We start from the raw sequence: 72,089 nt of genomic DNA, 5'->3' as shown, positions 1-72,089 counted from the left end.
TGCAGCATCTCACCCCCACAAACACCCTACACCACCCCAACTTTTCAAGTGTCCTGGAAAACTAGTTAGTTTGCCATATGTCAGGGATCTTTGCTTAAAGTTTTTCTGCATCTCACCCACTTATGATCAGCTGAATGGTACACAAGGGACCATATTTAGATTAGTGAGTTTGGCCCTTAATTTCTAAATGTTGTCACTTGATTTGGCTTTCTATAGCCCCATTGATATGATGTAAACTAATAGAAAACTTCTGCCTTTGTTTCAGGATTGTGCATAAAGAAGTAATTCTTTCAAAAATCAGCTGCTTTTCATAACTCTGGGCACACTTCTTTGAAAAGTTGTCTTAGTATTATTGTTTCTGATGACATAGCTCTAAATTTAAGTCATTATACCTTTACACTTAACATTTGTCATACAATAGTTCATCCACTGATACAAAGTGATTAGAGAGAGATAATGTCAACAGCTCCTAGTCATTAGTTCCAATGCAGAATTTACAAAGGTTGAGGTTAATTACCTGAAGATTAGTTGAATAATCCCACTGTAATGAAAACTAATGAAAAAGGCTCAATGAAATCACATTAAAAAATGTTGAGTTCTAATGTTGAGTCATATACTGAACTAACCAAAAAGGGAATTTTCTTTCTTTTTTTTTTTAATTTCACTTGAGGAATTTCACTTGAGGAACCTTCAAAAAAGAACACACTCATAACCAAAATTTAATAGCTGCTATTGTTCTCTTTCTTAGAGCATCTTCAATGTACCTCAGTACATACTGAACATAGTTCTTCAATAAAAATGGTCACAATAGCTCATAATGTGTTTATACCTAATTTTCTAGAGTAACATAATGTCAGTATCAAAGTACATATAAATAGTATGGGCTCCTTTTGAAAAATTAAAATTTAAAATTTACTTTTAAATGGGATATGGAATTTTATTGTTTCCACACTGAGTAAATTCATTAGTGGTATGTTTTAGATTTTGTTAATTTTTTTTTATTACTTTGATAACAATATTTTTATCCCAAGCAGATACAATCAATAAGGTATGTCCTTCTGAGTGTAGTCTAACTTTTCTTTTTCCATTTTGGAATTTAGCTGAGTGAGGAACTGTTCTGAGGCATTTTCATCCAATAGCATTATATCACTTTAAAAAAACATGCTCAAGGCCTGACTAAAACATTATTTGCCTTGGCTACAAAAGTAACATCCTCTTAGATTTGTAGGATACAATTCCTCTCCCAGATGGACATTTTTTAATCACTACATAGAGAGCTTACATTAAAGAGTCTCTCTTTAAAACAGACCACTCAGGCTTTTATCTAAATCCTTTTTATGAGGTTTGGAGAAATTATTTTACAAAACTTATCCATACAGTATTTGAAATGAAAACTGTTGCACAGCTGGCATATGAAGACTAGTAACAAAGTACCCACACAGAATGTAAAAAGTTTGGTTTCTCTTTTCATGAATACGTGCACATAGAAAATTATGGTGTAAAGTCAAGGAGAATGATGTTATAACAAAAAGGAGATTTTAAATCAATTGGTTTCCTTGGGTTTTTTCCTGTGTTTATAAGAGGCTGAACATTACTATTTAGAACATGATAAGACTCTGTTCAGTTTGGTTTGGTTTCTTGAATGAGATTTTATGAGTATTTTCACAAATTTCATTAGGAAATTTTTCTGTATTCTGTATTTTAAACACTCTACTCAATCTCCATAATTAGCCAGCAAATCATATACAACTGATTGGATTTTAGCCTTAATATAAAGGAGATTGGGTTTAAGATATCTCAGTTATTGTCCTTTCTGAGGCCTAAATTCAGTCAGCTGTAATTCACACCCTCACACCTGAGTTCTGACTCTAATGGGGTTCTAATTCAGAACAAAGCAAATGTCTAAATTCGCTTAACCTATACAAGGGATGCAGGTAACTTGAACTATTCTTTTAGATTTTTGCCTAAAATACGTTAAGTGCAATCATTTCATCAAAAATAATGCAGACCCTCTTTAGGACATCAATACATTTTAGCTGAGGCTTTTAAAAATCATGGCAAAAGATCACAGTATAATCAATGGCTTTAATTATTTGTTGCCTGTACTAAAGTATGAATTTGAAAAATGCAAATACAGTACTCCTTAGGTCAGTATAGTTAAATTATGCTGGAGCCATTGTAAATTTTTTTTGCCTATATACACTTGAGTATTTGGATGTGTGAATTAACAGAGTTATGATTATTTGGCTGATTTGTTGCTGAATGAGCAGAAAGGAAAAGCCAAGCCAAGAATGCTTACTGTCTTTCCAAAACTGCTGTTAAACAGTTTATCAAATATTTTGAGTTGCATTACTGCTTGTATAGTTAACACTGAACTTTTTTATGAGGAAACATTTGCAATACCATAAAGCAATTTGGATTTTTTTTTCTCATTACAATAATTGGAAAAGAACTGGAATAGAAAATTACCGAATGGATTTCTTCTTTTCTCTACGCCTTCCGGAACATAACCATCTGCCTCCATCCACACCTCCCCCTAAAAAAGCTACTAGCTGCACTACATGGTCACCTGTTAGCACTTTTTATTATATAAAAATTGAGTGAAAAGATCCAAAAATTCATAGTTAAGTCTTTATGCCTAACCAGAAATGGAAATATTGTACTTAAAAGTGCCTTTGTCTGAAAAATCTAAAAAGAAACAAAACCAACTTTTCTCATTATAAAGTGAGAAAGTACAGTCTCTCAGTACATAGGAATTTTGGGTTACTGTTCTCATTGACCTGAGATCACTAATGAAAGTAGCTAAACAGCCTATAAAGCATATTCCCTAGCAGGATCTCTGGTAAGTAAATCTTAGAGGAGGAATCTGAAGAAGAGCAAGAAAAATGGTAAGAGAAAAGTGTGCCAGCAGAGGCAAATTTCTTTCTACTGTTATACAACAAAGGTACAACAAAAATGGTCATTGAATACAAGTAACAGAATTTATCACCTGAAGTAAATATAGTATATTTCAAATATAACAGTCTCTAAACAAGAGTCTGTGCCTGCTATTAAAATGTCAATGATGGAAGCATAGTGGTGGTGGCTGTATTTTTTGTGACAGTCTTCCCTTCCAGTCTCAGTACAAATATACTTTTGCTTTTGCCACATTTAATTATTGTTTATAAAGAAATTAATAGAAATACAGACTCACAAATTACCTTAGTATATCTGAACACATTCCTATTTTTCTTTCTAATCCTCTCATCTTCAGTGTTAGATTGCCTTAAAACAGTAAGTGTATACTTCAGACATCAAATTCATCTCCAACTTCTCATCAAATTAAAATTGCACACAATTCTGCAATCCATCAGTCTTTTGATTGACACAGATTGTTAGCTTTCACACAGTAAGACTTGAATACAAGCCAAATGCATATCATACACTCACTGACTTGCAGGAACACGGCTGCACAGGCCAGTTTTGGGAACTGATAATGCAGCCCTGGCCCTCAGTGCCTAAATTTCATTTTAACATCTGTTATTCAGCAATAAACACACTGGACTGTGAAAAACAGGTTCATATTGTATGAATGTTCTTGAATCCTCTGTTTGGGTGTTTGCATGTGGTGCATAGCTAAGTCCATGGCTGAAGCTGGCTGGAATCAGGCTCATCCGTTGAAACAGATGAGTTGAAAAACACATTCAATGATATCAGCTGTTCCTTTTATACAGGTATGCAGATTACTTGGATTTCAACAGTCTCTTAGAATAGCTCTGGCATAATTCCCCCTCCCCCCTACTTTTTTTTTTAAATATATCTTTTAATTTGCAAAGAGAATACATATAAGTTGTCATCTTTCTCAGAGCTGGAAAAAAATAGTGTCACACATTAAAATGGTATGCAGCCCTGAAGAGATCATCCTATTTCCTTGAGCCAGTGAATCCTATCTAAATTTGTATTTCATATAAACTGTGCCAAATATCCCAGTCTGAACCTGAGTTTGATCACAAAGTTTTCAGCAGCTTTAACAAGTATCTTGATTGCATTCTACCTATTAATTTGAAGCATGAAGAATATGCAAAATCAATGTATCTTTGTCTCCTAATTATATAAATTAACAAGGTAGATATCCTCATACCAGATAAGTTCTATAATTAGTAACTTAGAAATTTGTGTAAAAATTTTCCGGCTTGACTTGCAGAACTGACTTTACAGAAATGTTCTCTCTTCATTATTTACACAATAGAGCTGCACATCTTCCCCCTCACACATCAATTGCCATCTCTTGGTAACAAGCACTACAAACTATCTAAAATTGCCAACAACTTCAGGTTGATTTGGGTTATATAGTTATATAAAAACTGAAGGACGTGATATATTTGTTTTAGTTCTGTTTTCAGTATCTACCAACATGACTGAAATTAAATCCTGTTGTAACTTTTAAAAGCCAAATGTCTTTAAGCCATGAGAGTAATTTCTTCATCCTTCAAACCCCTAGGGCTTTGCTGCCTAGGTTTAAGTCTAGATTTTGGTGGAGAATGAGCCATGATAAGAAAGGTCTGCCCTGCCCTGCTTTGTAGCTCTTGCCCCTTATCCTGGCCAAGCTGTGCCACAGCAGTGCTGGCACCTGTCTGCTGCAGACCTGTGTGGCACTGTCAACTCCTGCTCACACCAGACCTGCTCTGCTCACCATGAGCAAGTGAGGGGACTGTGGAGATACAGTTTGGCAGCCATGTCTCAATCCTTGCCTACCTCATTTTCATCCTCAGCTACTGGCTGACCTTGATCTCTGGAGCAGTCTGCCCTTGATGCAGCTTGGTGGAATTCTGCTGTGTCCCCAGACACAGGAGGGTTGAGTTTTAACCTTGATTGCATCCTTGAGGAAACATCTTTCAAATCTGTGTGGTTTGTTCTTATTAGCCTAAGCAAATACTGTGGAAAGGTTAACTTAGGACAGATAAAAATTCACAAGAACATTATTTAGTTTCTCTGTTCTCTCTGGTTCTCTTCCAGGCAGGTACATACTTATCGCTTTCCAAAGGTCACTAGCATAAGAACCCAATTGCTGTTAGGTGTCCTTTCTTGTTACCTCTTCAGTAGCAGGTGTACCACAAAATGTTACCCAGTTTGTGTAAAAGGAAAAAGGTCTTGACACATATTGAAATATTACAAATACCCCTCCGTGCATCTCTCAAATGGGCGGCAGCAGCAGCATAGTTTTCCTGCAGCCTAACATCTCCAATTCATCTCCTGTGACTTTGTTGGACCAAACAGATGATGGCTATGTGGAAGTTTCAGCCTGAGAACCTTGGGAAAGCCACACACATGTAGAAGTTCTGTCACATAAACTGTCCAGTTGTCCATGTGGAAAACATTGACTGCATGAGGCTCTGACTCAGAGCAGGGAAGTCTAATTTAGATGTATTTTATGATCACCATTACTCATTGCCCTGCTCCCTGATATTAACTTCTAGAACACAGCCTCCCATATAATTTGTTAAAAACATCCCTAAGGAGGGGGATTTGGATGTTCTCCTTTCTTGAAATACAGTTTATCCACTGCAGACTGTACTGTTGAATTATGCAAAAGAAATGCCAAAAAGAGAAAATAATAATCTAGAATGAGGCTAGAATGCCAAAATAAAATAATTTTCTTGAAAAGCAGTGCCACATATAATACTATAGACTATTTTTCAGTAGACAATTGAAAGAAAAAATAAAAAGGAAAAGCCTTGAAATAAAAGAAACCATTTATATATTTCTACTGAAAACCAACATATGACCCAGGAGATACCTACATTTCTATTTATTATAAGTCATCTCCAAGTTTTAGTTCAAGTTTTCTTTAATGAAAGCTTAAGCTCTGACAAGTGGTGAAGCTGAACTTTTCTGTGAAAAATCTTGCTTTCAGAAAGCATCATTAGAGCAAAAGATAGTATATAATATGAATAGAACTAAAAGACACAATAAAACCCTCTTATTTTTATTACATCTGCTATACTGGTAAGTAACTTACTGTAGATAGGAAAGTGACAGTCTCCCACAGAAGTAGAATAATCATTAAATTGGTGGCACTGAACAATTCATGACCTCATTTTATGTGATGTAGAAATCTGGATGTAAACTCAAAATACAGATTACTTCCCTTGGAGAAGTTGCAGGGAAAAAAAAAAAAACATTATGAGGAAATCCTTCCTAAAGGAGAAAAACATGTGGTGTGATAATGTGAGAATTCACAATATTCTATAGAAAGTGGGATATATTTTTTCCAGACATTTCAGAAGCCTTTAAATGTATGGCATAGACATTTCTCTCTCCACTGATCTTACCAGATTCTTTTCTTATTACCCCACAGAGGGAGTTTTCACTTAGTATGCACATAATACCTACATACTTTACAGGATTTATGCTCACACATCAAAGATAGAATACATATCCTTGATCTTATATCCATATAGTCTTAGCAGAGAGATTTTTTAAAACAGGTAGAGGATAAACTTTGCTCTGTAGTTTATTCTCTGAGTCCTAAGTGCAGTGATTGCAAAGACATTTACAGGGGGAAAAGATGAAACCACAGAAAAGGGAAAGCAAGACAGCTTAATATCTTACAAGAAGGAATGAGATATTAAGAGATATCAATTGTTAACAGAATAAAACCTAGTTCCAAAACATTGTTTGCTTTCCTGAGAAGTAAAAACCTTCAAATATTTTTGGTTTTGATTCTTTCAGACACCTTTTTCATGGTGTGTTTTTCTAATGGTTTTGTTCAAACTCAATATATATTTCTTCATTAATATTAAGTTCAAGCAAGAATGTAGCACTTTTTCACTTATTGTACAAAATATAAACACAAAGTAAAAGAAAACGCAATGTACTGAAATACTGCTAATCTACACTCAAGAAACCTTGATAATTCAGAGCAAAAAGTAATACAGTATAAGGCAGCTCTACGTGTTATAAGGTCTCAGGTTTGTAACATTACTAACAAAAAAATTGGAAAGGTTTTTTTTAATATGAATGGATCACATGTAGAAAAAAACCATAAAATGCTATTACTTACTACTGTATTGTAGTAATAAGTACATTTTAGTTGGTTCATGGCCAAAAGAACAAAGGCTATAAAACAAAAACCTCAAAGAGACAAAGAGACAACTGTTCCTGAATATATCTGTAGAATCTTACCCAAGGTGGTCAAATAACAGTTACAGTAGCTGCATTTATAGTGATATTAGAAGATGAATGGGGATCTAAGATGAAATCCAGCAATAAAAAGTTCCTGCCAAACAAGCAGTTTCTAAGAAACATTAATGTCAAGGCAGTTCTTGTGAGGTTGTCTGTTGCTTTCTTTCATTATAGAGAATATGGCCACCCCTTTTCCCCAAAAACTGAGAGAAGTAACCTGCCCTTTTTGCTCACACTTCAATTCATTCACAGGTAATCAAACATTATCTAATATCTGAGGTACTAGGCAAACAATCTAATCACTGCTGGCATTAAGAAAGAAAGGGTGAAAGGAATTTAATTTAAATTATGAATGCATATGTTTTACTTTTTGAATTTGAACTTCTAGAAATTCTACCACATGCTGTTTTACCCTGACTTTACATTGTGTTACATTACGTACATGACAATCAGGTTTTTAACCTGCCATATCTTCCAAATGTCATAGTCACAGACAGTCACAGTCTAACAAATCTTTGTCACTAAAGAAACAGAATTTGAAGAATATCACATACTTAATGAATAGTCATAATTTGTTACTCAAGGATTTACTATTTAGAGTGATTGATTAGGATAACTGTATATTTACTTTCATGACTTTGACCTCTGTGACTAAGCAAATGGCTGTATTGATTTCTTTGCCTCATAACCTAAGCTTGTAATTTATCCTGAGTTGGGGAGGATTTGCTCAAAGCTAAAAAAAAATTGAAGCAGCAAGTTATTTATTTTCATACTAGTATTAATTTTTTCTTCCTCTTTTATCTGCACTTTACTTACATCAGTGAGGAAGAGTTAATTTTTATTTCTGTAAATAACTGCCAGGTCTTCCAATTTAGAGAAAAGGCTGCAGAATAACTCAAATTAATGACTGTCAGATAACATATTTAAAACAATTTGAAAAGTCTACAGATGCAGTGTCTGTTGCTATCTTCTGTTCTTGAACAATGTTTTCCAAAAGCCACAGAGTTGGCTGACCCTGAAAGCTGACATCTTCAATATTAAATGTTATCAGTTCAATGGCTGAAGAAAGTGAGGGATGCTATTTACTAATGCTTTGCCTTTACAGGGGAAAACTAAGCTGAATGAGCTAGGAAAGCTACTATCTGGACAGAGAAATTGTGCTTGTCAAATGATCAAATGGTGATCGAGCCTCGTCAAAGAATATGAGATCATGTCCTCATTAATCTCTTCCTACTTCCCATTTAACCCTATTTCTTGAGAAGAGCATTTCTGAAGCAACAAAACAATTTTGCCTATGTGATCTCTATGGAATCACTCAGACAGTCAGATTTGGACAGGGACTTGCAGTAAGTCAGTAAACAGCACAGTTAGTATGGCTCAAGTATGTAACATTATTAACACAAAATCATAAAGTTTTATTTCATACAAATAAACTGTGTGTAAAAAAAAAATCATAAAATCACAGTTTCTTTGAAAATACACAGTTTTTGGTTTTTTGAGTTTTTTTCCTCCTGTCAGCATAAGGAGCTTGATTACAATCAGTAAAAGCCAGACAAGAAGCTGCTAACCTGATGGTCATAATAATCCCCTTTCCTTATTCCTGCTTTTTGCTGTAAGGGTAGACTAAGGGGAGGGGGAAATAATTTTAGCACAGGCTTTTAAGTTTACCTATTCATTCTCATAATAGCTGATCAACATGAACAACAGGAAATGAAAATCCAAGTTCAATGGGAACCTTTGTTGAAAGTACAATTCTTAGGTTCTTTAGTCTAACACATTTTAACACAGAAGAAAAGGAATCAGTGGGATTTCAATGGTGGGTTTTGTAATAATCAAGAGAAGTGTTTCTCTCTGTGAAGTATAACCATTTTAGGGAAAGACTTGCAGACCTACATTAGTTTTAAGTAACCTCCGGGAGGAAATCTAACCAGTTCAATGTGCTTAAAAGTTTACTTTAGAATTAGTAGTTATTTCAAACAGATTATCTTCTGTAGAATAAAAATTATCTTCTGTAGTTTAAAAATACTGTATATCATATTTTATCTAATAAGCAAGCATACAGATAAATGAGTTGAGGTTTTCAGTGTTTCCGAGTTTGTGATATGAAAATATGCAATACACAATAAGATGAAAGTTACAAATTTTGTGTAAAATTTGCCAAAAGCCTCTCCAGTTTTGAAGCAAGTTATTTTTATCAAAATAAAAATAAATATTTTATTTTCTATTAATATGTAATATGTTTTAAAGAGTTCTTTTAATTGATGTGCTGCAGGCTACTGGTAGAGAGGGAGCCCAAGAACTTGTAATGGAAAGGAATTGTAAATGAGATATTATTTGGGTATTCTCAGAAAAAGCTTACAGATTGAAAAAATGTCCTCTACCACATTTTCACTAAAATGGAGAGCAATCTTCCTTTTCAAATACTCCAGAGTAGTATGATCTATGTGTCTTATTTTATTTTACAACAGGGCATAATTACTTTGTCAGTGGCTTCCAAACACCTAATTATTTGCACAACCATTTGTTTTCAGTATATCTAAAACCAAAGCTGTGTTTAAACTTATGTCTTGGAGATTCATCATGCTTGGATAGATAAGCAATAAAGAGAACTCTAAGGTGAGTATAATTTTGAGACTTTGAAATTTATAGCTATGATTTATAATTGTCTTTTCTGCATGTCACCCAAAGGAAGAAATTATTAGATAAAAGGATACTGTAAAAGCTGTTAATGTGGTTGGATTTTTAATGAACTTGGGAAAAAATGCCTACATTTTTAGGTTGTCGTAGAATCAATGACATCTAAGGTTTTTCTATTCAGTTAGCTATATCCCTTTTCAAAATTAAATCTAGATTTCACATTTGTCAGGGAAAAAAACCTCTCTTCAAGGATGTTTCAGGTGTCCTTTTTTCTCTTGCAAGGGTTTATGGACAAAAAACTAATAGAAGAACAGAAAGACTGTCAAGCTATTTTACAGCACTAAATATATTAAGTTACTCAAATTTATATCATCATCTACTTCTACAACACTTCACAGAGAATAGCCAAATTCCAGCAGAAATAGAAGCTGAGGTAGACATAAACTAATCATACCAGCAATCTCATATTACAATTTAAAAATATTCCTTAATATTCAGCCTAAAAAAAACCCAAAACCCAAAAAATTAAAAAAACAAAACACCCAAAAAAGACAGCAAAACCCAATAAAAAAATCTCCAAAACCAAACAATCAACTAATAGCATTTGATGTAAATTGCTTACACATAAATGTTCCTCTGCAAGTTATGATTGTACTGCAGATAGTGCAGCAAAAGGGTGGAAACTGGAGATTTGAATTTGAGTTTCTCTAAAGCTTCAAAGTTAGCTATAAGTACTGGTGATTTATCTATACCTTTGCTGTTATTTGTTAAATTCCTTGCAAATAGTTGTAAATTTGAGAGGAAGAAATCATGAGGATTTTTTTTCCCCAGGGAAAATATTTCTGTAAATATTTAAAAAAGAAAATAGGTTTTCAGTTTAACCTTGTGATATAAAGTAACAATGTTACTATTTTATTTAGATTAATGTTAGATTGAATAAATGGCAACCAGTTTTCCATATCATGTCAAGCAGCACTCTCCATAAAGCATCAGAGAGCTACTTTCTTCCTCTTGTGGCCACTTGCTCTCTTGGGAAGGAGTCCTCCTGTGCACAGCAAAGAAGCAGATGGAGACAAAAAGTTCTTTGGGATGGAAGAAACTGAATTTTTTTGCAATTCAGAAGTCAGTAAAACTGGGAATAGACTCATGAAAAGAAACATGGAATGGTTTGGGCTGGAAAGGACCTTAAAGACCATTTAGCTCCAATCCCCCTGCCATGGACAGGGACACCCTCCACTAGAGCAGGTTGTTCAAAGCCTCACCCAGCCTGGCCTTGCACCCTGCCAGGGATGAGGCATCCACAGCTTCTCTTGGCAACCTGCTCTGGTCCCTCACCACCCTCACAGTCACATACACAAAAGACCGTGGTTGGAAAGACTTATTTACAAAATCTTTTATTCCTGTTCTGTTTCACCTTGAGTTTTCTTTTCATAGGTACTTTAAAGGTGAGCTTCTTCAAAGTATTACTCATGCCTTTTACTGTTCTTATAAAAACCTATATTTTGCAGGTAAGAGCTCTTCTCTCTGTAACACCTGCCATTTAAAAAAAGGGAAAATGGTAGGCTAAGCTATTTCTACATGCTTTTTCCAAATGTCAAGACCCATTGTAATATTATCCAGAAGTAGAATGTTTTGTGTTTCCTTGTGTCCAATGTACTTTTTTGTTCTGTTTTTATTTGTTTTGTAGTAAGACAAATTTTATCTTTTTCTTCCAAAGCTACTGTCCCAGTTTGAGTACCCCGGCATGTATTAACAGTCATACTCCAAAAAGCCAGAAGAGAATATTTTATACAGAAAAAAACAGTGCCTTTTCAATCTTATGCTAAATATTATTTTATCAACTTTTAGATGTTTATATGTAAGCAAATAAGATTTATATTTTAATAGATTTTAATATGTTCAAGAAAGTATACTATAAAGATAAAATTCAGAATTCTCCAGCTTAAGAAGTCACGTATTTTAGTTATATAAGTGTTTACCTGATTTACTTTCTGTATCTGTCAGAGTGTAGAAAAGACAGGAAATTTTCCTGAGTGTCACAAGTCTATAGAGAAGAATGATGAAAGTCAAGTTAACATAAATCTGGTTTTGCCAAGTACATAATTTACTAGTATGCTAATTTTTCTGAGAATTTTGTGTGGAGAAGTCAAAAAAGAAAGTGGGAATTTACAATGGGGAAAGTGGGAGCTGTCTGAATTGCCTCTAGAAGCAGTATTAGAAGATTTAAACAAAAGATTACTCTAGCAGAACTATTTATTCTTTGTTGCAAGCCCAGGAGAATTAAGTTTTCTTAAGGAAAGTGATCAAATTTAAACCATCAATTACTAATTGTATATTAAAAACTGAGTGAAGATAGAATAGGGTGATTAATTGTTAAAGTTTTTTATAGAATCAATAAAAGGATAAAAGCAAGTTTAAGTTTTATGAGATCAGGATTGGCTTGGCTCATTAGAGGTAACTGATGGTATGGACAGGAGTGCTTTAAATTGTTCCTGGTTGCATCTCCAGTGAGTTGATACAGCTGTGCCAAACAGAACAAGCTTGTTCCTTGCTGAGCTCCATTAAATCCATATGGTCAGTCAGAGGGGTCTCAGCTGCAAATGTGCCACTGTTCCTGGTCTCAATCAATGTTAGGGCTACCTTCAAGCTGTCTGCTCATGGCACCAGCGCTGACTGTTTTCATAAAATTGATATTATCAAAAATGATGTCATATAGCCAGGAAGTTGCCAAGTTGGATAAACTTAGAACGTGTTCAAATTCAAAAGAAAGGCTTCACTATTAGAGAGGGCAGGTGGAGGAAATTTGTTTTCACATATTTTTTCCTATTTAAACAATATAATTTATTTCTTTAAGATAGTGCTGGTTATAGTGTATATGTTGATTCAAATTATACTGGGCAAAAATTTCCCATTTTCATAAAGCAAATGCAGGGGGGGAAAAAAAGCAGAACCCTCCAGCTGGAACTCCTTGGATCCCACTGTCAAAAAAAGTATTAGACATTTCATGGTCTGCATCCTGTTGGCACCTTCTGTACTGTCAAAGACACTTTGGATACTATGGCTGCTAGAAGAATAGTCAGGGTTATGCATTTAGGAATCCATGATGGTGATATATCACCTTTTGTGTTCTTTTAGCATAATTTTAATAGTTTCTATTTCTGGAACTCAAAACCAGAATTCAGATAGAAATAATAGCAATAAACTTTAAAAAGTCAACATTTACTTTTTTTCATATCAAAGAAGAAAATAATTTAGAATATGAAGCTCCATGAAAATGGGATTAGATAGGAGTTAGGCTAAATCTTAGGTCTTGAAAACAGATGGAAAAGAGACTGAAGTCCTTACTTGCACTAAGTTTTTAAAATCCAATTAATATCCTCAAGGACTTCATTTTATAATAAATTTTGCAGAAGATACAGTTCTTTATAGTGAACTGCATTTCATGGTGAGGAGTTTCAGTTTTATAACAGAGTTGCCTTTTAAAGGACATTCATATCCACAGCAAAAGACCTAGATTATTTTGCCTTTTTCAAAAGGGAGTTGAATGTGCATTAATACTCCATGACTTTATATGAAGTTGTGGACAATTACTTCTTATAGCTAAATGGGGAGAAACTCATATAAATAGAATCATAGAGTCATATGATTGCTTGGATAGGAGTGACCCGAAAGATCATCCATTTCCAACATCCCAGCCTTGGGCAGGGACACACACCTTTCTCTAGAACAAGTTGCTCAGGGTCCCATCACATCTGGTCCTTTGATATATTCATTACCAAAAATGGAACATAAAACCAAAACAAAACCATTAATTAATATCTATACATTTTTCTTATCTAGTTAATTCAATATGTATTGTGATCACGATATCTATTATATATACTCTTAAGAAATACTTAATTAAGGAATATAATTAAAAGAAGTTAGAATGTTCCTTATTTCATATTGGCTTAAAAGAATATGAATTACAACTAAAAACAAAGTGTAATTCATTTTATTGCCAAGCATATTTTCACTTAATATATTTTATCCTTAGTTATATGAAAAACAGAGTGTCTTTATTACTTTACAAACACTCATCATAACTTTGCCAAATGTTTATCTTTTCTATCACTTAAGAAAAAAATATTTCTGCATATTCAAAAATATAATGATGACAAAGATTTTTTTAAAAATATAAAATAGATTCTGTAATTTCACAGAAACTTATCCATTTAATTCCTCAAGAATTCAAATACACAATTTTTGAAGCTACATTTGTCAATTGCAGGTAAACTGCCCACTGTAGTAATTTTAGCTGTCTAGATAACATTCCTCTTGTTCCACACATAGTTATGTCAAGAAAGCAGTGACAAGTATAAGTAAAAAAAAAGCTTGATCTAAGTGCACATATTTATCCATATATGTGCAGTCATTATAAATATATATATATATATATATACATTCTTCTGTGCAATAGTACTTCTGAGAAACCAGTTTTTAAATTAACTACTCAGAAAGAGTACTGTCTTGATCTCATTCCTTTCTGCATAAGTATTAGGATGCAAAGGTAATTCCACAGCCACGGCAGCTCTGTACATCAAAAGGCTAGTGTTCAGTTAATAGTGACTTTAATGATTTTTCTCCTTTTTCAGTTTGAAAGTCTTAGATCTTTTTACTCTCTACGCTGTTGAATCAATCTCAAAAAAAAACAAACTTCACTCCCAACTGACTGCTTTTCTCAGATGAAGTAATACAATGATGTTCATTTTCTAGATGGGTCCAAAGGTAGAGAAGGCACAGGTCTTTTAATATCTTCTAAAATAAAGGAATGTAAGTATTATTTTATTTCAGCATTTGCTGCCAAAATATCTTTAAGTACATAGGCATAAAAGATTAGGTTAAAAGTCATGTTAAGGATCCATATTTCAGAGGACTCAGTAAAAAGTTAAGCAATGATTTTATCTACAGAGCTGTAAGCATACAAAATTTCCAGATGCCCAGCCTGGCAAACAGTTCTGTGAACTGCAGAAAACAAATGATGATGTACCGAAGGCTTTTCCAGGCATAATATGCAGGGGCAGAATATATTTTACACTGGTTGGAGTTTTGCAAGTTTTCTTCTCAAACTCCACTTGGTCCATACAATATGACACTTCTTTCAGTTTTAGAACTCATATTCTAAACAGTAAGCCCATAAAATTAACTCTAGCTTGTTTGTTTGTTTCAAATCCTAGGCCCAAAATGTAAATCTCTTGCAGCTTTACAGTGCCTGGAGAATAGAAATGGTTTCCTTAAATCATACAGTTTGCAGGGAAAAAAAAAAAGAACACATCTTGATGAATCTTTCCTCAGGAACATTTAATGCAAGGGGCACCATCTCACGTAAGATTTTTGATGAAAAATGTTTTAGAAGCATTATATAAACATTTATGCTACTACAGGCCCTAAGTGATCACAAGAATATCAGCACTGTCCAGCATCAACTGAAAGGGAGACTTAAAGGGAGCTTTAGATACTGACGTGGTAACTTCAAAGATTTATGCAAATATTCAAAATAATATGACTCAGAATCAAGAAGTTTGGAAAAGAGCTCTGAATACGACATTCAGGAGGGAACTCAGAAAGAAATTCCATTGCCTAATGTGGAATAATTCCTTTTGTATGACAGTGTGAAGGTCACTGTGACAGAAAGCTTTATAGCACAGTATTAGGCTCATAATGTGTAACAATGCATACAAAATCCTGCCCTTCTTCACATTATTTCTGATTTAGTTCTTTGGTATTAAATTTATGTCTCTGATAACTAAAAAATATTTAATAACATTCACACTGAGAGCACCTTGCACTGCATGTAATAAAACAAGGTTTTGCTCAGAAATTCAAGACCTGCATTGCAACAGAAACAGCAACCAGTTACTTTGCATTTAAACAAGTAATTATTAGGTAAAGAAAGGAGAAGACATTTTCATACTGGCATGTTATGTCAGGTGTTTTAAAATTATTCCCATAGAGCTAGTCAAAAGGTTTGGACACATGGAGTCTTCAGAAAACCTAAGTGCAGCTGCAGGTGAGACCAAAATTAAATCAGGTTTTAAAAATGACTGATCCTCTTGTCCAGCTGACCATTTATTTGCAATTATATTTCAAAAATCCTCTTGGCTCCAAGTCAAATTTGTCAGTGCCAGAGCTGGCACTACTGCTCACAGGTTATTACAGTTGAGTGAGACAGCTTTATCTGAGGCACCTAAATTTAGGGAATGTCAATGTACTCTAAAATATATATTTCAATCAAGATATTTATATATGTGTGTATATATATATATATATATATATGCACATTACTTGTATTGTAATATATATTATATACATACTGCATCCTTATAGTATCCAAAGCATTCATATCACATGCAATAAATAGTGCATGAAGTTATGTATATTTAAACATTGTATGTGTTTATTCTGAAGGATATACTACCAAAAAAAAAAACCAAACAAACTACATATGAAACAATTTCTGCAGAAGAAATTATGCTGGTTTTATGTGGGGTAGAGTTAACACAGACATAGATGTTATCAGGACTCAAAAATGCTGGTTACTTTCACTGCCAAGATAATCTAGTCTTTCAAGAGTTTCCTGACAAGTATTTGTATAGTCCTCTTTATTTATATGTGTTGCTATTACAACTTGACAGAACCAGAGGTCTCACTCACTTGTAAGACTTTTTATTTAATAGTAGGATAAGAAGGTGAACAAAAGATAAAGATCTTTAATAGCTCTGAGTATTATCTCAAACAACAACTACCCATACAAGAAAAATACTCTTATTTTCATTTCCAGTGTAAAAGTTTATGTGCAACTAATTTTATACTTTTTACATTTTATACTAATCAGCTTAATCCAATTTATGTTCTTAATGTCTCCTCGTCCGAATAGACAATGCTTATCAACACCTGCATCTAAGAATGCCATAAACTTGAACATGGGAGAAGCAGTTGACTCTGACAAAATATCTAGTTTTAAAGTTCCATTTTTTATTTCCAGCTTCTTATAGTTTTTTCTCCTTTCAAAAACGATTTATGAAAATAACATGCACATTTATCCTGACTTATTTGCCCTTGATTTAGTTCTTCAAGCAGAACATTTCTTGTGCTTTAGTCTCTACCACTAAACCATTTGTATAGTTCTGTGGTTTTGTTCATCTTCCCAGAGTGTCTGTGTGGTACCATTCAGTTCTTCCACATTTTTAAAGAGTGAGAAGATAGCACTTATAATTTTTCTAAAGAGTATAAAACAAAACCACTACTTCTTTTTGTAAGTGCACATTAAATGGAATCTAGGTCAAAAGATGAGCCAACAAATAAAACTCTTCAGGTTTCAAAAGAGCTAAAAGAGGAATATATTCTCAGTTCTCTTCCCAGCTACATTTTCTTTTATATAATGAATTCAAAATACAAAGAAACATATAATTAAATTAGCAGATCTTTAAATTTACTGTAGCCATTTATTGGTATTTCCTTGAATTACCTTATTAGAATGGCTTGAGGTTCAGTTCTCAGGCTATACCAGACTTGTCTGCCCTGAAAACAAACAAACAAAATGTTCCTTTTCTTATATGCTTTATTTCAATTTTTTATCAAACCAGTCACACTGGAAACACTTAATACTAACTTTTTAAAATAATTTCTTAATGCTGTTATTTCCTTATTAAAAGGCAAGAGTTTTAAAAGAAGGAAAACTATAATACATTAGAAAGTGCACTCTTATAATATGGGCTGCAGCAGCAACATGTAGATTGTCTGTGTGCTATGCATAAATAATTAAAAACCTAAAATGGCCTTTATAGCTAAATCCCTGCTGCAGAAAATATCAGTAGATGAAATTGTTCCCACACGCTATGTTAATAAGATTCACCTGTTAAGCAAATCCAACTGATTAATACCTGCTGGTTTTGAACAGAAACAGCTCTGATGATTAGCTCAGCTCCTTTTTGTTCCTTAAAATTACCTTAAGGTACTGATATTGTAAGTCTTGAGGAGAGCTAGGAGCTTCCAAAAATGTAGTGCATGCAGTCTTTTGAATAAATTTTTAATCAAAAGATGAAGGGGAGAAAGCCCTTCAGATTTTTTACCTTCTTCAGTAGAATCTTTATAGCATTTCATCACTATGGAGAGTTTGAAGATATGCTGCTTAATGCATTTACCATGCTGTCAGAATGATCTAGTTCACTTTTCCTCCCCGGTATTCAGCCGTACACTAGGCATTACAGACATTTTCCTTAGTTTTTAAGCCAGATATTTTCCAGCCAGATACAGGTGTCTGAGGGAAATCTAAGGGTAATTTTCAACAGAAGGGATGGTAGATCAGTGAGATGCATGGAGTAACTGCATCCTGCAGAACATGCCTCTTTTTCTCCTTGGCCAGTGCGTTATCCCAGCAGGTAAAAGTACTTTATAGTAACAAGTGAGTAGATAGGGAAGCAGGATAGGGATTGGTGGATTAGTAGCAAATCCTCTTATCTGCTCAGCAGAGCAAAGCAATGATGCTACCTCCACTAAGAGGAAGCATTCCAATTGCAAACACATGCTATTTTATTATGCTTATGTTCCTGTGCACACATGCACACAGTTTGGGTATCCAGTTTTGCCTCATTTTTATAGCACTGTATAATCATCTCAATATGACTTGAGCTGAGGCATGAACAGGTAACATATTTATTTTGGCCTGTGGAAAAAGGTTCTATTTTTTTTTTTTGTGAATAGACATGTACAATTATGTAAAAAAATACAGAAAATTCCTTTGCTTTGGAGGTAAACCAAATTTAGAAAATTAAAAATTCTGAGCCACTGCAAACATTTGCTTACAGGATGCCTAGAGGGATTGAAAGTGTCTTTATCTTATAGTTGCAGCTCTCTTACACAGTTAAATTTAAGGAAAATTTAATTTAACTAATTTGTATACAGTGACACATCCATTATGAGGTACCTGGTTTTCTATTTTTTAATTTTATTTTGTGACAATTGGTCAGAGAACTCTATGTGGAAAAACTGCCACATGCTGACCTGTTTTCTGTCTATACTCAGAACCTTTATTGTCATAGATTTTAAGTTCCTGGAGTTGAAAATAATTAAAAAATATAAATAAAAATTACAAAAGTAGCTCCTGTATATTCATTGAACTCCCAAAATTTTTCATCTACCTTGCAATTTGTTTTATAAAGAGTCTATTAAACCATGGCAACTATAATGAACAGATAATGAAGGAAAAGTAGGAGTTTCTATGTGCTTCACACTGTTTCCCTTATCCTATTATTTCTCTTATAATGGAAATCTTGTTGTGTTTATACAACAATAAAGTCAACTATCTTTTCTTAGTCATCTCTAAAAGATTATTTATTAGGTAGAAATATTTCCCTTTCCTTCCTTAGCAGGTGGTCTGTTTTCCTTTTGTATTCATTATTTTTTATCAGTACAGCATGTTCACAAAGGAAGTTATGATCTTCATACAGGTAAAGAAAAATTTAAGATGGCATGAAAGCATGGTAATCTCCAATATTCACTAGTGCTTGGGACTTGAATGTAGGCAGAACATGTTTCCTGTTTGTTCCAGGGTTAATTCTATTTTTTCTTGTTAAATTTCCTCCATAAGAACATATCCCAAACCATCTGTAGTAACTTCCCAGTAACATTACAGGACCGAATACACTCACACATATGAAATATCTGGTCTTACAGGACCAAATACACTCACAGTTTTCATATGAAAACGAGATTGCGCATGCAGTTTTATGACAATGTAAATACAATATACACTGCACTACATTTGCCTGATGTTCTTTCACACCTGCTCTTAGTTGTAGGCTATATGCAGAATTACAGGATAATTGGTCTGACTTCTATCAAATAGACAGAAATGTAGCATTGAAGATCTTGCCTGCACATATTCAATCCCTGATGAAAACCAAGAGACTGTTCTCATGGAACAAAGATGTGTTCCATGCACATTTCCTGTGCAAACAGACTTGTCCATATGATTGGTCCTGCTCATTCTGATTTTCATAGCATGTTTGCTTTTATTGCATGTTAGTTTTGTGATTATTTCACAAGGAAGAACGAGTTCAAGTTATGACTTCAAGAGCTAGATGGTGACTTGTATGAACTGTGCCAAGAAGAGAAATAAAAAGGTAGGACCTCAATAGAGGTTAAAGCAGAAAGGTTTGGCTAGTTGATTGGTTGAAATTTTGTCACAGGATATAAGAACTCACATGTCTTGTCAGGTAAATTCTGAGGAGAAGTGAAAGAGAACCAGTCACTTTAGCTCTTTCTTCAGTCTAAAATTGCCTAGTCGCCAGTCCATTATCCTGATACTGCACAGATGTTCTAAGACAATTAGAGAACCACACAGCTCTATAGCATTTTTTTTTTGTCTGGTGAAGAAATGATGAAGAAGGACTGAGAGTGGAATTCTGGATTCAGGTTTCCATCTTACCTAACATGCCAGCCTACAGAGCTGCAATATTTGCAAGATGTACACCCCCTGTCCTTCTATATCTCCCACCATAAAAGTGATCAATTTCCAACTGCAAGCCTTTCCTCTTGAAACAATGGAACCATTGTGCCTGCTTATGAAACACACAATCTGCATTCAAGGTTTTTGAGCAAATTGGAATTTTACTGTTTTTCAGCTTAACAAAATGGATGTCTGTGTATTGAGAACAGTTTATATTTTCATCAATAAGAAACTGCAGCTGTGGAACAGAAGCTGTCACAAGGCATTGACCTGCTGCAACAGCACTACAAGTAAAGTTTGTATGAAACTCTAATGAACACACATCAAGATAATGGGAATATGAATGCAGACAGAATGACTGTTCAGGGAAATTTCTTTTAAATTTACAGTCTGATGTGTGTCATTATTCAGCATTCTAAACAGACGATAAGGAACATAACCAAAAAAATTTGAACAATTGTTTTGAACTAATTTTTTTGTTGTCAGAAAGCATTATCTCATTTGTCTCCAGCAACAATTTCAATAATTTAAAAAATATTTGCTGTATATCAAGTCACTGTTTATCCATGCCACTTAGCAGAGGCAGTATTCTCATGAGGCTTTGGGCTATAAACTTAATGTAGAGAACCACCTGTGAGTTGTCTATGGGACCTGAGGAATCCTATCCAGCTCATGTGTGGATGGACAAGTACAGACCAGTATACACATCTATACAATATACAGAATATATAGAGAGAATATATATGTGTGTACATACATATTGTATGTACACACATATATATTCTCACTAGTGGAGCTCCACCCTGCTCAGCCGGACTGGGAGGAGGATGAGGAAATTGGTGCTTTCTGGGTTTGCATGAGTGTCTTGTGTATCTGCCTGTAATCTCTGTGGCCAGTTGAGCATATAGGTGTACATGTTTATTTATGTGTTCTCTATCTGTGTGAATGTGTGCAGGAATACATCTCCAGCCTTGTTGCTGGTGAACCTGGGGACATGGAACTGTGGCAGACTCACCTCTCTCATTCTGTCAGATCTGGTATGATGTATTTTCCACAAACAGTTAATTATATATAAATATGATTAATCTTTTATCAGCACACAGGGGCACCTATTGTATCAGAGAGAGTCTGTGCTATACAGAACGTATCTGTTGGCAATGGCTGTATCAGTAGCTTTTCAATCCCATTATCCCTGCAATTAGAGAGAACCATTAGCTTCAGTGTGGAAAGCCTGCCTTCTTCCAAACAATATCTGTATGATAATGAAATTCATCAGTTCTTTGTAATTTTGCTCGCTCTGGTGATTTTAATATGCCATTGTGACAATTTTAGGTAATGTGAATAAATAAATATTTGTGTAGAATACATATCAAAACAATTTTTGTTTCATAGTTGCAAGGTAGATTATGAATGCACTAAATTCGAGCACACAATTTTGTTCTTCCTGGTTGAATCTTCATGACTACAATATTTTTGTTTTGATTATTTTTTTTCCTCACAGGCACATGGAATGCTTTTCAGCTTAGTTGGATGCAGTTGCCTCTTTATTTTGCATATCAAATTCATTAATTACCATTCTGTTGAAACTTTTTAAATTATGGCACCTGTGATTTTGCTGTAAAATTCAGTCTGATTCCCCAAAACCAAGTTAACATTTTTTCACCATCTGATAATGATATATGTATTACTGATTTTCTATGTTAGGTGACTTGAGGATGGTAAAGAAGCTTCAGTCTTCATTACTGGCCACAAAAAGGATGATCTCCTGTCTTTAATTCATTATGCCAGTACTGCTCTTAGACCTTGAAATATCTCTGCTGTACAGCTTGGACAAAGCCAACACAAGCATTTTAAAGAATGTCTATTTTCTACTTCACAACTTTGAACAGATTGAAAAAAGAAGATATTCTAGGTCTTTTTAGCAGAAGAATATACTGTTGTTTTGGCTGAACACTCTAACACTTCAAAGCTTCTCTAACACTTCAAAGCTTCTGCACAACCACTTTTCAAAATGGTTCAATGCTTTTATAGACTTTTTAACACAAGAGCACTGAGCATGTGTTATAGACAACTTCCCATTTTATTTAAAATATCACATTAAAAAATACCAGGAGACCTTCTGCTCCTTAGAAGACACTAACTCATTGTTAAAGCATCTAGAACAACTCTGCAAGCAAACAATGGGGTGAACAAATGGAGGGAAAATGCACCCTGCTACTCTATAAGTATCTTTCACAGTACACAGCTACTCCATGCTGAGAGGTGAGGGACACAGCCTTGCACAGGTATACTTAAATATTTAAGGCTGAGGAGAAAGTTGATGAACTATCAGCAGCTATCTTGCTGATAGTTCTCTCATATGAAGCAAAAATCAAATATTCATGAGGTTTCATTTCAAAAGTTTCAAAAATATAAGAAAAAATTGAGTTAGTTAAGAAATAGGAATACATCTATAGAGTGCTCATTTGCCAAGAGTACATGGAAGCAAGGTCATTAATGGAAACACAAGTATAAAAATGGCACAATTTCCAATGCTCAGTTGAGTCCATGTGGTGGGAAAATTGGCAAGAAAAGACTGTAAATGTGGAATCCGTTTCCTCTTCTATACCTTCCACTGTAGTTAGGAATGTAGCTATTACTTTTCAATCAAATTATATGTTCTGACATTTAAAAGCCCATGCCAGTGACTAGAATATAATTTGTGGGATTATTCTTTTTAAAACTTCCCCCTGAATGTGTCCAAAAGAGAGATCTACTTTTTATACACTGTTAGACGACGAGACATATCAAATCATCCTTTATTTTATGTATACGTGGTTAACCTCCAGTTTCAAGAAGAAGAGTGTCCTTTATAAAATAGTGACTGGTAAACTTTCACCACATGTGATGATTGATAAATAGTCGTAAATATGAGTATCAGAATTATTGTCATTTTTCATGTCCATGAATTGCCTACACCTACCTAAAAGAATTCTGGAAGCTTTTGATCTTCATAATTTCTAGGTTTCTCTATGCTTTGGTATTTTAATAACATCCATTTTAATAAATTACCACTCTTCCCCAAATCCTCAATAAACATATTTCAAAATAATACAAATTGACCTTAATTCTATAAATGTACATAAGAAAAAAATATTGCAGAAGAAAAGAAAATGCCACCAAGAAAATGCCCCCTGAAAGTGGGCCTAGCCCTAAATGTGCTCTCTTCTAAGGCAAGACTGCTTTATATTATTACCTAATTAGAAACTTACTGATGCTGGGCCACAAAAGTCGAGCTGAGAAAAGTATTCTTCATTGTAAATGCAAATGCTAGACTTAGTTTGCAGATGCAAATCTTCTGAAACTTTGAGTAATGCCATTTTAGTGGTCCTGGCAGGAGAAGGAAAAAAAAACCCAAAAAACCAAGTATGAATAAATTAAACAGATGGAGCAGAAAGGAAAAAAATAAAAACAGGAAAAACAGAAACAATGAGGAAAGCAGAGTACTGACACCAGTTTTGATACCATCTTTAAAGCTGTAATACCTTTTACCTGAAATCTTTACAGTTGTCCTCATTTTCAGTCATATTTGCATGCACCATTGCAGAGTTTAGTCACTGTCCTCCAGATTCTGCAAGTGACTATCTCAACAATAAATCAAATAGATCCAATCTTGCCATGACATCTCTATCAAGTAAAACAGCAAAAGGTTCTTTTTTTTGTTTCTCTCATTGATTTATAACAATATGACAAGACTTTATGTCAATAAAGTTTTTCTATTTCTGTTAGAAAATACTGTACACATTTTCCCAAATTAAAAATAAGTTTTCAATTATTAAGTAATTATTAATTATTAAGTTTTTTCAATTTAATATAAGTTTTCCTTTAGCAAAGGAAAATTGGCATAAAACTATTAATGGATATTTATAGCAATTTAAATACCATAAACCCACAGCTTTTCTCCTAGCAGTAGTGATTTTCAAACTTTGAGTTATAAAACACACATTTGAATCTCTAAATGGAATATCTCATGGTAGAAAGTAGGTATTACCAGGTTTAATTGGTTGATCTAAATGAAAATAAATACGAATGTCAACGTTTGCTTTTGGGAAGGATCACAGATACAAATTGTGCTACTTACTCTGTTCACTTATGGTTACTCGAGTGAGTAGAGGTGTTTTCAGTAAGTCTTACTGTAAGAGGCTTTTAGGGCTACTTCAAATCTATCAATTGATGCTTCAAGATGGGATATAAGGGCTCATCTGACAGCTTCTGGTGTGAAAGCATCGTCTCTGCCACTAAATATTTCACACTTGTGCTGAATGTTCAGAGAAATGTGCTTATAGCTTTTATCAGGGGAGTTCATTCACAGATGTTTCTTTCAGTTATAGTACTGTCAAATGCTGTCCTGTCGAGATTAGACCTTTCTCAGTTTCATGCACCAATAATATTAATGTGTGTGGTTTGGGTCTTTTACCATTTCCCCTACATTGCTAGGTATAATAAAATCTTCATTCAGCTGTTGAGTGACGATGCACATCCATACCAGACCAATGTTTTCTAATGCACACAGGTACTGTAAATAATTTCTCCTGTGGTACAGCCTGCTTGTCAGTTACAGCACTGCTCTTACAAAAAATGCAGAAGTATTTATTCATTTGCAAAATTATGAAATTGCTAAATTTTTTTTAATTGCTGAATTTTTATTCTGGTACTATATGTTTAAATCTGAAGTGTTTAATTAGGTACAGATTTCTCCTAAAACCATGAAAAGGAAAAAAATATATATATATGTGAGAACAAGCAATTATTTAAAGGGATTTTCTCATATAGGCTGATGAAGTTTATACCCTCATGGGATACAGGACAGTCATTAAAGATCCACATTAAGAGTTCTATGCTGCTGAGTTTTCTATTTAGTACAGCTGTATATAGTGATTTACATAGAATTGGAACACCTATATCTTCTCTTTTGTAAATTTTTGGATTTCTGCACTTGTGTTCATACCTTTTGCCCAAATAATTTTATTTCAGAATGCTGATTAAAAAATCAATTTCACAGTCCACAACATTGCTGACTATGTCAGTTCTTTTGCCTTACCTCACTGATTTCTCCTTACCTGCTACATTACTCTTGGTCATTTTCTGCCCTCCCTGGTACACCCCATTTTATCCCATCTCTCTTGTTCATAGCCACTCTGCTACCTCCTGCCTTGTTCATTGCATATGCCAAACTTATTATCCACTTCTTAGGCTTCAAAGAAGAATTCTCCTGCTTTCTCTCTGACTGCCCTTTGCTTGGGAAGATTTCTCTGAAAACCTGAACTAAACTAGAATGTTGTTATGTTTCAGAAACAGCTTAAAACTTTTCTCTTTCTATGATGTCTTTGAGAAGCATAAACTAGCATAAATTATCACACTACATTTGACCTGTTAGCCATTTTAAAGGATTTATTTAAGAGTTTTACAGGACTTAAATATTTTAATCAATATTTAATCTTATATTGTTAAACAATAAGTTCCTAAGTAAGATGACAATTCACAAAAAATGTCAATAATATTGAAGTTTTTAAACACCAAGAGTGACATGAATAAGGAACAAGACCTTTTGCATGCCTGCTCTTTTCTATTTCTCCTCTTTATAATACTGGAAAATATTAGATCAAGAATTTGAGTATATATTAAGAAATTAAGTGTTACTGGGTAAAGATGTATTTGTGAAACTGTTGCTTATATCCTCAGCTCATTGCTGAGCATATAAAAAGCAAAGCAGATAAGTATACAATCTTTGGTTTATGAATTATCCTTTCATCCTGGAAGCCTAAAATTTTGAGCAAATAGATTCAAAATAGGTTGATTTGTACAGAATCTGAGTAACCATAAGAACTCAAAAGCAACTGCAGAGAAAAAAAAAAAAAAACCCTGAAAAACTTTGTTTAGCCCACTAAATAAAAATAGAGCACCTTTTAAAAAATGTTGAGACCAGTCTCTGGTCTCAACCAATCCAAAATATTTTTTTTTGTGAAGGCACACTTTCTTCCAAGATTGGAGGTAAGGCAGTATAAAGGCTTTACCATTTTCTTTGAAGTCAGTACAGAGAAAGGAAAAAACAGGTCACATTTATTTCACGTGTCGAAGAAACACTTCGCATTTCTGGTTTTTAAGTGAAAGTGTTCCCAGTGGCATTTTGACAAAAGTATAATGATTAACACATTATTTAAAAAATCTTATCATAGCTATTATAAAAAGTAATTAAGCATGCAATCTTTAACTTGCAAAACGAAAACATCATGTGAACGGGAGTCAGAGACATTATCATGAAAAAAGCCCTTATTAATAAATCTAATAAGCAATGCACAGAAATTTCATTAAGTAATAGAAAAGTTACAAAGCTATTTTACAGGATTTTGTAATATTTAAAATGAATACATATATACTTGTATATGCATACATCTAATAGAGAGCTGATAGAATTACAATCCTTTTGTATATGCTTTCAGTTTGGTAAACTCACCTCCTAAATTTTGCATTTATTTCATATTTCTGTGGCTTTCTCTGCTTTACGGGGTTTCCCTATATTGTTATGCAGATAATTAATGCATATTTATAACAATTCATGGCATTTTTTTTTTAAATTAGCCATTGGGTGCACAATGTCTTTGTACCTAATGTAGTGCAAGAGGATTTAACTGTCTTAAAATTATGAAGGAACTAACAAAATTCTTTGGACACGAGGACCATTAATAAGAAGGTAGAGATTTTAGAGGAAGTGTGATCATTGCATTTTTAAAAATCTTTTTAAATCTACTATATGATTGTCTAGCAATAAGGTATGGTTGGTTGGTTAGTTATGACTGTAAAGTTGTTTTCATCTAGAAACAATAAACTACTGCATTCAACAATAGGAGAAACAGGACATCTGATACAATTATTTGCAGTGATGGTTTTCCTCTGATTTACTCTATAACACACAGAAAGCTGTGGCTTGGGCAATAACCTAGGCTACTGTCTAGCTGTTGCCATTACCCATCACCTGATTCAGTATAAGAAAACTAGAGAATAATGTATCTTGCTAATTGTGCAATGAATTAAGTAGAACAAATATCTTACTCATTGTAAGTATATTATTTCACAGAAGTTCAGCCTTAATTTGCCATAGCATCAGTTTACTGTAACAAAGACACATGCATTATTTATGGTAGCTGCATTACCACTAAAGTCCAGTGAGACTTTACACTGACATGAATAATACCATGCATAATACCACTTCTCCACTGCTATCTGTGGAACCTCATTGCTGCTGGTAGATGGAAAGAAATGAGAAGACAGTTGAGACTTAAATTGCCAAATATTTTATGTAGTTACATAATGTCATATTTAATCTAGAATCTTTGTGTTCTCAAACCTGTGAAAGCTTTAACAATTCCAAATAATCAAAGAAAGAATTTAGGGTGTTGTCAAGACATGGAAGAACTCACATACCCTTCCCCAGAAAGCTTAACTAAGCTCTGGATCTCATTCAATTTGCAGATATACAGTCAAATTACACTAATGACAGACATAAACTAATCCAATCTGATTTTAAAAAGACTACATCAAATGTACATCAAACTATAACTCATGAAACAATGCCCTCCCTATGCTTCTCCTGTGCGGCCTAGATTCCAAGAACCCACAGCAGTCACCAGGGCAGTCAGCCTCTGCCTAAGCAATGTTGCAGAAGTGCTGCTCTCCAACTCCCCACAGCCCTGTCCTGCCTTGCAATGGGTCCATGTCCATCCTCAAATTCAGTCCATCCTGAAGGAGGATGCCATCCAGCACGTGAGGCTGGGACCCCCCAGCTGCTCCTTCCTCACTGAGCTGTTGTTGTGCTGGGCTTGGCTCCTGCCCCTGAGGCAAGCATGGATCCTCAGGATGCTCTGATGGAACCTTCAGTCTGGTGTCATGCTGAACAAAAATGCAGTCTGGGAGATAAACTCTCTTGAATTACTGTGGATAAAGATACAAAGTTGGCAGATTACACAGGAAACCATTACAACCTTATAGATACATTAACAGGTACACCTCCATTGCACACATTTCTCATTCTCTTCATAGCATGAATTTTCCTCGGCACCACAGAAGATAATGAGCAGTCCTCAGACACAGGTCCAAGGAGAGGTTCCTCTCATGGACTGTGGTCTCTTTAGAAACCAAGGCTTATTTTATGACAAGGAAGACAAAAATTATATATATATACACTCAATAACAAAGTGAATAAAGAACAATTTGCAATTTTATTGTGATTCAACAATTCATTGTCGATCCTGTGGTTTCCTTCAGCCATTATCACACCATTGGAAGAGCAAACAATTTCATCTTCACTAGGACTTAGCACTGGAAGATAATTCTTTGTTGTTAAGGGTACCTACATTGCTTTTTCTGCATTATTTAATGCTTATTAACTTGGATTACCTTTCCTACTGAAAGCAAGACCTACATAATAAAGTTCTTAGGTCTTTCCAAACTCATGAGTGCTGGGAGCCAAGATTTCTCTTCATAAGTATCCAGAAAGAGGCAAGAAAAGTGATTTTCTTTTTTTTTTTCCTTATCAAATAACTACCTGATGTTTTGTCTAAAAGTAAGAATACTTTTCCTGAGCCATTAAATATACAAATAGTCTCTTATAAAAAAAAAATTCAGATATAGGTGATGTATTACCTAATAATTACAAGCTGAATGTTGAGCAGTGGGCTACAATTCTGATAAGTGTTGGTTTGGTGTAATCACAGAAATATGAACTCTGCTCTTCAGTGACTATGTTTCAGTTTTATAAGTCATGATGAAATTTGTTACACATATTTTCAAAATCATCTTTTACATTTAGGAAATTATGTTACTTAAGCCCTTTGAGAAAGTGCAATATTGTGATAGATACAGTGCAGCATTGCACACTGCACAGTGTAGTGGGATGGCAACTGAAAGAAATGCCACTATTGCTACTCCATGCCAATGTCATGCATTGCCAAATTAAAATTAGTATGTTCTGAACTTTCTGCTACCTGGAGCATATTTAAGACTTTTCTCATAAGGATGAAAATCACCCAACCGAGGGGAAAATGGAGCTTGGTAGTCAAAGGGGAGTACTCCTTGTGTTCCCCACCCCCCGACCAGAGCATGTGTAATACTTTTCTATCAACCTCACAATGATTATGAGAATGATAAAGAGAGACTGAACCCTTTTGACAAGAAATGGCTAGGAACCACAAAGATTAAGAAATGCTGTCAGAAAGAAAAGACCAAGTGTCAAGGTTTTCATGGTGTCAGGATCTGTCCTTATGAAGTTGGGGGTTCGTGATGGTTGGTTAATTGATCTCAGAGTGCAAAAAACCAACACGGCAAGGACATTTGCAGTGGTAATCAAAAATAAATGTACCTTTATTGAATGACCACAGCAAAATGTTTTAGGGGGAATTGGGGAGAAAGGGAAAGAGTGAGGAAAAAGAGAGGGCGGAGAAAGGAAGTCATATAGCTACCAAATGTGGAACAACACAGTCCTTCGAAGACCAGTCAACAGAGCTTGTCGTAGTCACATCAGGGGAGATCTCAGAGATACCAGTTAACTCCAGCTTCTTATTATAGTCCATCTTTTGTGGGGGGAAAGGGGACACGTATCAAAATCTAATCAAATATAATGAAGAATAGTCTACTGAAGGAGGGTACAATTAGTCCATATTTTCAGCAGTGGGCGAGAACCATTGTCTTCTTGGTCCAGTGGTCACAACCTGCAGCCAAACATCTCACTTTGGTCAGCTTGCCTCCCCCACACACCTCCGCTCTGTTACAGGTTTCAGTCTCAGTCCTTGGGAGGAGAGGGGAGCTCCTCCATATAGGGGTTTCATGTCTCAGTCCTTGAGGGAGAAGTTTCCCCCATCTCAGTCCATCCGTCACAGTGGTTGTAAAAACAGATGAAGGGTCTTCTGTGGGGACCACCAAAGGTTAGCCCAGAAAAGTCCAGCCAAGCTGAGAGGTGGGGAAATTCCAGGGCTATTGTTGCAAAAACCAGGTGCAGGCGAAAAATAGGCAAAGTGCCCCCTTCTCCTTTCATTAAGTTCAGTAGTCCATGTGATATGGCAAACACACCTGCAGACAATAGCTTGGCAAGCCACAAGCTTTGCTCAGGCCTCATGATGTTGGTGGGCAACAAATTCAAGCAAAACCAGGATTCCAAACAGGATCCTTATTTTTTGGTGGTCCCGGTTTCTGTCCTTTTCACAATGATCGTGAGGCAAATGAGAGAAATTTTGGGCAGAGACTTCCATGTGGGTCTCAGGTCTACAAAGAGAGGAGAGCAGTTGTTGGTCGCAGTAAAGTTGTTTACTGCATGAATACATCAGTCTCGAAGGCAAGGAGTTCAGAGTCTTAAAGTCTGTGCTAAAAGCTTTCGGGCATAAGATCCCAATGTTTCAAGCAGAACAGAAGCAGCAGCTCCTGCAGTTTCTTATTCTTCCTCAATACAGGGGGTTTTTATTCATAAAAATCATCCAATCAGCTAAAAGCACGATGGATTCCAAGACATTTTTCCTACACCAATCAAACCTTAATTTGAATGTGCAAAAGTAGCATGAAAGTAGTGTCTGTTCTTATCAAAAAACTGGTATATAATATTATCTATTTATGCAAATATACTATCTGTTTTCTTACTTAAAATTTATGTATATAAATTTATCTATTTATGTGAATAGTTCTATCTATTTACCCATATACTTCTATCTGTTCTAGAAATGCAAGCAAAGTTCTGCTACGTTTTTGTTATGTCTGGAGCTAAGTTAAACTTGTGAGAAATAACACTACTGAACTTTAAACTAGGCTTTAGGGCCTTTTCTATTTAACACAGTCTCTTAAGGCACTTAAGATATATTTCTATTTACTTTAAATGAAAACTCACACTTCTATTTCATGTCTGTGTGGCTTAATATATTTCAGCTTCTCTAAAGGCTCTAATTCAAGCCCTGCATCTATTTTTCTCTCCGAGGAGCTTAGAGAGGCTTCTCTTCCATGCATTCTAACAACCAGGGAATCCTTTCAGACTAAGGTAAAGGAAACCAAGCAATAGAGAGTAGGTCCTGCAAATCATCTTGAAGAAAACCAAACACACACAGCTGACACAGCCAGAGTGCTCCTCTTTCTTCAGAGTAAAAGCAGCTTGCCATGCAACAACTGCAGAAACAAAGGCTCACTAGAGCCACATTCTTACAGCCTCAGTCAAAAATGAGCACAGCTAACAAAAATCTATCATAAAAAATGCCTGAGAGGCTTTCCATCAGTTGTTGCAACAATGCTTGCGAAAATTATATTGGATACTCCAAGAACTGAGGGGCTGAAAAAGCATATTTATAATCACATCTTTCTAGTATCAAAAAATGGTATATATTAAGGATCCTTTAAATATTGAAATGCATATGCTTTATTAAAACCTTATATTTGTAGCATTAGCTATGATTGAAAAAAATTATACATATATTTGCATATATATTTATATTTATATAGTTTATAAATGTATTTTATGTGCATATATGCATTAATGATGAGATTGTTGAATCAATCTTCAAGTACTTTGTGAAGAGGATTTTGACTATCCAAGGTTTCAAACAGACACATTGGATTCTACACAGAAAAGCTGGAAACCAAAATTTCAGAGACAATGAAAGATTTAGACCTGACATACCTGTGATGAGATAGCAGAGATTAACTCTTTTAGTTTACAACATTTATAGAACAGTTTGGGATTTCTTTTTCATATAACTGAATATCTAAGAGCAAAAAATTGCAAAGTCGTAGTAGTGAAAATATATAGAATGCATGCAAAAAACCCCAGAAGTAATTCCTCCATTAAAATGGAATACTTTCTGGTCAGAATATTTTCAAATAAAGGACTTTTTGAAAGTGACTTATAAAAGACATCAATAGATTAGGTGTTCACAATGTACATTACATTATATTGCATTAACAGATGTAATTTAACAGATAAATCCCACCCACAGTTTGGGTGGCAGTAGAGGCCAAATCTGTGACTTGAAAAAAAAAGAAGAATGAAATAATGAATTTTTTAAGAAAGATTATGGGGAGAGACAAGACGAAGTTATCTCATTTGCAGAGTGGTTCTCAGTTGCTAATTGGGAATTCAGCAAAGTCTCTCTCTCCTGGACAGAAAAGAGTATGAGTCTTTCAGAGGAGTGAATGCAGAACACTGCTTGAAAAAATCCACAAGTTAGAAATGGGACAAGGCCTTTGCCAGACACATACTCAAAAAAGAGTTATAAAAAAGGACAAGACCTGACATTGAAATTTTACCCCAAACTTCATAAATATTATAATAGTAACAGAATGAAAATGTAATGTGTTAAAATATGATTTGAATAGATGGTTTTTCTCATCATTTTACAGCGGGAGTTTTCATAATGCATTAATTATCTCTGAATCCAGCATATGACTTGGAGAAGATGCCTTAAGATGTAAGTGTACTTCCTTTACCTTAGCTTTTTATATGCTTTTTGTAATTCTTTACATGCATTCTGGGATCTTCAATCTTGTGGAATTGCTTACCTGCTCTAGTAATTAAAGGATCATGTGCCTTCCCTAGGCATTTATATAACCTATAATTTATGGACCTATATAACAAAGTAAGACAAGACTATACAGTCTCCAAGTCCTAATGTCAGTGGGTCAGATACTTTCCAGTTTCCATTGACAAGAAAGAACTTTCTTTAAGCAGTTGATCTTACAAAATGTTACTTAAAATTTAAATGCAGAAGTCTCAGTTTCCATCTACAATGTCTCATTTTCCCAAAGTTTAATATTTCAATTTTGCCAGCAAGAGGCTTATTTCATGTTTTTTGGTTGTTCTTCTTCTTTCATTTCCTTCAAGTTATTGGGAAGATTTGACTTAATTTTATTTATTGTTTAAAAACTAAATAAAATACTTTTAGAAAGTTTCTCCCTTGGAACACTGTGTACCTCTGGCAATACTGAAGGAGAATTCTTCTGTTCACTATAGAATTTTACTGGCCAGAAGTGCAGCACTACCAAGTTAACAAGCAATATCTATAACTGAGGATAAATATTTAATCCTGAATAAGAAACACATCTTATATAGCCAACAAAATAACTGCATCTATTTCACTCAATGTAATAAATACTGCCTATTCCAAAAAAAATATGAAGACCACTGCTTCTGTTGTGGGCATTGTGATATGAACCCTTTTTATTTGGAGCACAAATTACTCTCGCTTGTATTTATTTTCTAACAGCTGAACAGCATGGCACAGCTAGTAGAAGTCAAAAAATAGAAGTTTCCTCAAAATGTACTTATATACATCAAAAAACTCAATTTAATAACAATTTCTTTTCTATGACAGGAAGTATGCATTACAGTTTGCAATTCTTGCATTTTTGTAAGAGAAAAGGTAATTTAACCTTTTTCTTCTGCAAAAGTTTTTGTCTGGCTTGCATCTTTCAACTTCTGTTTATGAAAAACTAGGTCTTTGTAGCTATACCATGCCACCTTTTTAACACTGACATATGTACATATGCCATGTTTTTTTTGCTGGCAAAATGTAAAAAAAACTTAAACTGTGACAACACCCCAAATTTCTCCTTGTAATGAAATTATACTTAGATTTATTTTTTCATCTTACAGACCAGGACTAAGGCCAGTTACTTATACTTGACTAGAAAGGGGAAAATGTAAAGAACATGTTTAATTTTAGAAAATGCACATTAATTTTCCTCACACCTCCCCTACACAGTGAAGCTGAAATGCTACTACATTGTGCTATAGTCACTTTTCCAGAAGAAATTAAAGCTGACCCTGGAGACAAAGAGAACAAATATTTTGTGCAGGTTCTATGAAGCCTTTCAGATAAAAGGAAGCAGTTACTGGAAGTACTTTTTCCTTTTTGATGGTAACATGTATAAAGTACCTTGAAAAAAGAGCAAGAATCACCAGTAAATTCTGAAAGACTCTACAGCTCTCTACAGTCTTGCTCATTGGGAACAATGAAGGAAAATGAGTGCAGTTATGTGAGAGACAAACACATCAGATGTTTGCATTCCATCTGAAGGGAATATCTTCCCTAAAAATACAGAAAGATCAGAAAGTAAAGTACTCATTGAGGAGAAACTCTGAAGCCTCAGCATAAGTCATATAACTATCAATCACTCTGCCTCATTTTTAGAGGCTATTGGTCAATACTGGGCAAAAAGGAAATGTCAAAGACTTACCTTTTTATAGATGCATCCCATGCCACTCTTCTGTCTTCTGCAAGGGCTATGACTTTAAAAATATTGTAGGCCATATAGCTACCAATACTCACATGGGAAATGGACAATTAGATAATAAAACTGCTCTCATCATTGAATTTGGGGAGGTAAATATTTTTAAGTGTGTTTATGTAATGACCTCAACTAAAAATGCTTCATCTCCCATCAGATGTACATGAAGAAAGTTGGGGGGGTTCCCTTTTAAGAATCGGTGACGGAAAAATGAATGAATGGATACAGAAAAGATCATTTGGACATTTAAACCTGCCGTGAAAAAAGTCAGAAATTCTATTTATATCTCCCAATCTCCCAGCATGGGAGAAGAGAAATGAAGAATGTTGTAGCCTCCCTCTAGCACCTTGACAGTAAAAAAAAATTACCTAACAAATTAATAGCTAAAAATACCTCTGCTCATAAAATAGCAACATTTTTACTGATCTGTACCTTACAAATTTCACCAGAATCAGGGAGCAAAGGGAACTGAAGAGGAGAATGTTGGCTCCTATTGCTGCTGCTTTGCAAGTAAAACCAGTAATGATAATAGATCACCCTGTTTGTTACAACACAGATGGAGGGTCAGGGCATGTGAACAAAGCTCCAACAAATACACTGAGTACTGATACACAAGTCTCTCAGTTTCTACTGTATGGTTTCTTAGATCTTTTTCTGTATAATTAAAAAAAAAAAACCTCTGAAAGTCATTGTGAGCTAGATAAATCAATGCCTATCATCCCTCTGCTGAGATTCTCTGAAATAAAAGACAGAACAGAATTTCACAGATATTAACAATGTATGCATACAGACACTGAATAAATGATGCATAGAAAAATAATTTAGAAGTAGAATCAAAAAATTACAGAATGGTTGAGGAAGAGACCTCTGGAATCTTAGGGTCCAAACACCCTGCTCAGGCAGGGCCACTTAGAACTCCTTGTTAAAGATGATTTCCAGACAGCTTTTGAATATCCTCAAAGAGGGAGCTTTCCTAACTCCTCTGTGAAATCTGTACCAGTACTCAGTATCCTACCAGCAAAAAAAGGGCTTGATGATCATAGATTCACAGAATGACCTGGTTTGAAATAGATCTTAAAGATCACTTTAAGATCTATTCCTATTCCAAGCCCTTGGACAGGAACACCTTCCACTAGACTGGGTTGCTCAAACAACCAACTGGTGGCCTTGAACACTTCCAAAAAAGGGACATGCAAAACTTCTCTGGGCAGCACAGACAATGTTCAAAGTGACCCTCTTGTTTCTCTGATTGTGCCCATTGCCTCTTTTCCTGTCACTGGACACCACTGAAAAGGGTTTGACTGCACCTTCTTTACAACCTCTCTTCAGACACTTGCACACATGATGAGATTCCTCTTGAGCCTTCTCTTCTCTATGATGAACAATTCCAGCTATCTTCAGCCTTTCCCAAAGGAAGGATGCTCCAGTCCTTCATTCATCTTCACAGCCCTGTTCTGAATTCTTGCCAGTATCAATAGCACAGACTGTTTCTCTGAACTTGTGGTTTAGTATTTCCTTGCATTTGCTTATTGAATTTCTGCAGGTTACACTACAGTTTCCTCAACTTTTTGTGGATTTGGTGGATTGTCCTGAAATATTGCTGGAAGTACCAAGGCTCCATCCTGTTTGCAAAATGCATGGCACTTTTCATTATTTTATCTGTTCGTTTCACTCCGCACTGCCCAAGGCTCTGAAAATGTAACTAAGCCCTGCTCTGTCAAGCAACAAGAACATTCACACTGGGCAGCTAGGAGCAGGAAAATCTGAAAAAACGTTTTCCTACACCATAATTTTATCAAGAGAATGAAGAACTAATTTCAGCTCTATATTGAATTGGTCAACAAACTAGTCTCAGCTTAAAATGCGTCAAACAGCCTCTGTAGCAGTATCACAAGGCTAAAATAAAGACAGATTTTTCCTAAAATATTTTGTAGCCATCACCAGTTGCAATCTGTTTTATATAATCAAAGGGATGAATTTTTATTCAGAAAGCATTTTAGATCCCTCCAAAACTCAGTCAAAAAATTTGACAAAATAGACAAATAAATAATAATTTCAAAAAAAATGTCCTGCTATAAAGAATTAGATACTTGCCTTTGATCCAATCCAGTGATGACAAAAAACCACACTGAAATGGTCTGAAGTCGGCAACAAGTAGGAGGAGACATCAAGTGACTGTTGGCTGTCTGTGGGAGATGTGATAACATGAGGTGATAAAACCTCTGACTCAATGAGCTCTGCAGAACATGGATAAACCTCAGAAAAGTGGATGATGGGAACAGAAAGCACTGCAAAATAAAATCAAAAGGAAGACCTGATTTAACAAAATTGAAGAATACCAGAATAGCAAAAATTGAGAAATCAGACATCCCTATGCCATCCCTCAAAATCTGATGAACCCTCATTCAACCACTGCTTTGCTTCTCTGTAGCAGATGTAGCACCAGTTTGATGTGTACATATTCTGTAGCTCTTGACAATAAAATCACATGTTCATTTATAGTGTGAAGCACCAGGGTAAGACAGAATTGCTATTCACACTCTTTGTAGGGGCTCTCTTGTCTACTGTCTGTAACAACCAGTTATTACACACTACCCACTACAAGCTAAACTAGAGTTACATAATTACTTTTGTACAAAAATACAATGCCCGTTTCAAATGTTTTTAATTTTATGATTGCAATGGTCTATATTCTTTTATTCCATTTGTAAAGTATTCACGTAGAACATGTGATGCAGTAAAAGGGGACAGGAAAAAAGGTAGAGCATTAAAGGCAGCAAATATTATTACAGCAAGGATTATTTTAAGGACTAAGCTGTTTACCCCTCTCCCTATTTAACTTTTTCAGCTGGTATCTCCATTTACATTCAAAGAGCACAAAAGCATGAAAATTTGCACAAATCATTACAATCAGCTCTTCTGAATACACAATTTTTGTATTCTCATGACACTGGATGTTTAAACAGCTGCTGTTTTTGCAGGCAGTCCCAGTTGCTGCCATATAGCTTGTATGGAATTACAAAGACATGCAAGAAGTTTTTATGAAAGTATAAAAAGATAAAATCAATTTAATGCTTAAATTATGAGTTTCCAAAGGGTCAGGACTCGCAAGAACTCCCTTAAAAATGACGACAGTCAAAACAATACATAAATCAAGAAAATTTATAACCTGGATAAACCAGAGTATAAACCAGGAACAATAATCATAAAACCTGCAACAGTTCTGTCCTTCCAAGCATTCTACTTATTGCATAACTACATCTACAAAGTAGGATAAATGAATACACATGATTCTATATTAAGCATTTTCAGGAAAGGAACACAAACATTTGCAGTCAGTTACTACTTCACATCCTCTTGCACAGCTAGAATGCATGCACATATGCCCTATTTTATAACACTTTTTCTTCCTTGAGCTGATATAGATTCCTTAGAAAACCTGGCAACATTCTAGCAAAAACTTGCCTCTAATTTCAAATGTGCTTACAGGTAAGTTAAATTAATGTGAATGCAGCTATTTGACCCTCAGTGATTTTGAAGACATTTTTACATTATCTTCATTCTTCAGAATGCACACAAGAGAGAATGGTAATTAATTTTTCTTTCCTAAGGTCCAGCTGGTCAAAGTAAATCTGCATGATCTATGACAAAAATAATGACTTAGGATTTCCTATGTAATTTTTACCCCAAAATTTCTATGAGTAATAAAGTTTAATCACGAAGAATTAAGTGCATGCTGCTGTAGTGATTATGTTTCAGCAGGAGTTATAGCCTCTATCCTTCTACACAGTCCAGTTTATATTTCTCTGTTTCTGAGATTCCTAGTTTTCCATGTTTCAGAAGGCAAAAAATCACAATCAAATTTCGACCATCTTCAGCACAAAAAAATTCCTTTCATTTAAGAGAGGCTTGTATAACAAAATCATGTCCCAGTCAGTTGGAATCAAGAGACAGTGCTCAAGTACTTGCAGTTCCAGAAGAATCCCCTCTGTAACAGATTCCAATGTATCATCATTACTGAAAGTCATGAAAGATGGAAAAATTATATAGCAATAAGCATTATATAGTTTCTAAAAAGACGTAATGTGCTACAAAAATAAGAAATCAGAAGCAGCCCTTGAAATACAGGTCTTATGTTCCTACAATAGAGAAGCAGCAGAGTGAATGAAGGTTGTAATACATATAGGGTAATTAAACATGAGAAAATTGAGATACTGTCTATATTGACATGAGCCAGAAACAATCAACAGTAATGAAGACACATACAGTTAGCTTTTTCCCATCTAGATATTCCACTCTGTAATTTTTTATGAGGGACAGAACTGTCACAGTAAAATTATTAAAGAAAATTGTGGTCATTCTTTTCCTCAGCAGATTACATCATAAAACAAAATTTGGCATTAATAAAATGTATTTTACAAATGATCAATATATATAGATATCCAACAAATATTTGTCAATTGTTCATTTCAATGTAATTATCTCTTTAAACAGAGATGAAAAACAGAATTCAGGCATCACAATGTACTTCATCACAATAATGAAATATTATTCCAAGGGATGTTTCATGGCATTCCAAAAATCAATCTAACCCTGCCAAAAAACTGGTTTGTTTTTTTTTTTTTTTGGTGATCCAGGTCACAAATTTAAATGTTTGAAATTCAATAATTTTGAGCCTTGCTGTTGAAACATGGAAAAAAAATTACTTCAGATCACTCACTTAGTCATTTGACAATGGTGCTTTTTACTGTCACTTCAGGACACATCATTTGTAATCAGCTCACCATGTGGGGCTTAAAATAAGTAGCTATTATTTATCTCAGATGTATTTCTTATATCTTCCCTATTAAAATTTTCTTCTGACTATCTGTATGGAATATATTCACTACAGTTGGAATTCCATATCCTAAGAGTAAGATAAGATTTTAAAAAACCAAAAATGACAACTTATGTTGCTGGATATCCAATGATTCTCGGCCATCTATTTAGCCATTATCTCTTTCAAGTGACAAGATCATTCAAAAAAAAGCTCTCTGTAGCTAAGATTTTTACAGATCTGTCAATGCCCTTTAATTTGGAACAGAAATCCTGGCTTTCTCCCTGCCATTTTATTTAATCTCTGGGGTTTTTTTTTATTCCTCCTCCTAGTAAATTCACTGGGAAACAACAAATTTCACTGAACCTACTGAACATTTTGTAGGAAACACAAACTGTTTTCTGGACTCACAGAAAATAGTTTTTTCCAGCACAGGGGAAGCACAAGAATATAATGTGAAGCCAGTAATGGGTACAGTATTAAGCCTAGAGTGTTACAAGTGAGAGACATCTCTTTCCTTGTTTATTGCTTTTTTTCTGAGTATATAACCTCATGCATAGCTCAGAGATAAAGAAACCAATAGCAAATATTTACAACATCAGGTCTTCTGCACAGTACCTACTGATATAGACATAGCTGAGTCTGAATATTTCATGCAGGAAAGAATCACTTAGCAATCCATTACTTCACTCTGCCACTGAGTTACCTGCAGTCCTCTTTTTATCTCATCTCATAGTTTGATGAAAAATGCCACACAGCCTGTTCATAAAACAAAAGCCAGATTGCAAACAAATTATAAAGAGAAAGTAAGTTTGGAATTTTTTTTTTTTAAATCATGCAACATGATTTTCAATTAGATTTTATTCCTGAATATGTTACCAACAGATATAAAGTTAGTTTCTCAGCTCTAGGTTTTTAGGATTTTCTAAATTCTTAGAATATATTGAGAAGTAAGAAAGAAGGCACAGCTCTATTAGTAAATTGTTTTCTTTCCTCAGGCTGTTTTCTTGCAAAATAGAATCTATTTTACACTACTCTGTATTAAAAAGTAATTTGCTAGCATTGAGCTGGCATATCTCTTCACAATTCTGCTCTACTAACAAAAGCTTCCATCTTTCTAATGATTCAAACACCTCGTAATTGGCCTAAATCTGCACAATCAATGCATTCCCTCTGAGGTTAATGTAGTATATCCCTTTGGTACTTCAATTATAAACTGAAGGATAAGGAATCTCAATATACCTGTCAGCAATTCAAAATAGCTCGCAGGTTTATACAGATGTATAGAGCTCTTAAGATAAATTAAGATGTTTGTGCTTAAAGTTATTTATATTTTGTGAGTGTGCACAAAGATTATATGTTTTAATTTTTCCACTATTTTCATTAGATTAGATTTTCAATTTTGTAGCTGCTTATTAGAGGTTTTCATGAGCTCTCCCTAGTTCCCTTTTTAAAAAATTTTTGTTTTCCCTTTGGTCTGATGCAACTATAATTTCATTTCTCATAGCAGAAAAAAACTAAATCAAACCAAAACAAAAACAAATAAATGAAAACAAACAAGTAAACAAATCACAAAATCTCCCCAACACATGAAGCCAATTGTTTTTACAGCAGATCTTTTTAGCAATTACACACAACACTAATGGAAAGAGCCTTAAAGTAGCAGTCAAAAGCTTCTGGTGTTAAGAATAACTAAAAAGTTATTTTCTTTGTTATACACAACCAAAAAAGGAATTTTATGGTAATATTCCTTCAATCCTCTCATGTGTAAATTGTTCACAACATTAACATTATAAATTATCTTTAAATTGTTTAGGTTATTTTCTGTGTGCTCTTCCCATTGGGAGGTCATCCTTTAACCTTACCAATTTATTCTATTTTCTTCCCTAATTTAAGTATATTCAGGTCCATTTCATGATGTGTCCAAATATCAAGCTCCTTCTTTTACTGAGCAATTTATGTGTTTAACTCTGCAGGTAATGGTCCAAAATCTCTCACACTAATTTTTTCATGCATTAAACAAGCCACTGGTTTTCTGGAAAAAACTTGCTCACTTGCTTTACTTTCTGGAACTGACTCACTCTCATGATTCAGGAAATTACATGGCAAATATAAAGAAATATGTGAAAAATATAACATCAACTATGTTAGAAGTTTTTGTCTGTACAATCTATCCATCACTGGTTCTTCTGTAGCCAAATCTGTGCATGGTCCACAAAGAAAACAACTGTCATGACCCCTATAGCTGAATCATAAGTTCAGATAAGTTCAGGTTATTCTTCATAACTTGTGCTGACTTGTGATGACTTGTGCTATTAAAAACTTGCCCAGGATTTAAGTATTTTGTCTCTTTGTGCATTACAGGCTTTCTGTTTTCAAAAGATCCATATAAGCAACTTGTCACTCTGTGTATATCCTATGTGCTTCTGCATGGGCCTCCTCCACAAATTGCCTGAAGCTGTGGCAGTTTATGAGGACTATCCAAACCCATTCTGCAGGAGATTTCATAGGAGTATTTCATCAACTAGTGCTAAATGGCAAAGGACAGGCTAAAGAGTCCTTTACTGCTCTTTTATCAGTGCTTAGAAACAACATAAATGCCAATTTTTTTTCAGTCAAGGCAAGAGGCCTACAATGCCTAGTTTGCACACTTGTATGTTAGCCAAAATAGCAGCCAATACAAAATCAGTAAATTTCTCGTTTAGTGTTCAAGGTTATAAATAAATGGGAGCAGAATAAACTCAAAGCTGTGTAGCAGAGTATTGCTCATGCTCCTTCCTCATCCCAGAACTTAACCTCAAGCTTTGTATTTAACTCTCAACATCTGACAGTGCTCTGGGATGCACCAATGAAATTACAGAAAATAGTAGATGGTGCCATGGGTACTCTGAACTAACAGTTGTCACAACAATTTCTTTGATCAGCAGTGCACAAGAAGAATAATGTCATCAGCATCATATCTGGCCACGCCTGACATTTTCTCCAGCCATGAAAATCCAGATATCCCCTTAGAGGGTAGGGCTCTTTCAGCATGATAGTAAAAGCCTGGGTTCCCCACCTCCTGGTCCCTGGCCTATTTCAGGAAAAAGTTATCAGCACAGTCAAAGGAGGCATAAGAAACTACCTTTGTGACTTATAACCAAATTTGCAACAGCTACTCTTTCACATTCTCTCCTTTATCGAATCTTCATGTAATGTAGTGAAGTAATACCCATAAATACAACAAAGTAATTAAATATCTTGTTTGCAGACAGATAAATTACATACACTTCTCTCTTCTATCCAAAAATTCTGATATGAAATTAACCCACTCTCCTTTCAGTGTGAGTTGTAACTGCTTACTAAAAAATTGTGTATGTGAAATATAGCAAAACCAGTATCTTCTATGTGTCACTGCTTTGAAGGTAGGGAAGTAATTTTATATTGATTTTCTCAACAAACCAAGATGATGCCTAAAGAATTCCTATTTTAAAATTCTAATCTTGGAAATCTATTATACATATATATATAAAAAATATTTAAATATATCAAAAACATAATCCCAAACATGAAACATTTTAATTTTGTTGCATAGGGTTTCATTTTTCATTAAAAACTAATAGACTTCATGAACTGCAATGAAATCTGACAAAATTATTCCCTTGGAATGCATTATGACATCTTAGGAAAAAAAAAGACATTATAATAATATGGAAAATATAGTTCATCATAGAGAGAAATACAAAATAGAGAACTACAGCTTGCTATGTTCACAAAAATCCTAAGGAAATAAAGTTTTATTCTCAAAAGGTTAAAGGACAATACCTCCTTCTCCAGAGAAAAGAGTTTGTAGAATCTCAGTACTCTAGAGAGCAGTGTGGCTTTTTATGATGTCTTCTTTTTTATGAAATACTTTATGCAATCTTGTTCTAAACATTTGAATGAGCAGAATATTCTTATAATTAAATATTTCAGTAGTTTGTCCATGTATTTCAAATAACAGACAGGTTTGTAAGTTGGGCTTGTTAAAATGATGCCAAAGCACGATTATGGATTATTGTTCAGAATTAAAAAAAGAAGTGCATTCAAATGTACAGCTACTGTTATTGTTCTTTATTTTTTAATTTAGAAGTGAATGTAGATTTTGTAAATTAACATTTTATTTCTCTTCTCATGCCTTCTCCACTCAAAACTCCATCCCTTTCCCAAAACAGCCTGCTTACAACAAACCCACTTTTCCTCTCAAAGAAAATGAACATGCTTATATGCTTAACAGGGTTTAAACCCATTTTATGTCCACATACAAAACTCTAGTACACTGACATATTCATATTATTCCTATATGAGTAGTGAGCTATTTTATGAATGAATGTGGAAATAAATCACCTTGTTAGAAATCTGTAGTGACATAAGCAACATGTATCCAGAATGCTTACAGAAACTGAAAAATATATTAGGTGTCTGAATCTTTTTTAAGCTCAGAAATATAGAATTACTTTTTATAGAACTGTGAAAATGAACAATACTTTCTTTGTGGGGTATTTATTTTAAAGCTGAATGACTTTAACATGTAAGTAGAAGTAATTATGTAAGTAGAAGTAAACATGTAAGTTGAATACAAACCATTTGAAAAAGAAATTCAACTTGGGTTGAAATCTAAAATAAAATACCTCAAAGAAGTTATGAGAGTGGAGAGGAAGTGTTAAAAACTATGTTCTCAAAATTGTCAAGAGAAAGAAAAAGACAACATAGCCATGAAGCCAGAGACACTCAATTCTATTGAAATATGAGCTTTACTCATAGAGCGCAGTCACGACTATGTCATAAAAGGGTGGTATCAATGCAAGAATGAGAGAAGCAATTTGGAAACTAAAGAAACTAAAAAAAAAGAAAAAGACACTTCACATCTCCAGATTCTGATTAAAAGAGAAATCATTATATATGGCCTAATACCTCAGGTAGATAAGTATTTAGTACTTAGTAAATTTCCTCTGAGGCCAGAGAACTTGTGTATTAAGAAAGAAATGGGCCAAGACAGCATTTCAGGTAAGAAGTATTTTGTTCTCAAAAAATATTTTGATTTCTGCTCAAAATTTTAGGCTATCAGAGGTTGGGTTTTTATTCCCTCTTGACTTCCTCCAGAAACACTAAGGGTATTCCTTAAATTATTTTCCATCCCTCTTAGAAATACAAGTTAGAGATACGTCTCTGTGAAGAGGTGGTAGATGAGAAGAAAACCTTCATTTTCCAAGAATATAATGCCAGCATTTAAATGAAGATGTGAAATAGAATAGGGTTAGGAAAACTTAGCTGGAACTGTCAAGAACTTTGGTATAAAATAAGTTCATGAGGGTAAAAGGACAGTTGTAGAAGCAACAGAGGTGAGCTTTGAGGTAGGTTGCATCTTTTCTAGGTGAGCAGGAGGTGATTGGCTAGAGCTGGAGAAAGAGGAACTGACCTCAAAAGGTGAGGGGAAAAAACATGCCTTGTAGCAAAAAGGAAATTCTCCATTATTTTTTTTGGAAAGTTAATGTCTTGGAAAGTCTTTGGCAGAGAAACATTCAGGGAAGATGAAACCTAGGTTAGTAAAGAATGGATGAAGCTGCAGCCGGAGAAAGAGGCCTCAGGACAGTCACTTCAAAGCACACCTGAGTGTTGGTATTGAGATTGGGTGGAAGCTTGAGTAAACCCACAGAAACTGCCATATTTTTGGTAACCATTCCATATCTCCTTGTAGGGGACTTCTGTAAAGTCTGTGGTGATCTTTCTTCTTTTTCTTTTTTCTCTGTATAAGAAAACTTCATTTTTGTTCAATAGGTTTGATTATAATTGCAGCAGAATCCAGGTTGATTTCTAAAAACCAGAATGCATTTATTTTTTCTTTGCTAAATGAGAAATTTCCCATTATTAGCTCTGGTCGTGGTAGCTGTGTTCTAGACTTTTAAATAACTCCTTTTAACTACAAATCAGATTTGAATGATACTTTAGCAACAGTTAGAGGGTACTTGAATGATACATAAATAAAGTGCTCTGAAAGAATGAAGAGTGATTGGGGAATCAGTATGTGTCAAAGTAATGATTCATAGGATAATCTTTCTCTAAATATTTCATTTAAACTCAAGAAAATTTGCAAACCATTCATTTGCACCTCTCTGACTCTTGGCTTCATCCTGAAAACTCTATTATTGAGCCCCTTTACTCCAGAAGCATTTGCGCACAATTTGTAAATGTCAGGTTCCCTGCATCTCTTTAGGCATACTTTTTGTTTTTCTGGGATTGACTGGCTTTGGTTTTTTTGTTTGTTTGTTTTTGGGGGTTTTTTTGGTTGTTTTTTGTTTGTTTGTTTTTGTTTCAGTTTTTTGTTTCTTAATGAAAATAGAAAAAAATAAGTTAGACATATTTCACTGGCAAAGACAAAGATTTTTATAAAAGAAGCAATTCAAACATTGATTTAATTGTTCTAAGTCAAAGGTATGAATAAAAAAGAGCTAAGAAGCTTGAATGAATTTATAGTTGAGATTGGTAGAACACTAAGACAGCTGCAACTGACTGCATTATTGATGAGAAACAAAAAGCAGTTACACAGAACATTGAATTTAAGACACTAGAACATTGCTTTTCAATTTCATGTGCAGTCAGTCAGATGTTAAAACTTCCTTATCTAGGTGGATCTTGGGGAGTTATTTGCACTAGGATTATTTATGCTTATGAGGTTTTCTCACTTGCTAACCACACTAGGTTTTGTTCAGCAAGTCCTAAGAACAAGACGTTTCTAGAACTTATCTTTTTCTTTCCATTGCCTACCACTTCAACACAGATTTGGAACTGTAACAAAACACTTTGGATTGACTAGCAATTTTAAAAAAAGGGTTCCGATTAATTCAGTCACTACTATAATATTATTGAAGTACCCAAAGCAATAAGGGTTAGGTCAAGCTACAGGGAGTGTTGGGTGGAGTTCAACCAGCTTCTCCATTACATTAAATGGCTAATGCTGCAATTGAATTAGGATATTTGGAGATAAATAGTGGTAGATCTGGCAGCAATTTGGAAATATGTCATATTTCCAAATATGGCATATCAATGGACAATAGCAACCTTAAAAAATAAAAAAAAGAAAAGTTTTTAAAAGTTTAGGTTTAATACATAAAGGTCCTAGGTTGCATTCTTATTCTTGCTGGCATATGAAGACCTACTAATATAAAATGCTTTTAACAATTAAAAATAAATCACTTCAATAAAGTGGGTGTGCAAAGGAGGCTTCAAACAATTCAATTTTTATAATTCCATATGGTATCCTTTGTGTTTGCCTAAGTCAGTAGGCAGAGAGAAGCCTGATCTGTGGCCTGTGTCATCCTCTAAGAATTAAGCAACCCTTTCTTCAGTTACACCTTGCAAACAAGACCTGTGGTTAGGTCAGACTCTACTTCAGTTCGTAGTGTTAGGATACAATTTCCTGTGCAGACTGCCTCATGCATAATTTTGAACTCAACTTTTCTACTACTTCTCCTTTATTGTTTTTTCCGTTTCAGATTTCAAGGTAAAAAACAAGATTTGAGCAGCAAATATAACTCAATAACCTCTCACCTTTTACTCTCTTCCTGATTACATTTTTATAAAATGGGAGAGGTCACAAGATTAAGTTGTTTTCCTTTGCAGGTTAGCTTTCATCAAAGCAGGACAGGGAATTTGGTTAGGTTTTGTTGTGGATTTGGGATTTATTTTGTTTTGTTTTATTTTTGGTTGTTGGTTGGTTTGGATTTTTTTCACTTGTTGTGTGTTTTTTGCCCACTGCTGAACTATAACTTGTGCTTTAAACAAATATAACAAACCTGATTTATGTTTCACATGAAATCAATACACAAAGTTAAAAGATGTCTTGCTATTCTGTGCCCTTTGGCATTATATAATTAAATTCCAGGATTTTGTATCAGGAAATAATTGAATGTTTAAGAAATTGAAGTCTTTCTAGATACAAAGGAGGTATTTCTCCATATGGGTCAAGCTTTATTTTATTGTGGATAATGGGCACTCAATAGAAGTGAATATCTAGACACAGTATGGCTACACCTGCATGGGCAAATGCTGGCCAGGAGAAGGTCTGTGGATGTGCTGAGAAGGTGATGTCATTAAACATGTTCCAAATTTCTATATCCAAATCCAGCACTGTATTAGTGAAAATCTTAACAATCAATAAAAGATGTAATGTAGTTTCCAGTCAAGTTTCATCCAAAGAAAATCCAGTTTGAGCGCTCTCATGCCACACTCATACAAAGTGTAGCAGCTTTGATAATTGGCATCAAGAGTCTTGCTTCAGACATGTATCTCTGATGCAATGGAGACACCCCTACAGGCCTGCCATAAGAAACCTATTCCACTGTTCTTTGAGGCAAACATCTACTATATTGATCAACATTGAAATTGTGGCCTTAGGATTTGCTTCTTCTGTGCCTAAAAAAATCTTACAATGGACATGTGTCTCTAGAAATTTCTTTTCAGCTTCAGAGAATTATCCTTCCTAGAAACTTCATGAGCCACAGCCAACATCCATTTAACTTACATTTTTTCATTATTTACAGGATGATTTTTCTGTTCTGCATAAATGTAAATTAATACACCAAAGCATCTGGGAAAAAAATCTCTTTTTCAAATATATTAGTAATCAATACAGTATTGCAGTGATTTCAAAACCATGAAAAGCCTAGGCTTAGAAACAGATACTAGTCAATACTATAGAATGTAAATTAAAATATTGCAGAGTGGAAATTAGCATCTACTGAAATAAAGATTTGGCTTTCTGTCTTCATGGGAGCTGTTTGGGAATTTTTTGCTCTTCTGTGACCTACTATTTGGTTGTTTCCATTTACAAGTCTCAGTGTGATAAAACAGAACCTTTCAAATTTTGCTGCTATATTGGTGCCAGCACTCATCTCTCTCAGAAAACAAACAAACAAATTAGATATTCTAGATGCATTCCAAATAAAGCAGTCCGCTACCTGCGTGTTAATAATTACTAAAAAACTATAGGTGAGTTACTTCAATGTTTTGATTCTTGCACTTAAAATATTTAGCACTTCCACCAAAAGACAATGGTCAGAATACACACAGGAACACTAATTCATACAAATTCCAAAGATGCTCTGATTCACATACTGCTTCATTCCCTATTAGTTACAAGTAGTATATTGGCATATTTTAGACTATTTTAATTTATATCTTTAAAAGATTCTGCCATACAGTTAAATTCCATAAATAGGGATTGTTTTCAAGGGATGTCATCCCAGATCAGGAATGTTTCTGTGAACGAGGACCCCAACAAACCCATAATTCTCTTACTCTGTACTTGATTTCAACAGCAGTGTGAAAACAAGGGTAAACAAAATAATATAAGAACTACTAACAAAAGTTTTACATAGTCGCAGCAAAAGAACCCTGCAAACAACATTTATGACCCCTTTTATGCGTATATATGATACTTGAGAAACTCTAAGTCAAAAGTTTTTATAATTCTTGATGTACGATATTCCACTAGCACTAAACATGCTACTACACAAATATGTATAACATAAAGGGAGACTTCAAAGCACATTTAGATTCCCTGCAGATGTGATTAGAATACTTACTATTTTATTCTTCTTATGTATAATCAGGCTCTTTTGTATGCAAAAATGCAAATGCACTCAAAGTGAGAGTCCTATAGAGGCAATATCTTGTCTGCTTTACTGTAACATGTCTACTAAGATTAAAATTATGCTGCCACTTGCTTTGTAAACTGGAAATAGTTAATAAATAAGTTACCCAAAACTTCTTCAGAATTGTTGATTGTTTTTGTACTTAAGGTGTGAAGAGGTGAGTAATGAATCTCCTCCTCCTCTCATTTGTTCCTTGTGCATGGAGTTTTGCAGCAATCACAGTCCTGGCAGTTACCCAAGTCTGGTCGCATTTATTCCTGGTAGCGTACCAGCTTGTATCTGTCACTGTTACTTTCTTCTTTTCCCCGGTGATCACCCATTCTCACTAACAATTCCCCAGCTCTCCATTTACTCTGAAATATATCTACTGTCAAAATGATTTAACACTTGATGTGCAAATGCTATGTTGGTTTGTTTTGAAAATGTATGAAAGGAAAAATCACACAAAAGTGTCTGCATTGTCATTCCTGAAATATCAATTTTGTCTAATCCTTACAAGGAAAAAGCTTTTTCAAGACTTAGAATCATAATGAACTTTAAAATATTAATTGACAACAAGTTTTTTACAGAATAATAAAAGAAATTTATTTTAATTGAGCTTTTCTGAATAATATATATTGACACATTTGGGTTTAGGTGAATTGATGTCTGTGATGATGCTTTCTAAACTTCTTCAATTTATTCTGTTCCTTATCTTGCATGAAGCAGCTGAACAAGGAAGTGGCCATCCTTTCTTAGATGTTTCATTCTGTGGTACATCCATTTCTAATAAAATATTGATATGAATCCATTTTTAATAAATAGAATTTTACCACCTATGTTTTTCAACTGAATACTTGTATTATATATTTTTTACTGTCCCTAGTATCCATGGCCAGCATACACAAATGATAATCTACCTTCTGTCCCTGATCCAAAAAGTGAGATATTAACAAAAATCATATAGCTCAAAATTTAAAAATTTCTCAATTCATCTGCTCTTCTTTGGAAAACCACTACAGTGAAAACCTTACAGCTACATGTTGTCTACTAACTTGTAGCAAAACCCTGCAAGTTAGTAGAAAACATGCTCTTCTGGAAAAACTAAGTCAAGATCTCAAGATCTTGAAAAGTAGTGGCCAGAAATGTCATGTGAGCCTGATTTTGCAGATCACCTCAATGAAATTAACTGACTGGAGGACTGAACTCTTAATAGGCACTAGATTAGTTTCTTCGTGACTACCTCTATTTAAATCTATGCTAATATCAAACTTAAAGCCACACAATCTTAGTGTAGGGTAATTATTTTCTAGAGGGAGGTTGTAAAATTCATTGTAAATACCAAATGAAGAGAGATTTTTCTTTCAGAGCCATGCATATTTACTCCCTCCTGCCTTTAGTGTAGGCAGCCTCATACTATGGCAAATAAATATTTTGAGTATGTTTTTATCTCTACTCACTTTGCCAAAATGGGAACATGACAGCATGTTTGTTCCTAAAATTTTAAACTCAATCTAACTAAACTTATATGAATCAAAAAGACTGCATAGTCTACCAGCACTGACAGAGCATGTTAATTCCACATAGAAGTGTTTAAGTTTAATAACATATTTAACATTTTAACATACAAAAACATGTGATAATATAACATTTTAAGTTTTGTAACATGTTTAAGTTCTACTAATACACAGCAAAAGGAAGCTCTGAAAAGAAATGTCTGCAGGCACCATGAATATTTCACATTTTCAAACCAAGTAGCTTGAATTGAAGTACATACTAGGAGAATGTCCTTGTAGTATATGACTAAAAATGCTTGCAATATTTGTACTAAAAATATATGTTTGCACTTGTTTTATGATGGAAATGAAGGCAAAAGCAAGCGGAAATAGTTCCCATGATTCAGTTTACAAAAACAGTATTCGTTTTCTATCACTCTCTCATAACTAATCTAGTAATGAATTACCTGAGTAAAAATTAAATTTTTAAGCAAGATCATTGCAAGTATTTCTACATGGTAAGGGGGTTTGCCATTATTTCTTCCCAGAGGAAATAATTTACCAAAAGCAATAGAATCATAGAATTATCAAGGTTGGAAGAGACCTTCAAGATCATCCAGTCCAATCATCAAATCAGCACTGTCACTGTAACCTCTAAACCACGCCACCCAGCTCCAGATTCAGATGTGTCTTAAACACCTCCAGAGATGGTAACTCCACCACCTCCCTGAGGAACCTATTCCAAAATCTGACCACACTAACAGTGAAGAAAATGTTTCCAATGTCTAATCTGAATATCCCCTGCTTCAGTTTAAGGCCATTTCCTCCTGCCCCTCAGATTTTGGCATAGATTTGGCTGGGAAAATTAAGGAACCAAAGCATGTTTGAAACTCAGTATTATGATTTCTCTTTCACTTCTTTAGAGTGAAATTTATAATAGCATCTCAGTGTGCTCTCTCTCTAGGTTAAGCTTAGATTATAAGTGGAGTATTTGCCTAATGTATGGCAATGCTCATTCTAGTCCAAGTGCACCAGAATGAAGGTCTCAGTGAGAAAAGAGTTGTGAGCTTTTTCAATATTTGAAAGCTACTCCATTTTCCTGCATTTTAACAAAAACATTTTGAAATCACACAAAAACATACATCGGAAAATCTGTTCTTCAAATTACCTGGCTTCTCCCCCAAAAGGCAAGCTCTGGTCACACCTTCCTTTCCAAGACTGCTGATTTTTCACAAGCAAGAACATTCACAGGGGGAGGTCTGACAGCAGTAGCATCTAACAGGATGAGACAATGAGGAAACTATTTCCAAAAATCTCAGCTTAATGTAATTTGTTACACAAGCTGACTTGTTTAATCAGAAGAAGGCTTTTTATTAAAAATAAACAATAAAAGGAGGCCATTTTGTCTTAAGATGTACAGCCAGAAAAACATGTGTAGTGAAATTCTTTTCTCTCCTCATAAACAGTAATTGCTTCCACATTTCATGAAGAAATGAGTCAACAGTTGCACTTATCTTTCTAAAACAATAGCAGTTTTTGCATTAAAAATTAGGTACTCCTCTAGTGGAAGGTACTCTCCGAGACTAATGGTAGAACCAATAGAAAAGCTTCTAAAATACATTTATAATATTTGTGTTGAAGTAAAACCTGTTTGCTCTCATGTCTGCCCAGGATGAGTGATAGATCAGCAAAAAGTGCTGCCCCTGGTACTCTGCTTCAAAAAGAGGTAGATAGTGAGGGTAGAAATAGTGGGGGATTTACTCTTTTCCAGGCAGACAGAAAGTGGCATTAGGATGACTTCTAGGTGCAGGATCCAATGTATAAAATAACCAACCCAAAAAATCTGCAACAATTGGCAATATTTCCTTTGGACCAAAAGGGAAGACATTGGAAGGCAGGGGAAGAAACCTTAATTGTAACTTGATTTGTGTTTCTTCTTTGCAACGAGTTGACTCTTAATGTGGGACTTAAAGAATTAACTTCTCCTGTTTTAAAAAGTTAAGTATGTCCTTGACATATAGCCCTAACTACTAAGTCCTGAAAAATACAAATAATATCAGTCAAAATTTTAGAGATAAGAGATTTGATCTGTCTTAGGGGTTTTAAAGATCTTTTCTATAATTGTAGATTTTGTTATCTTCCACCTACACATTCCATCACTGGAGACAGCTTAAATCACCAAAGAAGCCTTTCAAACACGTTTAAAGAAATGACTGTATTAGGATGCTGTGTTCATACTCTTAACTTTTGAGATAGAAAATTTTTATAGAAAAGATCTCTGTGCTTTTTTAAGTGGATGTTTTAATGCCAGTCAGATGAGAAGGCCTTTCAGACAAGAAGCTGTAAATATAAAAAATAAAGCAAGGTACATAGAAAAACAGAATTCCTCTCAGTGAGCAGATTTTTTTTGATACACAAAACTGTATTTACTGGTTTAAAACTGCACTTCAAGAACCAGATGCTTACTATCTACAAACACAAAGTAATGTAGTTGTGACTATATGGTATCTTGAGTATCTGTTTTAAATATAGGGAGGATGACATTTATAGATCAAGAATAGTCTTTTCTGTATGCTAATGATATAGTCTGGTCAGTCTAAACAATTGGGTCAGATGAGCATAACAAATTGTACAACTTTGAAGGATACGTTTTATAACATTTTGTCACACATTTACAAGAAAGAGAAATTCTGAAATGATGAAAAACAAGTCAGCACTACGCATTCTGCCTAATAGCATCATCATTTATATACTCTGCTAAACAACCTGTGTATAAGTCTGCTGAAGTAGCTGAGGGCGGTAATATATGCATTCAGGAATCAAACCTCTAATTAATTTAGGGGTGAGAAATTAATTTAAAAGTGAGAACAGCAGAATTCTTTAAACAATCTGGCCTCAAAACAGAACAGAAACTCCCTACCGGCATTTTTGTTTATTTTAACAGAACTTGGTCTACTCAGTTGATTTCATTACTTTTTCTGTAATAGGATGCTGGAATGTGTTTCAAAATAACAAGATTGCACAGACATACCATTAGTCATCAAATGCATTTTCTATCTGACTTCCAAGTGAAGTATAGAAATCCTGCTTGTATAATAAACAGAATTTTAATCATCTGTCCCTAAAATTGGGTATTACAAAGGCAAATGAGCAGCAGAATGACAAGTAGAAACATTAAAAGAAATAAATGTCACATGAAGATCAAAAAAAGAAATGTAGGAGTGATTTAGTCACATCCTGTAGGACAAAAAATGTCTTAAGCTACTATGACAGATTTTCTAAGCAGCTAACTATTAGTGTTCTCAAAACAAAATGCTGGACAAAGAAACATTGCACAATTGAACAATTTTCATGTATTTGATTCAATTCAGGTCTCTGAAACATGGGAGAAGGTTTTTTAGTAGCCAAAACCTGCAGACTGCACTAGCTGCAAATTATTTTCTAAAAGGAAAACATAGGCACAAACATAGAGTCTACAACAGTCTTAAAATCGTTGAAATTATTCTGATACTTTTCCTGGCCCCTATGAGCTCAGCATCCTCTTAGATTTCACTTGAATAATTTCTTTAAAACCATTCCTTGATTTTCCATCTCTACAGCATAAACAAGAGCAAAAAAAATTCTGTCTGTGCTTCAAGTCAACAGAAAAATCTGCTTTGGCTGCCAATTTGGTCTTGCATGATAAAAGAAACCTATCATCTTACAGATATGAAAGCATCCATTTTTTTTTTTGTCAGCTTGTTTGATCTAAGAATGAAAAGCAATGCACACTTAACAGATGTCCTACCTTTCTTGTGCTGTGGCCTCATCACAGGTTTTTGCTGGCATTTTTCTGCCTCATGTGTCTTTGGTGGCTTTTCTGTCAATGTCAAAATGGAGTAAGTTATTGGAAACTTCTGCATCTGAGACCCTGCTCACACAAAAGCTACAGAGACAGTCTTAATTCTCTAATTTACTTTCATATTTACAGGTCATCTCTTGTAGTTTAATAGAGAGCTTTAAAGTTTCATGCATCTGTTTCTTTTGCAAAAAAATAACGAAAAACAAGAAACAAACTACACCTTTAAAAATTCTTTAAAACTCATGTTAAACAACCAAACACATTAACCTTAGAGTCTGATCCCCCAGAAATATCCCATGGCCATTTTTTTTGAAGGCTTACATTCCTACATGCTCAGGCTATAGCATATTAATAAAAACAAGTTTGTGTATAGATTTTTGATAGAATTTATTAGTGTTTTCAGTCTTACAATTATAATTATCTACCAACATTTGTTATTTCTTTCACAAACATGAGTAAAAAATTTTTTTTCTTAGTAAAAAAAGTCATAAAAATATTTTATTTAGGAGGAAAAGTAACTAATCACGCTTATTTGAATGTTATCCCAGCTGTTGTTACTAACCACATTTAAATAAAACAGACTAAACAGTGAAATTAAATTTCCTCTTTGTTTAGAGGTTTTTTCATCACTTATTTCAGCTGCTATTTCCTGCTTTTGCATTTGTTTGTAATTCAGCAGTACTAAAACCATCATCCCTGCAAGACTTACTCTGCTTGTTTTGCACACACAATTATTCTGCATAAGCAATAAAAAAGTCTACGTCAGCTTGATTCAAAATCCGAGCTGACGTAGATTTACCTAAACACAAATGACATTTGGTGTTACTTCCCACTCTGTCTCAACAGAAATCCTTCTGAGGCTTTCCTGACACCTACCTACAGCCATGGACACTGCCTGGTTTGTCTTCTGGAGATCACTCTGTACTAAGATGAGCTCTGCCTGAAAGAAATGGCTAAGGCCAGGGACTAATTTTGCAACTCTGAATCTCATAGTGACTAATTTGTTTTCTTTCACTCTCTCTTAATTGATCATGGTTTTCTGACTAGGGTGTTTAAGTGCCAAGGGCTATGTAGCATGCACAACTTCAGAATACCTTTCTCATTAAAACATAAGAGGACAAAGTCTCAAGGAGAATTTGTAGTCAATATTCCATATTGTCTTTTATAACTCCTTTCTTCAGTGGCTGTTCCTGCTACTGCATTTATTTGCAGATCCTTTTACACAAAGGTGACTGGAGACATGTAGACTTATATGACACTAAACTTAAGAATGTTGAATGTTGTTTGTTTCTAAAAGAGTTATGATTTCACACAGCACAAGAAGAAAGTGAATGCAATAATAGTTTATTAGAGAAAATTCTGAAATTTTAATGGTTTTTTTAGTCATTCCTTGCTCTGGTAATGCTTCAGGGAGAATTTCCCACTGGTAAATGCTCTATGATTTAAAATAAGTAAAAACATCAGGACGTGAGTCATTAGTTGTTAATTATAGTCACCAACCTTGATTGGTTTCCTACAGAGTATCTAGTTAACAGTGATCTATAGACAGATTTTTTAGAATACCTGTAAATGAAAGAAGACTAAGGTACTTTATGTGATGGTTCCATACCATCTGCTACACTCTTTGAATGAAATAACAGTAAGAGGGAATAAATTCAAAATTATGTAGCAGATGGTCTTGACATAAAATGATGGGTTTTATGCCTTATTTCTTTTTATTTACTACTGAAGAGAACATAAGAGGATAAGCCCCAAATTCTATTAGAATATGGTAACATTATTTAGAACTATAAGATATGCCAGAATTTTTTTTAATAAATGTAGCTTGTAAATCTACTGTAATATAAAGTGGAGAAAATAGCACCCTAGATTAACAGAAATTGTTAAAAGAGAACTTGTGTATGCCCCATCCCTGGAAGTGTTTAAAACCAGGCTAGACTGAGCTCTAAGCAACCTGGTCTTGTGAAAGATGTCCCTGCCCATGGCAGGGAGTTGGAAACAGATGGTCTTTAAGGTCCCTTTCAACACAAACCTTTGTATGATTCTATGTTAGTGAATATCTCCATTCATCCTTCTTTCTACTTTAGCTTCATTTTAATCAGAAACTTTAATTAGCTTTTGAACTAACTATTGGGAACCAAGCAAATAGTAGCTAAAAATGTATCTATTTTGTCAGTAGTTAATGTCTTTCCTTTGGGACATTATTTCAGTGACCTGTTCTCAAAATACTGAGTAATCTGAATGGCTCCAGGTCAATGCTCCCTCTGTTGGTGATTCAGCTTATCCCCAGCAACTGCATTAGCAGCCTTCAAATAGTCTTTTCATAAAATAAGGCCTCACAAGTCATTATTATTTACAGATGAAACCTGAAAAATTACTTTCAAAGGAAGAATAAATAAATAAATAAATAAATAAATAAATAAATAAATGCATACTGTAAAGGAGCTTGAATCAGATTGATTGTGACACAAGCACTAGTTGATTTTTTCAGTTTAAACAGAAATTATACCTTACTACTGCCTTTTACAACCCTATCAGCAGTAAATTTGTTTCTGTTGCTAGACACTGAGATGCATTCCAGGTCTCTCCGAGCATTCCTCCCCGCTACAAAACTTTCATCTTATTTTGTAGATGGAATGCCAATGTATTTTACACCCAATTCTGCATTGTACAACATAATTCATAGTGAAGTAAGAGCGGCATTTTTATCAAATTCAAGTTGCAGAATCAGCTACTGAACTACTTGGTAGTCCCCAGAATAAACAGAGGCAAAAATAAAGTGATATAACAGTTGCTGAGAAGGATGTGGTTGCATTTAATTCCATGATACAGTGACAAGTAATAGGACAGAACAGAATAAATTCTGTAAAAAAACCCAGAAGTACTGAAAGTATTGGAAAAAATTATGAAGTCAGGTCATATACGAAGCAAACTTTCCCATGGAAAAACTACTACAGAAAAACCTGATTTAAGGAGCCTCCTTCTATAACATTTTTATTTGGGGAAGATAAGACTCTTCTCATGTATACGAAGCTTTTTCTTATTATTAGACAAAAAGGTAAGTGTGGGGATCTAGAGATAATGGAATGTGGTTTTGGCTATGTCACAGAGGAAAAGATAACTGAAGACAAAAGTCATAAAGCTCAGTTTGGCATCAGTTTTTAGATATGAATGTTATAAATGGTTATGAAAAGTTTGTGATGGGAAATGGGAAAAATTATGGGGAAATGAGCCTCCTTTTTCATAGACATCTGAATAATTGTGTGGAACATATGCTAATAACAATAAAAAATAACAAAATATGAACCTCTTAGGAGGGTCCTTCTCTTAGGAAATAACACAGACTTCCTTCATGAAGTAGTTGAGAGGTTATAACACTGCACTCAACCTAATCTTCTGTACAGGACTAGACATTTATATCACAACATGATGACAGAACCATGACATTAGAGCAGCTAGATCAGCCATAAAAAATGCATTAATGAAATATCAATCAGAAAAGGGAAAAAAAAATTCACCTCGATACTATACTGATAAACAAAAAAATTGACACAGAAATATAATATTTTTCTCATTAATGCCATAACACTACTGGAAGTGCCAAGCTGCATATTTTTGTTTGAAACTTCAAATGTCTTCCTGCAGAGGAGAAAAACCATTTCTTTCATACATCTGACTGACTCAAACACTTGACTGCTGCCAAGGATTCAGACATAGGTCAAAAGTAACTGTAGAATGCTTAAAAGGGTTTCTGCACTGCTTTTGAATGCATTTCATTGGAATGTTAATCACCCAAAAGAGAAGACCTAACAAGAGAAAAAAGCGTGGCCCCACTGTTATTTTAGTGTGAAGAGTTCAATAATATTTTCATGGAAATATTTCTTTTTTCTTTTTTCTTTTTTTTAATTTAACTGAATCCTGAAAGTTGTGAAAAGGGGTGGAGGAAGCAAAGGAGTTTCAGTTTTCTTTAGAAACTGGTAAACTCTTTCTTGAAAGCATGATGAATGAGACAGATGTGACATTCATCTGGAACAGTCTGATGTGAGATATAGAAGAGAGATGAAGCACACGAAAGGCACAGATCCTCAGATCCTGCTTTCTGTAGGAGAAGTGACACTGAAAGAGAGAAGGAATAAAGGATTTTCAGAGCCTCAAACTAAGGGCAGATAGAATGAGAGAGAAGTTGAGACAAAGACCAAAGGCAGACAGTCACTGAGAGAAGGGAAGTAAGATTTTGCAAGTGCCTCCTGGAAACAGCTTTACAGACGTCAAATGTTGTTTGAATCTCTGTCTTCATAATTATAACATGCAACAGATCTGACAAAGAGAATATGTAATCATCTCCAAGTAATGCATAAACCCAGAAGTTTTTATTTTTATCGACAGTGTTAAAATGGTATTTATGTTCACTGAATTGTATTTCTTAAACTTTAGGCATATAGGACTGCTTTGGAATGAAATTGTAAGTCAGGTTGATGCGTCAATTCATTTTGGTGATGTCCACTGCTTAACAGACAGACGCACACATAGAAGACCCTACTGCCTTTGAAATATCATTGTTGTACAATAATGACTCCCTTCTTCCTTCAAAATCCTGGCAGGACTCCTGCAAATTAACCATTCTTTGTCTTACAGTGGAGACCTCCATGGTGCAGAGCTAGGTGGGGCTCCCTATTCCCCATAACTGAGAAGCCCAGAACTTTGACATTCCATTTCACACATTTTACTAGGAGAAAATAGTATAATGATGTGAGAAGAAAGACAACAGAGTTTCACAACACTCACAAAAAATTGTTGGCTCTTTTCTACTCTAAGGTACAATATTCAGCTCCAGCAATATAATCTGCCACTATACTTAACTGCAAGAGACATCACATGTCTTCTACCAGGTAGATATGCTGGATATGGGCTCCTGCTTTAAAGTACCAACAACAGACACCTCTCCCCATCTATAATTTAGCTATTTGTTAATAAGAATAAAAAGATGACAATATTTATTTCATTTAGAACTAAACCTGCTCCCAAAATGATGACAATATTTATTTCACACATCGCTAAACCTCCTCCTTCAAATGCTGATGTCTCTTGCTAGGCACTATCCAGAAGAAAATAATATCAAATAAGTAAAAATCAACAAGAATTGCACAGTTTTGAGGATAATATATACCTCGTCACATGTACCAGAATTAAAGCTTCCTTATAAAATTAAAAATAACTTTTGGTTCCTGTAATATAAATAGAATCTTCAATCAAAATTACACCTAAGAATTTGTTCTTCTGGCCAGTTGTCACCCAAAAATATAATCTTCAAAATTTTCAATTCTGAAGGGGCTGAACATGTGCCTATCAATGGGAAGTGGTGGGTGCTTTCCCTATTAAACTTTATGTCAACCCATGAGTTTTCTCACTTTTTGTTCTTTCATTTCACTCCCCCATCCCACCAGGTGGAAATGAGTAAGTGGCTATGTGACCCTTAGTTGGCGGCTGGGGTGAAACCATGACTCCTGCACTACCTTGCTATGGATGAATCCACAGTAAGAGGTTCCAGAGAAGAATTCTGTATTTCTTCCTGTCACTTCTGTCACTTTCCACTACAGGACTTTTTTTTTTCTTTTTTGTCAAGAGTTACTGATGATTCTGATGATTACTGAACACGCTTATACATGTGTTCTATTCATTTATAGATAGTTATGATGTATTGACCTATGCAGAAATGCTCGTTGTTTTATTTTGCTGCCTATTTTTGTTTATTCTTTAGAAAAGAAAAAAGTTCAAGATTATACATTTTAGAATATCTAGGTACTACCTAAAGTATTAAAAGCTATTATTATAGTCTTCTTCTGTTTAAATAGCATTTCAATTTTCTAGTTGCACAGTCAAAGAAGGTTCCCTAAAAGACTCACAAACAATTCTTCCCTTGGTAACTTTTTGGTTCATTTTGATTAATACATAAAAATTACAAAACATAATTCTTGTTGAAAAAAAAGTTTGTAGTTTTTTACTTTTTTTTTATTAAGCAAGAATTAAAATATCTGACATAACAGGAGGAAAGCTTGACCACTTGTATGTTTAATTTCCATTGCTTTCAGTATATTGTTATATATATTTCTAAGACAGAATGATCTGAGAGGCAATAGCTTCAAAATTGTTTGGATCTGGATGGGGCAAACGCTGAACTAGGTCTGCTAAATATTGGCTTGTCTTTAGTTCTATTGTTTTCCCTTATTGTTATTGGTCCTAAGAAGTGGACTTTAAGGTCCAATGAGATTCTCATAAAATCTTCCTATTAGACAGGCTTCAAATACACTTCAAGCTGGAAGAGTTAAGAGCATTTACTACATATTTTGTTGAAAAGTGTTAAGCTAGTTTTAAAACAATACCACCCACACAAATAGCTGGAAAATATCAAACATCATACTGTGTTACATACTTTTTTGCTGGCATACTACAGAAAGATGAAATGTATTCATTATCTTACCATGACAGTGAACTGATCCATTTATTTTGTACTGTTGCAATTTTAAGCAGGAAAGTCTCATTTAATAACACAAAAAATAAGTCCAAGTTAAGATGAGAATACTTATGACAACTATTTTATGTATTTGCCCCATCAACATGATACATTTTGACAATAACATATTACAATAATTACTAAGTAGTCACTACTTTAAAATTAAATACAAATATAAACTATCACTATAAGGGATAACATATAAAATGGCTCATCAACATTTAAGGAATGTTGAGCATGTAGAGTATTTGAAAGTAGCTAATGAAATGTAAAAGTATGTATTTCAATATGCCTAAATATTGGATAACCCTTCAAGTCTCCAAAGTAATTTTCAATCCATAGTTCTGGTTTACAGTTTCTTCTTTCTCATTGCATATTTTTAGGTGTTATTTATTTGTATTCCAGTACTGTTACAGCTAGTTTTGTCAGCTATATAGAAAAAGAGATCATTTTTGTCAGAGTTCCTTTTGAAAGTGTAAGCTTCTCACGAGAACTTCATAGCATGTAGCCAGGTATGGCATGTTTAAAAAGAGAAAAACACATTTTTTCTGGTTTTGTGTAAAGAATACTATAACACAAAATGAAGAAACTCCATAGAAGTATTGATGTAATAATGTCACACTTACTTTTCAGTTGAATATATTTTTCAGATCTCCTTGCCTATTTTTTCTTGGAATCTTGCTTGACAGTTCTATAATTCACATTTACTACTGGAAACCTCAGGGTTTTCTCTCCTTTGCCTTTGGGACTTGCCTTTCCTAGCATTTCATAAGAGAATTCTCCTCCTAGTTCATAGACCAAAGTTACCAGGATGGTGCACAATGAGAGCCAGGCACTTTTTGGAGGTTTCTGAGTAAGAGCCCACACCACACACGCTGCACTAAACAAACTGCATGGCAGCAGAAGCAGTTTGGTAACCTTCAAATATCCAACAGCAAAGCCCAACCCACTCTTTTTGAAATTCTGCTGTTTTATTGACATGTCACTGTTGACCGCGTATTTGGAAATGGCTCTTCTCTTCATAAAAGTAATGGGATTTTTTTCTAATTGTTTCTTCCCTTCATTTAACCTCACATATATGTTTCTTCGTATTACAGATGTAACACAGACAACTAAAGAGTACCCCAAAGTTAGTTAAAGCCAGAAGACAAAAGACAGAAGACCTAAATGAGAGTTAGATGTTTGGACATTTGTATAAAGCCTGATGATAATGTCAAAATAGCCACATTGTTGCTGCAAATATTAATCCACAGTAAATTAATTTATATTTTGAGGATAGTTTTCTAACTACAAATGAACCTAAAATTCTCATAATAAAATCCCATTATGAAATCTTGCCAATCAACTTGAAGTGGTTTTGTCCTTCTCATATGCACGCCTCTTCTAGATATCCGTAAGACCACTGTATGTATAAACCAAAAAATGACTTTGTGAAGAAATGTTAAACAATATTTTCTTTCTCTGGAAGGGATTATTAATTTTTGTTCAATTATTTTTCAGTACTTGTAAATAAAAATTTCCAACACACTTAAAAGACTGCATAGGAACACTCATTTTGCTATAACAAATTAGTATTTAATCCAAAAATAAGTGAGTTTGTTATGAACAGCTTGGCCAATAGACATAAATTTTAATGATAGACAGATAAAAGCAGGCAGAGTGCAGTATCATTTTTAATACAGCAACACAGGCATTCCCTTACATAACAGCTCTCATTATGTAATTTCCAGTGGCAATGTAATTTATCTACTGTAATTTGCAGACACGTTTAAAACTAAATGTGATTAATATTTATGCAGCTGAATTTTTTTCCAAAAGCAGATTTTTTTTATTTGACCTTGTTCCTCAAATTAATTTTTTTCCTTTCATCTTTCTGCTTAATAAATCAAGGAGAATATATACATAATGATTAATGTTAATAACAGCCCTGCAATAATATTGTGATGTACTGCATTATATGTCCTACTGGAATTAAATCTAAACTCTTTTACCTTTTATTAATTGAAGAGTGGTAGTAAAAATCATAATATATATGTCAAGAAGGTAGCAGAGACACATGCAAAATGTGTTTCAGCTTTTTGTACATTGTTCTAATTTATTAAAGGACTTACACTTTAATTTTCTTATAATTTTTTTATTCAATATCCAATTTGCATGCAAATTGAAATGTTTCAAACTGCAATATATTTAGATGTGCATCTTCATTTCTGTAATTTCCCTCTTCATTCCTTCCATGTCAATACAAATTCTTCCTGATGAGATTGTTTTAGCAACTTGCATGAAGTTTATTGTAATTTTCCTGTTTTCTAAAAAGTTATGTAGATTATTTTCGAATGCAAAGCCATCCCTTCACTGTAAAGAATCCACATGCTCTTGTGGCTGCTCAATAAACAATATTGAAAAGATGTAGTTTTATTGAACCATATCCCAGAAAAATTTGGTTATACCGTTTGAAAAAAATAAGCATTAGAAACAAATTCTGAGAAAAACAAAGACATTTTTCATTGTGCACCAATAAGGGATCAGCCTCTTTTCAATAGATAATCCTATTTTTTATTAATTAAAAACATTCAGAAACTTGAAAACTCACAACACTTTCAAAATTGAAAACAAAATGTGTTAGAAACATTGGTTTATTAACTGGACTAGGCTTCAATCACTTTTTATTCTATTAGAACCTGAGAACTCCATTTTGTAGGTACAGGGTGTTATGGATATGATTCCCTCTTTGGAAAGGCACAGCTGTCACATTGTCCTTTTTCTTTCTTCCCTATTTTCCCGTACCTCAAGAGAGTATCTTTCTAATGCTTTTCATTCATTTTAAATATGTCTCCTCCTCTCTCTAGTGGAACAAAGACTTACAGAGAAAATATTTAGGTTGGAAAGTGATACAATATTATTTACTGCTCAGTCAACTATATAAGCCCTAGAGAGAATGGAATTTATTAATCACCACAAGAAGACTGTGTGGAAGAAAGCAGGACAAACTGAATATTGAATTATCAAAAATGAAACTGCAATCAGGCAAGAACAGCTAGATTCCCCACAGCCCAGACAAAACTACGGTTCAAAACTATCAGTACAGAATAGGCTTGATACTGAGACTTGGTGGGTAGTGGAAAAAGAAAAAAGAAAAGGAAAGGAAAAAAATTAAATTATAGATATGTTAAGATTATTTAAATCAACATACACATTAAAGTATTACTGAAGAAGAACAGTAATAGTCTTTTTCCTACCATCTAGAAGAAAATTAAGTATGAATAATAGTTCAGATTTGCAAAGACTCACTGTAATGGATGACACTGAATGAAGAATTGTAAACCACTGAGAACTGGAATAATTGTGTTTTTTCCAAGAAAAAATAGAAAAGAACATCCCCAGAAATGGTGCAGAAAGTAGAACTACAGTCCTCTTCCTGTTACCTTTGAAAGTCCTTTGTCTTGATGCACAATTGATATATTCCAATCTAACTTGTGTTGCTTGTTTTAATTCAAAAACTATGCATCCTTCCTAGGCAACTACTCCAAAAAACAAACCATAGAGCCAAGTTTGCTCACTTTCTCTCAGGTTTCAAATGAATCATAGAATAATTAAGGTTGGAAAAGACCTCCAAAACTATCAACTCCAACTGTTGACATAATTCCACCATAACACTGAAAACATATCACTCATTTCTTGAACACGTCCAGGGATAGTGACTCCACCACTTCCTTGGACAACCTTTTTCCAATGTTTAACCATGCTTTCAGTGATTTTTTTTCATAATATCCATCCTGAACCTCGTCTGGCACAACCTGAAGCTGTTTCCCCTTGTGCTATTGCTAGTTGCCTGGGAGAAAAGACTGAGAACATTGGAGACAAAAATGTATGTCTGAACTGCTCAGTGCCTTGGTGTAACCTACCTGCCTGCTGCTAGAAACCAGCACATTTAGGAGACAGCTTCTAAGCACCAGAGGTGGTGATAAATCTCCAGGATAAAGTTCTACTGAGCAGATTTGGAGAAGTATATTTTGGGTGCAAGCAGCAACACTGGCTATTGGGCACCACTCATATATTTATACTCTATTTGAGATTTAGTACAAGATTCTGCAGCTCACCTCTGAAACTACACCAGGGTGGGTTTTCTTCAAGTAATGTGCCTGTACAAATTGCAACCCAAATATCTGAACTGCACTGTGCAGGGAGAATTTTAAATTTTCATTTAAAAAATAGTGGGTTTCTTTTGTAAATGCATGACACCACCTACAGTAAGAATAATCTAAAATCACATGCTGCTATTTAAGGCAATGCTAAGAATATTGCTTTCATCAGAAAGACTAAGAGAAAGTGAGCCTCAGACGAAGTAAAAAAAAAAGGTACAGAAAAATGAGCACAAGGTTTTTTGGAATGTGTCAATAATAACTGCTACAGTAGCAAGACAGTGACTGAGACAGTTTAAACACATGACATAGATTACTTACGTAAGTAAAGCATGTTTTTATCAGTGTGTCTAGGCTGAGATTATTTCTTCCAAAATTTTTATTTTACAAAGATTTTCAGAGTGTGCCCAGTGTGGGAGGTAAGGAGGTGGAATAGAGTTCCAAGAGTTTTGCTAAGGAAATCCATAATTTGGAGTACTTCCCAGTGCAGGAATAGCATCCTTGGTTTTTTGGGGGGTTTTCCCCTCCACTAGGCAAGAATGATAACAGCACCATTCACAGTAGATAAAAAAAGTCTGTGGAGACTGAGTTCACTAATGAGGTAAGTGGAAAAAGAAAGGGGGGAGATGTTGGAAGCAGGAAAGGGCCCCTAGATTAGATAATAACTGAATGAGGTAGGTGTTTTCTTTCAAGCACTCTAGGAGGAAGAGAGACACTTTGAGGGATGAAAGAAGCAGAAAGGGATACTGGTGCTAGAAGATGAAAGAAAAGCAGAAATATTTCATCTCCTCTCTAAGTAAAGGGAACTTTTTCAGAGGGAGAAATATAGCACATAGTGTGCTATCCTTTCAATGCTCCCAGAGGAAAAAGGGTAAGTAGATTAGGGAAGTGAGGGTCATGATAAAGATCATCTCTTGCTGATCCATAAGGTCAGCTTTTTAAAATGTTTTAACCACAGAGACCTGTGGAAAAGAGGCAGCTGAGATTTGAACATTCAGTGGTTTCTTTGGCATTCCAGAAACACAACCACTGCTCTTCCAGCTCCCTTCTCTTGTCTGTTCTGCACCACTCTCCTCCTTTCTGGTTAGAGGGTGGGAGCATACTAGGACTTTTCTCAGCATGAGAACAGAGCTCTCTGCACTGTGCCCATGACAAAACTGCCATTTTCTCGGCTCACAGTTGCAGTCACAGAATATTTGAAGTTAGACAGCACTTCTGGAGACTGTCCACTGCAATCCACTGCTCAAAGCAGTGGCAGCACCCACAGCTGCAGGATCCCCAGTCAGATTTTTAATTCTTCAAGGATGAAGACTTCACCACTTATCTGAGTAGCCTGTTGCACTGTTTGATCAGCCTTAGATCTGTGATTCTGTCTTCCCCAGTACTCCTTCAGGTATCTCCAGAGTCCTACAGCAGGAAAAGATTGTTTAGGAAAAACACTGTGCTGAGTTCTTTAAAAGGACTTACCACAAACATATTATTTCTAGAATTTATTCTATCACTGACATAAACAGATGCATGAATAAATAAAATTTAAAAAAAAAAATCATCCTTCCAACAGCAAACAGATATTCATGAAGATCATTTAAAGGCAGATTCTAAAAGAAAGGACTAACAGTGAAAACATATACGACATATATGGAAGCACAAAATAACAGAGAATTCAAATTATCTTCATATCCATTAGTACATAGTGCTTAGAACATGTATTTAGAAAAACTAAATTATGCTATTCTGCTCCTAGTGTACTTGTAGAATGGACTGCAAGAATCCACAATTCCAGTTAGTGTATTTCTCCAATCTGATAGAGTGCAAATATAAATTTCAGTTTTTGACTAAGGAAGAAATATGCAATTGTCTTCTTAAACACATTTTCACTTTGAAGTCTTAGGATTAATTCATATGAAAAAATTGATCCATCTTTATAGGAAAAACCCTTCCTACTATAACTTAATGGTCAGGAAAGAAGATAAAAGAGATTAAAGTACACAGAAAGAATATTAACTTACTTTTTTCTACTTTACATATAATATTAATTTAAAAGGAATCTCAAAAGAATTTTTCCATGTAACTGTTACATGGAAACTATTATCTAAGTAGTCAGACTTGACTTTGTCCCTACACTCACATCACAGTTTCTGAAACTGAATAAAATTCACAGTTATGAATTTTATTGCACTACTTCTGTACTACAGCTGAAAGTACCAATTTATACATTCCATTTTGTACAGCACATTTTGCCACTGCAGTCCTCTGAACTCTGTTTAACTTGTTAAACTGTTATCAGCCAGGCAGTGCCTTTGTCTTTCTGAGCAGACGTGCAACAATGATGAGGTTCAACAACAGCATACAAATGCCAGATGACCATTTGACCCGAGACTTGACAGCCACAGGGAAAGGGAAGCTCTGCATCATGGCATTTTATGTATGTGTGACTCAGTGTCTTCTTCTGAAAATCAGGGACTGCATTCCAGAAGGATTGAAGCAATACAAAAGAGTAGGACCACAGGCTTCTTTTTCAAAGCAAATTTTGGTATAAGAAAAGATCAAAAGACCGAAAGACAATACTTTTAAAAGACATATTTAGATACAAGTGTGTAAGGAAAGAATAAAATTATCAAACATTCCAGGGACAGCCAAGGACTTTGAAACAACCTGAATACTGAATATTGGCATGCCAAAGAAATTTGCAGTAGTTAAATGCTTGTTTTCATCTCACATCAGGAATTAATAAAAGAGGCTAAAAATGTGTAGACTTTAAATGAGGTCTCATCTGATGCATTTTTACAATTAAATGAGTGCAATTAAGACACAAGGGAGTAAGTGTGTTTTCGGGTGGATACTACCTTCCCAGAAAATCTATATCTAAAAACAGATTAAGACATCATTTACTCTCATGAAGCAAGACAGCAGAGAAAACAAAAAACTCCACAAATTTTATTGTATATACACACAGAGATATATATTTATATACATATATCTCCATGTATGTGTGTCTATATATAGATATGCATATATGTCTATGCGCACACACAGGTAGACTACCAGCTTCAAATATTCCATTATTGAAAAATTCATAATTAGTATTTTGAACAACATTTTCATTTTCTTCTGAAAAAGCACTTTAGAGTTAAAACTATTGTCAAAGCCTATTAAGACATATAATACACATAAAATAGCATATGCAGTCAAGATACAAATGCTTGATGAAAAATATGTAGAAGGAAACTAATTATTTCAAAACTGAAAAAGGAGTTTTCATCCCCAGCCTACTCAAGAAATGCATGTACCAGTACAGAAATCCCCATCTAGGTCAAGCCACTGTCAGCAAATTGCTTTACTGACAGTGGAGCTCCTAGTAATTATCCAATGAAAATAACATATATCAGCAAAAGCATTTTGCTTCTTAAATTACATAAACTAAGGACTTTTTCTGCTAGTAAAACATAAATTTTCTGTGAGCAGTGTAATTAATGATGATAGTTTCCTAAGAATGTGTGCACTGTATTCCCTAAATGAAAAATCCTCCAAAACCTCAACAAATTCAGTAAGTAGCCTTTAAGTTGCCTTAGATTAATATTTTAAAATTGAGGAAAAAGTTGCAACATAATAGATATTTAAGACAAAGAAATCCAAAATATCATCTGTCATATCAGAAACCAGATAAATTTTCCTTATTTTCCTCTAGCAAAGGTACAACAGCTAATAACAGAAATTTCAAGGGTGGTAACAGTGTCTTCATCCTCATGAAATTGGATTTGAGTTCTCCACCTGAACTGTAGGAGATCTAAACATTTTTCCCAGTACCCACTAAGTCTCTGTGTGGCAAATACAAAATATTTAGATCAGGATCAGAATGTCAAAAAGGTTATTATGCAGACTTCAGATCTTGCTTTGACTTCATTCCAGAGGAGCTGTAAACCAACACTTTAGGGAAAATAGTGTGGCTACTGGGCCCTTGTTCACCTTGTCATTCCCATGTCATATGTTTAACTATTAATCACACCTATGTTCCTGTGCTAATCTCTATTCTAAACTTCTGTATTTACACTGCAATCTTGTTCCTATTTTTTATCTTCTCTTTACTTTGAAATTTGATACTGCCAGTCCTGCTTGCATCACGAGATAGAGGATATGGACCCTTTGTTTTTTAATTCCTTATTTATATATTTTGACCACACTAGTGTGACACTTGCAGTATTCCTCATTTCCTTCCACAAACACTTCTGTATTTGCAGTATATCTGGTCCCAGTTTATCAACCAACCTTGAAAGAGGAGGTCCAGATGATTCCTGGTAAATTAAATACAGAAGTGACATACAGTCCATTGAAAAATTATTTTTTAACAGAATATAAAAAAAAATTTAGAAACAAATGCTTTGTCATTACTAAACCTAACATTTGCTCTTGAATATGGGTCATGAACTGATCCAACAACATAACCACAATACTTTCTTACAGGAGCTCAACATTACAGAAACACAGAACCACTAGGTTGGAAGAGAACTTCAATATCATTGAGCCCAACCCATGCCACAACACCTCAACTGAAACATGGCACCAAGTGCCACATCCAGTGTTTTTTTTAAACACATTTGAGAGGATGATTCCACCACCTCCCCAGGCAGACAATTCCAGTACTTTATCGCATTGCCTTTCTTTTTCATCCCTCCAGAAATATCAATAAAAGCATCATGCTCAACAAGAAATACTGTATATAATATTTAAGGTTGATTAATCTAAGTTAGTCATCAGCAATGATAAAGAAAGTTATAAGAGAAGGTGTTACAATGAACATTGAATAGGATAACTCCTATTGCTGTTAAATTTAAGAAACTAGTCAGCACTTCTAAATCGAGTTATAATGACATTAAGAGGTTTTTTATTGCATTAATGACACTGACAACACTGAATTAATTAAAAGAACTGGGAAGAGCTGAAATAAATGTATTCCCACTACAACCTAGTGAAGGAGCCATTTTAGAAGGAACACACGTGGATAAAATGAGAAAAAAAATCTGTTCTTCTAAGAGTGAAAATGAAAGCTGAAATGCAGCTGTATGAAAATATTCAAGCAGGTGTCATGCAGTAAGAGCAGAATGATATAGATTCTTTAGTAAACACTGCGAGCAGTTCTACCCATTTTTTAGTGTGATTCCACAGGTGCCCACCTCCTGCCTTAGTAACACAGTGGGAGCAACTATGACTAAGGGAGCTGTTATTTCCATCACAGTTCTCTTAACCTTCAGTTAATAAACTGGATTAAAATTACTTTCCATAGCTCCAACAGTAAATAATTGAAGATCCAGTTTACCAGACAGATAACACCTCCAAAAAGAGGCCCTTGATGTAGACAGGAAGAGAGGGCATAAATCTGTCCCTTGAATACAGCATTTAATAAATTGTTCAAATATCTATGGCTAAGAATGAGAAATTAGGATAAAGAAAGCAAAATTTTAGTTTTGTAAATTGCAATTCCACTGATTTTTAAATCTTTGAAATAGCAGGGTGCTTGTTCTGCCTGATTGCCCTGTTTCTTTCTACTGCTTTTCCTGCTTATATACTATAGAACTGTAAAAAACCACATTTCTCTTTATATATTTTGCTGCCTTCAATTGCAAAAGTTTTGGACTGGTTGTAATGCTATGAACTGAAAAGTTTGTCCTCTCTTTGATTTCTGCCATATTAAACAAAATATTATCCAGCAGGAAGAAACTACACGAGTATCCATATTTTAAAAATTTTGGCTGTTAGGTACCTCTCAGTTCACGTATTGAAAAAAGCAGTAGGCTATCTAACCTGAATCTACTTACAGATGAAAAGTAGACTGCTGCTTTCAGTCAATAAAGCACAGAGTGTTTTTTCATCTGAATATTAGGGGGGAGTCATCACCTCCTTGGCTCACACCTTCATGCCGCAGCTCTGATCATCAGAGACACCAGAGATCAGTCGGCCAAAGTGCAACATTGCTCTTGGCAGCGTTGGAATGCTTCGATGATTTTATATCTCTCTTTCCACAAAAATCCATTACAGTTCAAGTTTGTTGTGACTCCAAGGTGTATCTTGAAGCTCATCTTTCTTATCTAGGGGCACCAAATAAAATTAAGCTTCTCATTTCTAACCTAGGCTCTTAGCCAAGACTTAAAGGCAAGCTGATGGTTTCTGTCATCACAGAGAAGCCAGTGATGGTGTCAGACATGTGTGAAGCTCTATTTCTGCTAAGATAGTACACAACACTGCTTTTCCTGAAAATACACAAAACCCCCAATAATCTGAAGGCAATTTATATCCTTATAATACTTGCTTACAGTACATTTCCAAATAGGTATTTATAAAAAAGACAGCAAAATTATTTGATACATGTGTTCCCTTCCTCTGGCTTATAGCAATTTGCATTTTGGAAGCAAAAAGGAAAAAGTGTTGGCATAATTACCCTATAATAAGAACCACAGATTTCACACACAATACAGCACTACTACTACAATATATTACATGCATGATGTAGTATACATCATGCATGTAGTATGTTCAGTGAACTCACAGGTAAGAACACCTACAATGTAATAAATTTCATGTAATTAATTTCCATCTTTTCCCTCTTCTAATATTTGTCCTGTTTAGATAAGTGAAATGATTTCATCAAACTTTTTAGAGAAAACAGAACCTATTTAAATTTATATATTTTTTTATATTAAATTCACAATTTTATCTAATGACATTGAACTTGGACATACATGACAATTTCTAAATACATGCTTCCAAACAATGTGTCTTTTCCATCACTCCTGGACTGAAATAAAAAGTAGTTATAACACTATGCAATTAGTCAACATTTTACTAATATTTAGCTCTTTGCAGTAATATGTTCTTCATCTAGTTAGCTGATCATCTATTTCAACCATTTAAACTGTACTTACTCTCCACAGTAAATGGCAGATAATATCAGTTTGGGATAATGCAGACAAAATGTCAAATTTGCAGCTGCTCATGAAAGGGATAGATTCATTAGTTGTTACACTCTTGAAGACTTTATCTGACTCATATTATCACATCA

The 72,089-nt window shown here is 34.4% G+C and overlaps 1 long non-coding RNA gene across 2 annotated transcripts; it reads right to left on the bottom strand.

Moving 5' to 3' along the window:
- Positions 1–36,682: 36,682 nt before the first annotated feature.
- LOC135289343 (uncharacterized) lies at positions 36,683–54,417 on the bottom strand. 2 transcript variants are annotated; one of them, XR_010352117.1, is made up of 3 exons: positions 54,332–54,417; positions 40,017–40,157; positions 36,683–36,870 (listed from the first exon to the last, which is right to left on the bottom strand). It is a non-coding gene; the product is annotated as an uncharacterized LOC135289343 (long non-coding RNA). The 2 variants fall into 2 exon arrangements; XR_010352120.1 differs by lacking the exon at positions 54,332–54,417 and adding an exon at positions 51,713–51,821.
- Between the last annotated feature and the right edge of the window lie 17,672 nt (positions 54,418–72,089).

Source organism: Passer domesticus, chromosome 1, assembly GCF_036417665.1.
Source record: "Passer domesticus isolate bPasDom1 chromosome 1, bPasDom1.hap1, whole genome shotgun sequence".
NCBI classification, from domain to species: Eukaryota; Metazoa; Chordata; class Aves; order Passeriformes; family Passeridae; genus Passer; species Passer domesticus.
Note: the sequence above shows the minus strand (reverse complement) of the source record. Positions and strands in the feature narration are given on the sequence as shown.